At 45.9% G+C, this 72,089-nt stretch overlaps 1 long non-coding RNA gene across 1 annotated transcript; it reads right to left on the bottom strand.

Moving 5' to 3' along the window:
• Nucleotides 1-26,622: 26,622 nt before the first annotated feature.
• Nucleotides 26,623-50,132, bottom strand: LOC125162028 (uncharacterized). The gene is made up of 3 exons (XR_007150863.1): nt 50,067-50,132; nt 31,290-31,354; nt 26,623-27,535 (listed from the first exon to the last, which is right to left on the bottom strand). It is a non-coding gene; the product is annotated as an uncharacterized LOC125162028 (long non-coding RNA).
• Between the last annotated feature and the right edge of the window lie 21,957 nt (nt 50,133-72,089).

Raw genomic sequence — 72,089 nt, 5'->3', positions numbered from 1 at the left:
ACTGACTTTGCAATACAACCATCTTTTTTGGTGAAAGGCAAACTATTCTAAACAATATGAGAAAAAGGGGTAGAAAAGAGATTTCAGTAGTGATACAGACTTGGAGATGTGAAAAAATATCAAAGCACTCAAATAGAAGCTGGAAATTCTAAAGAGTAAAGTGTCTTAGTGGACCAGTGAGTGAACAAAAGTCGGCAGGTCTTTAAAGGACTAGGATAATACTTGGGAGGCCAGAAATGAGATCAGAAGATATATGTGCTATATACAATTGGGGGAGTTAGCTACATGTGACTGTTTAAATTTAAATTAATTAAACATAAAAGTTCATGTGTGAGCTGTGGAGGGTAGAAGTGAAGCAACAGCCAGTTTGCAGTTCACACATGTTGTCACTTATCTGCTGGCTCACCTTGTCAGTGTGTGGCAGCAATCTAGCCTACCTTCCCCCAGAATCTTCTTCAGCTTCTCTGACTCCTGGGCCAGGTGTGTGTTAGTTCTGCCATGGAGGATGCCATCTTCTGTAGGACTCTCATAGCACCAGTCAGAGGCAGTGAGAACTAGCTTGGGTTTCAGCCCTTCTTGGATCTCACCTCATGCCTATGGGTTCTAGCTTGTGTTTGTCCTCTTCCACTTTACACCCACCTTCCCTTCCCAACTATCTTCCCTGGAGACTTCAAACTTGAGCATTAGACAGCCTTACAGAGATTCCTTAACAAGCTCCCATAATTGTATAAGGTCACATTCCTGTCATACATACACTCCCAAGTGGTTTTGCCTCTTTCATGGGACCCTGGGACTGATGAAACCAGAACCTCATTTTTCTTGGGACGCTTGGGTGGCTCAGATGGTTAAGCATCTGACTCTTTTTTTTTTTTTAATTTTTTTTTTTAACATTTATTTATTTTTGAGACAGAGAGAGACAGAGCATGAACGGGGGAGGGGCAGAGAGAGAGGGAGACACAGAATCAGAAGCAGGCTCCAGGCTCTGAGCCATCAGCCCAGAGCCTGAAGCGGGGCTCGAACTCACGGACCTCGAGATGGTGACCTGAGCCGAAGTCGGACGCTCAACCGACTGAGCCACCCAGGCGCCCCAAGCATCTGACTCTTGATTTCAGCTCAGGTCATGGTCCCAGGGTTGTGAGATCAAGCTCTGAGCAGGGCATGGGGACTGCTTAAGATTCTCTCTCTCCCTCTCCCTTTGCCCTGCCTCTGCTCACTCACACATGCTCTCTCCCTCTCTCTCTCTCTCAAAAAATAAATTATATACATATATAATTTTTCTAAACTTTCCACTATCTCCCTTTTGGGCTTAAAGACAATAAAACTCTTTGGAAATGGTTTCATGAGAAATGTAAATTAGTATAAAACTAGAGCTGACAGTTAAGGTAGGCTTCAAAATAATAATTAAAAAAAAAAAAAAACAGAAGGCTGGGGCAGGGGGGAAATGACACAGCACCAACCACATTCTAACTTCCACCTCAGAGGCACAACAGATATAATAAATGGGATCAGCAGCCTTTGTTATTGATCCTGATTATTGGCTCATGCTTGCCCAAGGTCAAGGGCAAAACCCATGCAAGAGGCAATGAGATGCTTGGGCCAAGAAGAGGAGTTCAATTACTTAAATAAAGCAGTAATCCTTTTCTGTCTACTTATATATAAGCTTGAGGCCAGTGAGTGAGGGTGTCTGTCACACTCATGTAGAAGCACCATGAGAATTTCTTGCCATGTACCTTTCTGTGCTTGGAGACCTGGCTGGGTCCCCAGTGGCAGCTGCCTAGAACAGTGTTCCCTGGACTTCCTCACTCTCTTCCTCTCTACAGGAAGCGACAAAGCAGTACATGCTGCTCCCTTCTCTGCTGTGGAAGAAACTCATAACAGGCAATGCTGGCTAAGAAAGGAAGCACTCCCATCCCGTCACATGAACGGAGGTGAGTTTAGGAAAAAGTGAGCTCACTTTGGGACTACATCAAGGCATCCCTCAGGATAGGAAAATTCGCTGGCTTCTTGACACCCTCCCTCCCAACTCTGTCTACAAATATCTCTTTCTTGGATGTCCCCACCTGAATTTTACCACTAGAGTAATTTATCTCAACCATGTGAGCTAGTTTAATTTTTCCTTGTAACAGTAAGTAGAGACTCTCCCAGCAGAGAGTGGGAGGGTTAATGGCAGCTGGTGGGGTGGTGGTAGATAATAGGACCCAGGTAGTAGTAAGGCAGGGGATCTCTGAAGAGAGGGGACAATGAATGGTAGCTCTGGGAGCCACCATAGCATGAGTGCCTTGGGTTCCTCAGTGGTGTGCAGGGCTACAGGTCAGAGGGGCTCATCAAGGTAGAAGAGGGCAGATAAAGGAGTGTAGAAAGGCTCTGGGCTTCCCTCTGCTACAGCTTGGCCTGTGGCTACTATCCTTCCCCCACACACCAGTCCTGTCTTTGTATCTCAGTCATTTCAAAGGTCAAGTCAGGGGTTTGGCCCATGTTCTCTGTGATGGTAGGTCAGACGCCTTTGGTTTCTTGCCCCCCATCCTTGGCCTCATCTCTGATTCTAATGACAGCCTGTGCTGGCCTCACCCTCATAGCCACTTGTCTCAAGAGCTGGCCCGTGTTCTTTGCTTCCTCTATTTGGGGATTTCTATGATGATGTGGACACTAGTGGGAGCCCACTCAGCTCTCACTTGTGTACAAACCTGACATGTGGGGGAGTGAATGCCTCCATTGGAACCCTGAAACGATGGGTGAAGGGAGCTGATGGATGAATGCCTCTTCTGGCTGACCACCAGGTGGACAGTCCTGAGATTATACGTACACGCTCCTCAAAATGTCCTGGGTGGGATTAAGCTCCACTTGCAGAGTGATGACCTTGATAGCACACTCATATTGCCTTTTCTTCCTTCCTTTTTCCCAGTCCCACACTTCTACTCTCTGGGATCACCTCCCCAAAAAAACGACCTCTATACGATCTTTTATCTCAGGCTCAGCTATATAGGGGGGACCCAGGATAGAAAAAATAACTTTTCTCTGTAATTTTAATAAATCCCAGGGCCCCCATGAGGCTCAGTCTTGGCAGGAAGTCCAACACACAATCCAGAAAACAGTAATGGCATCACAAAAAGGAATTTCAGTCACTGGTATTTATAAAGATCAAAGAGAATCTAGCACTTTCTAAATTCTCCTTATCTGGGCCCCAAACCATCTTTCCTTTCCCTCATTCCTTTCCAGCTACTCCAGTCCCCTTCCCTTGCCACTTTTTTTTTTCTTTGAGAGAGAGAGAGAGAGGGAGAAAGAGAATCTGAAGCAGGCTCCGCACTGTCAGCATGGAGCTGGAGCCCAGTGAGGCTTGAACCCATTAACCATGATCATGATCTGAGCCAAAATCAGGAGTCAGACACTTAACAGACTGAGCCACCCAGAAACACTGGGCAGTGTTTCTCCCCCCTGGATGTACATTGAAAACCTTGTCATTCTTCATCTTATTCTTTTCCATTTTTTTTTTAGTTGTATGAATTTATTTTGCTTCTCTAGTTTAAATTAGTCACATACACATACCCCCTTTCCATATCTCTACAGAAGCTATTCTGGTCAGGCTTCCCAGAAGAGCCAGTAGCAATCATCTTTGCTGGTGGTGGAGGTCGTGGTGGAATGAGGGATTCCTATTCCCTCCCAGTGCCCTCCCTCTTTGGTTCTGGGATAAAAGACTGCAAGCTTCCAGGGCATAAACACAGGAATAAACACGGGCCTACATGGTGCCTAGATAGACGCCAACAGCAAACCTGCATAGAGACAGCCTTTTTCTTGTCACAACACAAATGGAAATGGGCATTTTTGTACCATATACTCAGGTAAATTGATAAAATTGCCATCCCAAAGGCCAGGAGTCTCTCTATCTTGCTTGGTACAGTGTCACCCATTTGCAGTGTCAGACCACCCCAGTTGGAAAATCTGTGGGGTACGCAGGCAGTGACCAGGACCCTCCACACTGTGGTAGGTCCTGAGAACATGTGGAGAACTGGTTCTCTCTCAGCTTCTAATGAACACAAGCACTTGCTTGACATTTTCCTGTACATTCTTACATTTTCCAACTGCCTCCCTGCCCCCATCCACACATTCCACAACATGGCGATTAATTGTTCTCTGCTGTTCAGCAGCATTGGTGTGCACAGCCATGACTGTAGTCTTGCTTTGTTCCCAGTTTAATCAGTGGCTGCCCCTGGCTGTCCCTCAAAAAAACAGACAAAGCCAACCAGCTGCAGACCCAGCTGTCAGCAAGCCCCGACACTGGCATTCAAGTGGCCACAAGAGAGCCCACACAGTGCCCAAAGAGAGCCCATTCTTCTCCTTTCTCCTCCTCACAATTGACAGGCTCTGAGGAAGGAAACCATGAGCTCTGGGCTTGGCAGCGGGGCAGGAGGATCTTGTTAACAGCTTGCCTTCCTGTTTATACGGGGTCTGGCAAAACTGTTAATTTCTCTCACAGAGGTGACAAATGGGAAAACCAGGAACGCCAAGGAGTAGCAGCTTGGAAAACTGCCTCAGAGGGACTTCATGAAGCAAGGCAGGGGCTACAAGTGTGTGGGGGGGGGGAGGACCATCTTGGGTTCCAGTCCCAAGAAGAGAACATCCCTCCAAAAAGATACACTGAGTCCCACTGTGTGGGCATGCCCCACCTGCTGTTCTGCTTCCCACCAATGTGTCCCACAATAGACTAAGGTCCCTGCAGAGTAAGCATATGGACTAGGACCTACAGGGTCTCATGCCTATCGTCCACAAGTAACTCTAATCTGGCCCTGAAGCTGAAACCACTCTGGGAAATACAGGATTCAGTGACCCCCTTTCTACTGCTTCCTCCGGGCATTCCACACAAAGGGCAGTGTTTCTCCCCCCTGGCTATACATTGAAAGCCCTTGTGGGAGAGTCTGATTTAATTGTTCTGAGGGACCTGGGCCCTGATCGTTTTTAAAAGCTTCTCAGGGCACCTGGGTGGCTCAGTCACTTAAGTGTCCAACTCTTGATTTTGTCTCAGATCATGATCTCATGGTTTGTGGGATTGAGCCCCACATTGGGCTCCATGCTGACAGCTTGGGGCCTGCTTAGGATTTGTGCTCTCTCTCGCTCTCTCTCTCTCTCTCTCAAAATAAATAAGTAAACATTAAAAAAAAAAAAGCTTCTCAAGTGATTCTAATGAGCAGGCCAGGGTTGAGAATGTTGGGAAGGAAAAAAACTTTTCCTCTACCCTCTTAGGTTCAGTAACTGAGAGACTGCAAATTTAACCATCAAAAGATTAAGAGGAGAAAAGGAACACAAATTTATTCATATTTTACATGCATGGTAACACACATAGAAGAAGCAGCAGTTAGACTCAGAGTTTATATGCCCTTCTTAACAAAGGAAAGAGGGTTTGGGCTTCAAGGGACAATAAATTATGGGGAAGTGACTAGGAAATATATGGGGGGAAACTAATGTCAGATAAGGGTAATTTTAGTAAGGCTTGTTAATGCAGACTCATCTCAGTGCTGACTCCAGTGATAAGAGTTGTTTTTATTTCCTGGCATGGGAGGGGAATACATCTTCAAAAGGGAAATCTATGCCACCTCCACAAAGGGAAATGTATGCCCCACTTTTAGGTGGATAAGGGGAGAGCAGAAAACTCTGCCTGCATCTATTGCTTCTCAATTGCTTTTAGCTCCAAATAATCCTTATTCCAAAATGGCATATTTTGGGGTGGCATAATCTCCTTCAGTAACTATTGTAAAGGATAGATTGTTATTGTGTTGTTTTCATTATTATTGTAAGTTAAATGCTAGCTTATTTCAAAAGGCTGTTTTATAGCCGGGGGTGGGGGGGAATGGAGGCGAGAAATGAGAAGAGTAGCAAGGCACCCTCTGCTAGGGTGACCAACCATCCTGATTTGACTGGGCATGGGCTTGGGAGAAATGCTCCTTGGATGTGGATCTTTGGATGCCAAAAGTTGGGAAGTCAGTCCCCCTAATAGACCCCAGAGCACCATGGACTGCCTTTTACATGGATCTTGAGCCTCTTGAAGGCAGGGGTGGAATATGACCCCATTTGTATTCCCTAGGATGTGCCATACAGCAGGTGCTCATTATCCAGTTCCTGAATTTGTAGCCTTCTGTTTAATAGAACAGAGGTCCCTAGCTACTGATAGTTTATGTGGTAATGTTACCATGTTTTCATGGCCTGAAGAAAGACATGATGTTATTTGTTCTAGGGAGAGAAGCAGCTTCAGAGTGGGTGGGAGAGCAGGTTGGAGGCTGGCTCTGGGAGACTATTTGCAAGCCTGTCGACACAGAACGCTGTGGCTGCAAACACTGCAGAGGAATGGAGCTATTCTCAGCACAGATATAGAGCTCATTTAAATATCCCTATGCACACAATTCCATCAAAGGGGCTGGAGTACAAAAATTAACCATTTTGGAGCTTTTTACCTCTTATAGAAGGAAAACCAAGATATATTTTCCCCTCCCCTTCCCCCACCTCTCTGCTTCAGTTTTACATGAAGAGGGTAAAATGAGGATTGGTAGATTTGTGGAGAACACTGCAGCCTTCTACTCAGGCTCTCTCAGGTTTCTCAAAGCCTGACAGGCCTTCCAGGAGCTAATAGCGAAGGCCTCCCCATCCCACTTCACTGGCCCCCTCCAATCCTTAGTGTGGCCATTTTGGGGTTTCTACACAGCCCTGGAGTCCTGCTCTTTTGTTTGGGAGGCTCCTACCCAGCTCCTCATACTTCTCCTTCTGCAATGGTTGGCTCAAGCCTAGACTCCTCCAAGAAGTCCCACCTCCCTCTCTCTCTTCCAGACATTTCTAAAGCAGGCAGAGTCCATATCACACTGTCAAGCATCCCTCCGTGTTCCCTTCTGGAAGTAACATCTCTCTTGCTGATCTATTCTCTGCCTGCATACCTCAGTCTTGGTATTCCTTGGATTATGTGGAAGGAAACCTGGGTGGCTCTGATCTGCTCACCATGATAAGCAATGAATAGGAAAGAAGTTGGAGGTTGGAGGGCATTGGGTTGGCTTTGCAACCATGAGGCCTTGGGTGTGAGTTCTCCCATGTGGCTGCCTTTCCTGATTCTGTGTTGTGGGTATCCCTCCAGAACTTCCAGGACCACAGGCTGTCTCCCTTTTCTGTTGCAGTCTCCACTATGGCCTGGGCTCCTAAATCCTGGCCAGATCCTCAGTTCAGCCCCACTGGGAGCAGCTGAGTTCTGGCCATGTGGTTAGACCCTCCCAGTATCTTAGTTTACTCATCTATAAAATGGGGATAAAAATGGTGCCTACTTTGCTCGGTTATTGGCAGAATCAAGTGACCCACTTTTGTTAAAGCAATTAGAACAGTACCTGAGACACAATAAATGCTGCCTATTATTTAATATTACTTTAATGGAAGGGAAGGAGACACCTGATTAATAGGAGTCCTGTGCCCCTAGGTTGTCCCATCCATCTTTGGGTTTGGTTCTTATTGTCAGAGGTAGTTCTGTGTCTCTAGCAACTTCTAACCCCAGCCACTCTTGGGTTTCTTTTGTGCTATACTATGCCTCCCAAAGAGACCAGCCAGGGCCAAGTTCTAAAAAGGTTTCCTTTATTCGCTCTGATATAGTCCATTTCTAATTTTTTTGAATGTGTTAGTTTTGATCTCTCAAACCTCTGTGGGCTTCTTGGGGCAAGCAATTCTGTCTTCTGTAATTTATCTCCCAACTATGCCTAGCACAGTTCTAGGCACTGGTTGAGTGATACATTAGAACCTGGGAGAACTCAAAAGCAATTTTCTACCCTTGTTGCCAAGTGTCCATGAGACCAGAGAGAACACTGAAGGGAGTCCCCTACCCTGCCCTCTTACAACTTCATCTGGAACAGGCTGGTTAACACCTGCCTTGGACTTGGGTAAGTGGGAATTATGGAGCAAGAATTAGGAGAACTTCCAGTCCTAGCCTCTGTCTACTCCCTGAGGTTTAGAATAAGCCAAAATAGTTTTATTGGGAGGCAGACAGGGGAGAGGCAGCCAAAGTCAATAAATAGACGTCCTCTCACCCTCATTTTTATTTCCTCAGCAGTGCACTGTAATAATGCTGAGCTGAGAGTCTGCGGTAATAAAATAGACATGGGCCAGGAAGGGGCAATAATTCTAGGCTACAGGGAAAGCCCCCCAGGCTCTGCTGTTGTCCTCCATGCCACCCTCCATGGTCATGGCGTCTCTCAGGTCCTTCTGGCATTTTAGAGCCTTTGTTGGAAAATGCTTGTATATTAGCATTAAGTCTGTGTTATCCTTGAAAAGTCTGGCTGAGTAATAAGTGAGCTAACCTATTTTCCATAAAGAACTCTAAATTCTCCCTCTTGTCTGAACAAAATATCTATATTCCCACCCACACTCTCCACTACCTGCTGCAGAGGCTGAAACCCCAGGTTTTACTTTAGCACTACTGCTCCTGGGGATGCCGGCTGGTGCCCCATTCCAGCCAGGGTCCTCCTCTCTCTCAGTACTTGCTCTGCTCTGGTACAGATACAGGTGTGTCAATGGGGCCAAGAATTCCTCTGCCAGATGGGATAAAACACTATAGACTTACAGTCAGCAACCCTTAGAGGAGAGTCCAGACATTAAATGCTTTGCTGTGCAGAAACTGTCAGCAAACAGCAAGGCAGACCAGCCCCAGCCCACCATGCACATCGTATTCCTGCCTGGGTGTCCAGGCTCAGCCCGTCCCTTGCCTGAAAGGCACTCCCTTCTCCTAGGCACCAGACAATCCTATTATCTTTCAACACTCAGCCCTAGTTCCTCCCTCTCTTCTGTCCATTCATTCAGGATGCATTTATTGAACACCTGCTGAATTCCAGGGAGTAGGCTAGGGATGGGGATACCAACTCATAGGACCTACCTGCAAGGAGCTCCCAACCTAGGAAGCCTTCTCTAACAACTCCAACCAACAAGCACATGCCCCTTTTCGAATTTCTTTGAACATCATCTGATTGGTCCAGCCTTGGCTTTCACTAATATTATCCCCAACTTACAGATGGATTAAATGTGTCCCTGGGAGGTTAAGAGCATTGTCTAAAGTCACTGAGTCAGCTGAGTCAGTTGGTAGTCCTTAAGCACTCCACCTATCTCTGTGTTGGTCTTATTTCCCCAACTGGCCTCTAAGTTTCCAAGAAGGTGGACAAGACACTTTAGATTCTCTACCCATAGCCTTTCAATCAATTCCTTTGCACACATGGAGAGCCCAATAAAGGCTGATGACTCGGTGATTGCTCTTGGGCCAGCTCAAGGTCATGGGGCTTCTCTGCCTGGGACAACACAAACTCTGCATCTTGAGAGGCTGAGTTTGTTCTCCACTGCTCTGGCCTCGTATTCACATTCCGTGGTGCAGCCTCCTTTTGACAAGCAGTAGCTTTCAGCCTCTTGTAGGGTATGTGCATCTCACTGTTTACAAACACCTTTTGCTTGTTTACAAGTGCTATTCTCAAGACAGGCAAGAAGCCCTTAGGACAGGAGAGGTTTGCTTAAATAGAGGTTTTGGTTGCAGTCTTCTTCCTCAGAGAAAGTCACATAACCCTGGTCTCTTTTTTCCCCATGAGCCATTTGTGGGGAACAGGAGATAAAGAAGAAAGCTGAATTGTCCTCCTGAGGAAACTTCCAGGGCAGCTCCTCATGAGGGGCTGTGGTCTGGCCAGGAGAACACAATGTGAGGGAGGAATTGCTGGAACTTTGTAGGAAGCTCAAGTGGACCCACCCCCCACCCCCCTAACGGTGGGCCAGCCACGGTCAGGTCACCGAGGACCCTGTGGACTGCGCCTCTGACCAAGACGGGTAAGCCTGGTCGTCATCCAGCCAAAGGCTGCTGCGCCCATGAAAATGTTCATCTGTAGACACAGGCTCACTTGAAATCCACAGGCTGTGGGCCAAAGTCTGCCTGTGGGTGTTTGTCCCTCCAAGGGCGGCCAGAGCAGGCCAAGGGATTTTGGAAGCAGGAAGTGAGGACTCTGCACAGGAATGTTTAGATTTCAGGATTCAGGTCAGAACCTCACTGAAGATTTGTTTGTTGTCTTTGTGGAAACGTAAGGGTCCATCTCTCCAGAGCCAGCTCTAGAATCTGGTGAGCTGGGAGAGAGGCCTCAGGGCCTTGGAATTAAATCCTGGGCATAGAGAATCAGGGAGGGAAATGCTCAGAGACAAAAGTGCCCCCCACCCATAGGTGGTCAGTGTGGTAGAAGAATCTGACTAATAAGACCTAATTATGCCGAAGGGAAACAAACCAACTGTAGGGGCATCCTCCTAGAGCTCGGAGACCAGGGAGAAGGAGCAACCCACAAGGTGACCTTGTTTTAGGGGGATTGAGAGGACACACTCTGGAAGAGTATATTCAAGGCCCTGAGAACATCAGGATACAAAGGTGGAGGTCTAAGGGCTGGGCTAGGGATGGGCTTTCTCAAGGGCAGGGGATGGGAAAGACATAGGACATCTTGAGACAGACTCATAGCCAGTCAGCAGGACCCAGACTGGCTGGGTGGCTGACAGCCAGGAGACAGCCTGCTTCTAGGGCACCAGACACTGCCTCTTCCCAAAGACCATGAAGTGTCAGCCAACAAAAAATCCACCTGGGCCTTCTTGTGCATTTCCCTATTCTCAGGAGCCAGGAATGTGCCACTTCCTTCTGTTTCCCTGACCTCATCAACTACACTCAGCAGAACAGCTGGATATCCTCCAGAAGCTATTTGCCTCCCATCACGTGGCAACAGGCAGACTGAGTAAACATCACCTTTAATTTTTGTTTTCTTGAAGTGAAATTCCTTAGAAAGAGCTCTGAAAATGAGAAGAAATCCTAATTTGGTAACACCGTTGAACGTTTCCATATTTCAGAGCAATTCAATCTCTGGATTTTTAGAGAAAGAAAGGAAGGAAGGAGGGAGAAAGGGAGAGAGAGAAGGAAGGAAGGAAGTAACTGAAAAAGACTTTCACAAGAAACTAAATTAGCCCATGCAGTTTGATAATGAAGACGAAAGCCTTAGCAAGGTTCTCACTTCCCCAGATCACACATGTGACAGGGCCAGGTGGCATCCCAGCCTCGCTCACCACATCACCTGACTCTGGGCCCATTTTGAGGGAAGAAGAGCTTAGCAGTCTCTCTAAGCCCTACCACTGCTATTGGGCCTAGCCTGAGGCTGGAATATGCCACTCACCAATTCGGGGAAGTTCACTCTTGTATATTAAAAGTTGCCTATATGGCATATGCAAATTAAAAACGAAGTATGCTTGAAATAACAAAGCGCATTTATACATTTCCTGGAAAAATAAAGGTATTCTTTGGCTTGGCCCTCCAGGGCTGCCTGCTATGGCTGACCCCAGGGTCCACATCCAGAGATGGGGTGTGGGGCTCCTAGGTTACCACCTACCCTGTTCCAAGGAGAACACCTAGTTCTGTCAGACTCTCCTTGCCACCCCCGGCAAGTCCCCTCCCACCCCCGACTGCTCCTTGATTCAGCTCTCGAACAGCCACATTCCACGAACTCCTGTCCTGTAGGTCAGATGGCTGGCACACAAGAACATAAGCATCTTTGGATCTCCCCATGTGTACATGCCTGTTCTGCCTCATCAGCTGGACTGGAAGGTTCTCGTAGTGAGGGATTTTACTCTCCAGTTCTCCCTGTTTATAGGTGTGTCTGGGATGAACAGTCTCCACTCTGACAACCCTCCACCCCCAACACCCATCCATACACACACCAGTTCCACACCCAGGAACTTGGAGATTTAAACATGGAGGTGACAAACACAGGAACAGCCTAAGTCAGGGCCCCACTTGGAGTTCTGCTGGAAGCTACTGGTTTTTTAAGGTGACAAATGACTATGCTTTGGACTTTTGACTAAATGTCAAAGATGTAGAGTTCCTGATTCTTTCGTTTGGGGGATTCTTTTGCCCCCCACCTTGAGCCTCTGACAGGGTGAAGGCCGGTGTGACAATGTGAGTCACCTCCCACCCCATACGGTCTCAGCCCCCACAGCAGCTTCTTCAGGAAGAGCACCCCGGCCAGGGATGACATGGAAGGGACCTTTCATAAAAGGAAAAGAGATAACTGTAGCCCCTGCATGTTGACCAGGGCCGCTTCAAGTCCAGGCTCTCCTCAGCTCTCAGGCTGTGGTGACCACGAGTGACCCCAAGCCTTCAGAGCTAGACCTGGCCGACCACCGCACTGAGGGCGCTGACAACTTGCTTCCTCTCAAAGAGGTCCCAAGTCATACACACCTGGTTTCACCACGAGCACATGCTCTCTGGATGGAAAAGAAAGACAACAGACACGGCACGTAAAAGCCCAGCAGCAGACAGGACAGGCACACCTGTCACTCACTACCTGAGGCCCTGCCTCCTGGTCCTTGGGGAGCATGAAGCTCTGGGAACATGTGGCCTCTGTGCCTCCAGAGCTGAGGGAGCCACGTGGGCCAGAAACCACCCCTCTCCCAGCCCTGAGCCATCATCGTCCCACCTGGTCCCGCAGGCAGAGAAGAGAACCACTGAATTTCAACCAAAGTGCAGAGAGCTTGAGAGGCTCCAAGCAGGGCTATTAATGAGCAGTCTTGCAATGAGATGAAGCAGAACTCTGCCAGGAACCAGAAGAAAATACACCTTCAGCTGGCACCTGGGGCAGAGGCCCATTCTGCCTCTGGGAGTCGTTGGCCTGGCACCAGGGTGAGGCTTCCCGGAAGTGTTTTGACAAGAATACACCAAAGGTCTCTGGAGTGCTGCCAAGTTCGCATGTGCACAGATTGTTAACATAGGACGGGACCTCTTGTGGAATGTTTGTAAGTCCTTTCTCCTCTCCGGGCCACAATTTGCTTATCTGTGCAATGAAGTCCTTGGACTAGGTCCATGGGTCTCAACTCTGTCTGTATACGGGAACCACCTGGGTGCCACAACCATGAGCTTGTGATTTCTGAGATTGCTTCCAAGTAATCTGGGGAGGGGGGATAGGTGTGAGGGCAGTCACTGGAGGGAGTGCGGTCACAAAACTGGCTAAGACTTGTAAATTGTTTAAGCAGGAAGGTGGGCAAATGGAGGGGGGACATTATTCTGTACACTCTATTATTTCCAAGAATAAAAAAGTTAAAAAAAAACAAAACTACTGACTGGTGTCCTAAAACTGTCTATTCTTGATTCTCACCTGGAATCTTTTAAAAATTAGAATGTCTAGAGGCTGAGCCCCAGGCATCAGGGTTTTAAAACGGAGTCCCCAGGTGATCCTAGTGTGCAGCCAGGTTGAGAGCACTGGCTACACACACATGCACCTAAGCAGCTGAGCCACCCACACCTTCCACCGGACCTAGCAAGTCACATTCAGATCTCATTTGCTCTAAATGTCCACTGCTGGAGCCCTTCCTCTCAGAACAAGATGGGAAGGCTTCAAGCAAAGGCCCCCAACTGTACTTCGAGCAGGGAGCCCCTGTTAGGCTGTAACCTCACGTCCTCTAGTCCACTCTGCCCTCAGCCTCAAGTTGGCTGCTCCCTGAGACCTGCAGAACCACCTGTATCAGCTCAGGGAAGGTGGAGAGCTGTGCCTCCCAGTGCACCAGGAAGTTCTGGACAGGTCCAATGCTTCTCACTCATGCAAGCGAGCTTGACTTGGAACTTCATTTTCAGTCTCCTCATGTGGCCGAACGGCCAGGCCTCCCGCCTCTCTGAACACAGCAAGTCACATTCCTATCGCATTTGGTTTGACTTCCCAGCAGACACTGAATGAATGTTCCTGAACTGCCTCCCAGCATCCTTTCTTTCCCTGTTGCACTGCAGCATCTGGGACAGGAAGCAGCAAACAGGCTCAGTTTGGATTTCCCCTCAGGATGCTCAGATTCCTGGGGCTCCTGAAAGGTTCCACCTTCTTTCCTTGCCCCCCCCCCCCCCACCACCTCACTCCAGAGCACCAGCTATAGCCCCCTGGGCCTCCCACCCTAATCCTATGCTATAGGCTGGATTTTCCTTCACTCTCCCCACTGGTACAGACCTTTACATTCCACACTTAGCAAACTTCTCAGAAGTTTCCCTCTCTCTGTTGGATCCTTTGTCCTTTGTTCATGACCAATCAGCTCCGCAAGGCAGTGGGACCCCCTTTTTGGGCCTTTCTGAAATGTGGGAACTTCTTAGGTTATATTGCTACTTTTTTATATAGGTACTTCCTACTGCCTTTTGTCTAGCTGAAGTTGTTTCTCCAGTTTGGCATTTGAGGCCTTTCCTGTCTCATTTCCCACTATTTCTCTATGGGAAAAAAAAAAATTTTTTTTTAAGCCTTCTGCTTTGGTCTGGCCTGTTTATATCTCCCAGATGTTCCTTGTACTTTTAGGTCTCACTCAGGCTAATCCTCCTGCTTCGAAGAGTGGATTGCCCTATTCTCTACCTTAGTATTTGTCAAATCAAACAACAATAGAGGTTAAAACTTGTTGAGCACTGTGCCAACACTACTAAGCACTATATATCATTTCATTTATTCCTCATAAAATCCTCAGTCACTTTTAAAAAAATTTTAATGTTAATTTTTGAGAGAGAGAGACAGAGCATGAGTGAGGGAAGGGCAGAGAGAGGGAGACACAGAACTCAAAGCAGGCTCCAGGCTCTGAGCTGTCAGCAAAGAGACCGACATGGGGCTCAAACTCACAAGCCGTGAGATCATGACCTGGGTTGAAGTTGTATGCTTAACTGACTGAGCCACCCGGGCACCCCAAATCAGGCTCTTTTAAAAAAAATTTTTTAAAAATCAATAAAAAACAATAAACCTTGACTCCCAGAAAAGTTGCAAAAATAGTACAGAGAGTTCTGTGAAATCTTCACCTAGCTTCCCCTAATGTTAACATCTTACACAACCATAGGACAATTATATTTTTTTCTTTGTAATGCCCACTTTCTGGTCAAGGATCCCTTGTTTAATTTAGTTGTTGGGTCTCCTTGTTCTCCAATCTGTAAACAGTTCCCTAGTCTTTCATGGTCTTGCATGACCTTGCCTCTTTTGATGAGCGCAGATTAGCTATTTTGTAGAAAGTCTCTTAATCTAGGTTGGTCTGATGTTTTTCTCTTGTGCCAATCGAGGTTATGTGCTTTTGGCAAGAATACCCCAGAAGCGATGTTGTGTCCTTCTCAGTGTACCATACCAGGGGGTTCATGATGTTGATTCGTCTTCTTACAGGTCATGTTAACCTTGAGCACTTGTTTAAGGTGGTGTCAGCCAGGTTTCTCCATGGTAAAGTTACTCTTTTTCTCTTCATAATTCATAAGTACCTTTGGGGAGATACTCTGAGACTGTGTAAATATCCTTTATCTCCTCTAATTTCTGAGCGCTGAGTTTAGACCCATCCATGGATCTTGCCTGCAGCAATTATTACTGTGATGTGGGTCTAAAGGGGATTTTGTATTTCATGAGGGTCTCTGTTTTCTCCACTTCATAGAGGGTAACACAGTGGCTCAGATCTATAATGTAAGCTGCCGAAGGTCCCAATGCTCCTATCGCTGGGTCAGAACTGAGGTGCCAAAACTCTGCTTCTGACACTCTTTATCCTCCTCATTGAGGAATGAATCACGTTCTGTCCCATGACACCCCTTATAGTCATTCGATCTTCCATGTGTGGACTCCTCCCCCAGCACACCGTTGATATCTGGCAGGAAATGGGTCTCCTATCTGATTCCTCCAGTCTGCTCAGGGCAGAGTCTAGAGTTCGGCAAGTACTCGTGGACTGAGTGGTCCCAGAAGATTGAAGAGGTCATGTGTAAAAAGAGGAGGAGGTAGAACCAAAAATGCTTGGCGTCTTTCCTTTTTCCCAGCCTGAAAGGTACTGTGGCTGCACACACACACACACACACACACACACACACACACACACACACAGACCCAGGTCTGTGAACAAGGGGATAATGGTGGGAAGGGTTTCCCTGAGGGGCAGGGGCTCAGAAGAGCAGACACCTTCAGGGGGCATAAGCCTCAGGCAAACTGGTGGAAAGAGGCGGGAGAAAGTTTGAGAGAAAAGGCAGAGGGAGAAGAAGGGCCCATCTTATCAGGTCCATCATTTTACAGCTGAAATGGCCAATGCTGTGCTCTAGGGTCTCACTGGTTATCATCAGACCATCAAGTGCAAAGTTATTCAGGAAAGTTTACTGAACTCACTGGTAGCAAGTGCCTCCCCTAATTATTAGCATCTCTGTGCCTCCAAGTTCACATTTTTCCATAATACCACAAATATTTCCTGATCGCCTTCTGTGTGGCACCACTGTGCTAGCCGCTGGGAATAAAACTGTGAGCAAAACCAGGCTCCCCTGGCACAATGGGAGGGGTTGGTTTTGTCTGACTTGTCTTTTCCGGGCTGTGGGTGGACTAACTAAGCTAGAAGAGGAAACCAGAAGGACAAACATAGTAAATGATGTCTTGTACAGGCCAGAGAGGGTCAAGGACTTGTTCAAGTTCACACAGAGCTGCAACTCAGATCTTGCAATGCCAGTATCAGGGTTTTCCCTGTACCAACATGTTCCCCGTTGATCTTTGCTCACTTTTTGATGCAGGGGCAGAAGGTAGAAGGCCTTGAAGCCCCAGTGGCAGCAGAAGGTCAGGGGGACCGCAGCACGGTGTGGGAGTTTATGATGATGTGCCTGCACATAGGGTTTTGGCCAGGTAGCTGGACACATGGGAGGACCAGGGCTGAATGGAAGAGAGGATTGTTCATAAAGAAACTACTGGGTAAAAATACTGACAAACAGTCTTTCAGGCTTTAGTTTCCAACTCCTAGTTTCTCTGCTCCTATAGGAACCATCAACCCACTGATCTGGCTACCAGGCCAAATGTCCAGGTCTTCACAGTGAAAGTGTGGGTCAAAACCAGTGGTATTGAATGTGGTGATGAGCACTGGACTAGGAGTGGTCTCGGGGTCTCTCCCTAGCTCAGCCAGAGCATCTGTCAGACTCCAGTCTACTCACTAGATGCAAAAGGAGGGCTGGCTCACAGGTTTTCAGTCCGAACCACCCAGAGAACTTATGACACAGCAGATCCCAGGCCCACCCCAGAGATGGGGTAACAGGGTCCTGGAAGCAGACTCAGGGACATGCCTTGTAACAAGTTCCTCCAAGTGACTCGGATATTCTCTGTCCTGGGCTACCATTCAACCGACAGTGCACTTGGTCACCTCTGTGTTCCCTCATAGCATTTCCCTGAAAAAGCAAGGTTCCTCGGGCCAAGTAGAGACGAGGCCACATTCTCCTTACCTGTCAGTGTAGGATAAGCCAGCAGAAGAGGCTGCGCTGTCCCCACCAATCAGGCAGGGGTAGCCAGCAGGACACTGGCCTACAGGAAACCAGCACCACCAGGACCAGCAGTCAAGTGTGGCAGAGCTGCAGGGACAGAACCTCCAGATGAGGGCACACTCTGCTGTCTCTCCAGGTGTCAGAGGTCATGTTCAACTCCATCTCCCCTTCCCAGGCCTGGCCACTGTAAATCCCAACCGGGCCAAAGCTCGAAGCAGAGTTCAGGGCCCGAGTCCTGAACATACTTTGTGTTTTCCTAAACTCCAAGAGATCAACAAGTTGAGGAGACTTGCCAGGAATCCAAGGGACTAGCCAGAGACCCTAAGACCCAGTTCCTGTGTGGGAAATCACATACTTACAGATGGATAGTTGTGAATCTCAGTCTGCTCTCAAACCTCCATCTTTCAAGGGTTTCTTCCTCTACAGAGCTGTCCCTACACCCCCCGCCATAATTACCTTTTTCTTCTACAGCTGGGCTAGTCATTTTAGTGCCCATCTGTGACACCAGCTGGAAGTAGGAACTTCCATTTTTGGGGAAGAAAAATGGGACTTCCCATTTTTTTCCCCAGAGAGTCTTAGCAGGTGTTTAGCAAATTGAAAATAGAATTGAGGGGCCCCTGGGTGGCTCAGTCAGTTGAGCACCCAACTCTTGATTTCAGCTCAGGTCATGATCCTAGGATCAAGCCCACACATTGGGCTCTGCACGGAGTGTGGAGTCTGCTTCAGATTCTCTCTCTTCCTCTTTCCCTCTGCCCCACTCACAAAGAAAAGAAGAAAAGAATTGAATGAGGCAATTTAGTCTTCCAGTTCAAACATTATAGAAATTATTGTGTGGTTTGTTATTATTTTATTTTTTTAATTTTTTTTTTAACGTTTATTTATTTTTGAGACAGAGAGAGACAGAGAATGAACAGGGGAGGGGCAGAGAGAGAGGGAGACACAGAATCCGAAACAGGCTCCAGGCTCTGAGCGGTCAGCACAGAGCCCGATGCAGGGCTCGAACTCACGGACCGTGAGATCATGACCTGAGTCGAAGTCGGACGCTTAACCGACCAAGCCACCCAGGCGCCCCGATTATTTTAGATAAATCATTAATGTTAAAGATTGCCAGAGTTTATTAAGATAACCATTTTGCAAATAATGTGCTACATTTTCTAGCAATAGTAAACTATTCACAAACTGATTTGGGGGGGAGATCTAAAAGCTGAAAAGATGAACTACACAAAACAGTAATGGTGAGTTATGGTACTTAGCATCTAATTTTTTTGACCTTCAAACTGAGTGAATGGTATTCTACCTTATAAAACAAAAGAGGATGGAACTATTATTTTGGTAAGTGGGAAAGGGATTTCTCTCAGAAAGACACACAGAGTCACACGATTGCACGCACGGCTTGGAATTATGTCGGAGGAATGACCTAAGACTAAGGGAGTTCCCTTAGACTTAAGGACTCCTCTCTCTCACAAAAAACAGAGACCATTAAGAGCCTTGATGTAGGAGTGCTGGTGGAAGGCCAAACCTATTCACATCTGGATGCGAGATGGTGGTGCCTGGCAGCGAGGGAGGTTTGGGGACACAGAATTCTGCAGGCTAATGATAGTTCCGCGAGTCAGTGAGACTGGGGAGGGGTATCTGCAGCCCATACCAAAAGGGCTTTATCTCAGAGAAAGCACTATTTATGGAAATAAGGACTGAAGGGTGCATTTTTTTCAGGAAACCATACTAGTTCCTGGGTCCACCTGACAGAGCAACTTCTGAAGAAAGTGGAAGAAAATGAAAGAAGATGCGAACGTGGTCTATTATTCAGGAGTGAGGCTCAGGCCAGATAACTGGCTTCCAGGAGAAGAGATGCAAAGGCAAAATCTCTAATTAAAAACAGGAGGGTTGGGGGGGGGGGGGGGCCTGAGGGGTAACCAATGGCCCTGGCATATTTATGACAAAAATGCAGGAACAGTGTGGCAGAAAGAAACCTAGAAGCTCAGTGACTGAGACAAAGACCCACAGCCGCACCAAGTGGGCACTCGGCCCTTGATTGGCTCGCCCCAACTACTAAATTGCAGCAAAGGGAAGAAGGACTAGCCTGCTTCAAGGAGCCTCAGTTTTGTCATCTATAAGACGTATACAACAACCTTTCTACCCATTGGCGTATTCTGAGAGTTAAATCAGATCACAGTAGAGCTAGTAAATGCTTTTCCTGCGACCACAGCAAACAGAATTCTGGTTTGGCTACATAATAGGTAATTGTTTGCATTCTAGTATGAAAAACAGGACTGACCATTATAACTGAATAGGACATGAACCCCATCTCCCGCCATGTTTGTGATTTTTTGGTTTTGTGATTTGTCTTTATCGCTTTGCTTATTTAAGGAGAACTATTTCATCAGGACTTGAGAAAAATCTAGCACTCAACAATGTTTATGACAAGACGACATTTTAAAAATAATATTACAATGGCATTTGGGCTGACTGTGAACATTCTCTTCTCCCTCTGGTTAGAAGCTTATGCAGACCACATGAAAATTCAGTTTAGCAGTACAGTTTGCTTTGTAAGTTTGTTAGTGTGTAAGGCAGTTTTGGCATTGTTTGTGGAAATGAAGTGTTAGCCCTGGTTGATTGCTTACAGAAGTCTCTTGTTGTGACAGGCTGAAAAATGAACTAGATGAGAATGTTTATGTTCCACAGATGGACTCGGTCAAGAGAATTGGTCAGGAAGCAGAAACACGGGCATTGCATGAATGCCACGTGTCTATGACCCAAGGACAATTTTCAGTAGAAGGCCTCTAAATTCTGAATAACCCGCCTTCAACCAGTGCTGACAATAAGGAAGTTCCAAACAGCCCCTTAAGCCCAAACTGATAGAGATTTCAGTGACATACAATAAGGGCCTGAGGGGGCATGCCAAGGCCTTGCCTCTCCACAGGTGTAGATGTCCTAAACAGCCCCCAGCTCCCCACACACAGATACGCTATTATTCACAAAAACAACCCACTGGCTCCCAGTAATACCTGTGGCATTCTCCCTACTGTCACATCTGATTGAAATCTCTCCCGTGAGGGAAGCAATTCTCCAACTAGCTTACACTTTCAATCAGAAATTCTACAAGCAGGGAAACCACATGGCCTGAAAGCTACACCCCTAGATATCCATCTGAGAGAAGTGGAGTTGTACAAAGTTGTATGTGAATATTCATGGCAGCTTTATTCACAACAGGTTGTACACCATTCTTAAAAACTGAGGTTACATTTACTTTCCAAAGCAGAATTTAGTTTCTCCTCAACCTGTCTGCAGGATTCCATAATGGAAGTGTCTGAAGGTGCCTCTTGAGAGGGACTCTCTGAGTCAGCTATCACATTCACAGATATCCAGGAATCCTAAAAGCACCATCCCGGCCCCGAGTTTGCTGCAGACATAGGCATGTGACCAGCAGTTGAAAAACCTGTCCAAAAGGCCCAACTTATCTTGGGTTTTCTGCTGTAAACATCTTCTGGCCTCAGTAGCCAAACCCTAGTGTTCATCATCTGGAACCAGTGTTAGGTTGCTGAGGGCCACATGGCTGGCTTAGCAGCATCACACACATCACCTCTTGATCTTTATGATGTATCGAGCCAGTAGGTTATGTTATGCCCATTTTGCAGATGAGGAAGCCAATCCCCCCAGAGGTAAAAGTAACTTAGCCACGGCTGCATAGCTGGTCAATCTTGGGCTGGGATTGAACACAGGTGGTCTGTTTCCTGCGATAACCCAAGTTGCCCCCTCACAGGTGGAATGAACCCCTGGAGATGATCTCTGAGCTGCACCAAAGCGTGAGGGTCTTATCCCATGCGGGCATACACTGCTGCACACTGCTCCATCAGCTTGGCCCGGCTATACTTCCCATCATGCATTGTGTGCTCACCAGGCCTCCATACACAGAAATTCCATCTCCTATCAGCTGGCCTGGATACCCTCCTGGGATGTCCAGACGAAGAGATGGGGTTTTAAAAGCCTTGAGTTCTAACCTTAGCCTTTTACAAGTACTAACTGATTCCTCCAATAGCCCTGTGCAGGAAGTTCTTGTTAGCATCCCCATTTAACAGGCAAGAAGACAGAGACGTAAAGGGGTGAAGACCTTCCTCATCATCTCACAGCTAATAAGCAGCAAAGTCAGATCTTCGCCTGACACCAGATCTGGGCTCTGATCTGTCTTCTCAGAGGTTAGAGAAATAAGCCACAGGGGGAAATGCTGGTGCAAGAAATGAAGGTCTTAGCTCCCTAGCGGCGGCAAAGCAGTGATCAGCCAGAGGTTGCTGGGGGGCAAGCCCTCAGGTAAGGCCACAAATAAGCAGGGGAGAAGCCAATAAGATTAAGGCCTTAATCATAAGCTTGGCTCAGAGCCTCCTAGCAAAAGCTTAGGGCAGCCTCCTACTGTGCCCCAAGGCTAAGAAGTTCCCACTGAGCTAGTTCAGCCCATCCACGCAGCCGCAGACACCTAGCTCGTTAAAACCACAGTGAGACACCACTTCCACAAGCATGGCTAGAACAGAAGAGACAGGCGATAAAAGAGGGCAGCTCTTCCACTTGGAACCATGGGGACTTCGGAACCAGACAAACTGGCCGGGAATGTAATGTGCTCGATGAGAAACTCATTCCAAATCTCACAGCCTGAGGCCGCCGGAGCTCTCTGAGCTCTCAGGTCACAAAGAAACTGAGGCCCCTGACCCTTCCGCCTTTGTTCCTCGGGCCCTACCACACCCAGGCCCACACCCTTCCTCCCCCAGCCTTCAGGCAGGGGCGCTCCTCCTCCAGGCCCAGGTGAGGAGGGAGCCCCTTCCGTCCTCGCCCTCCGGCCGGCGCTCGTGGCTGCCACACCCGAAGGCCGTTCTCCGCCTTCTCTCGGGTTAGAAGCCAGGCGGGCCACCGACAGGCGTGCTAGGGTGAGAAGCAGAAAAGACACACATGGCTGTGCGGCCCAGGCGGTGACGCAGCAACGCGAACTAAAGGTGGCTGGGAGAAACGCCGGGGAGCGGGGAGCCCCACCTTCCGGCGGCGGCAGCGCCGCGAAGTTTGCGCGGGGAATGCTGACCCCTGCTGGCCGCATGCGAGGACGCAGCGGGGCTGTCGCCCTAACCGTGACCTGGGAGGGGCTGAGCTCTCGGAGCGGCCGCAGCCCCGCGACCCCGCCTGGAGGGGAGGTGGGGAAGAGGCAGGGACGGGGAGGACCTGGGCGTCGGAAGCCCTGAGTTCTCATTCTGTCTCCAGCGCCAGCCGGTAACAGTGCTGGCCGCCTCAGCCCCTCTCAGCTCTTAAATGCTGTCAACTCTTCAAAAGTTCTAGGAGGAGATGAGCAAGAAGAAAAAAGGAAGTCTGTCGTAGAAATAGCTCTAATATCCCTCCAGGGCCTACCTGTGCTTCTAAAGGCTCGCCTGCTCAGGTCTTCCTCAGCAGCCACCAACTCCAAGGCATGAGCCATGAGGCAGTGATGGTTACTGGCTGTAGTCGCTGAGTCCCGGCCCCTGAAGATATCCAGGTCCTAATCCTTGGAACCTGTGAATGTTACTTTAAATGGCAAGAGGGATTTTGCAAGTGTGATTAAATTAAGGGGGTTGAGATGGGGAGGTAATCCCGGATTATTCAGGTGAGTCTTAAATGTAATCACAAGCGTCCTTACAAGAGGGAAGGAGAGGGAGATTTTACTACAGAAGAGAAAGAAAACGGTATTACAAAGAAAGGGGGGGGGGGGGTGGAAGGAGGAGATTTAAGAGGCTACCCTGCTTACTTTGAAGATGGGTAAGGGGCCAGAGGCCAAAGAATGCAGCTCTAAAAACTGGAAAGGCAAGAACATGGATTCTCCCCTGGAGGCTCTGTTGATACCTTGATTTTGACCCAGTGAAACTGATTTCAGATTTCTGATTTCCAGAACTGCGAGAGAATAAACGTGTGTTGTTTTAAACCATCAGGTTTGTAGTAATTGGTTACAGCAGCCATCAGAAACTAATATATGACCTCCTACTCTCAACTCTTGTGTTGGGCGCTTGAGATAAAGCAGTTAAAAAACAAGATCCCTACTCCACCCACCACCACCAACCCCCAACCAGGGAAGTTTATAATCTTCGTCCCTTGGGATTTTAAGAAGCAACAGCCAAAGAGACATTTCAACACAGAAATAGTGAATGACCAGTAGGCACATGAAAGATGCTCTATCAATAGCATTAGGGAGGGCAGGCATCATTAAAACCACAATAAGATAACACTTCACACCCACTAGAATGGCTATAATAGAAGAGATAGACAATAACAAGCTTTGGTAAGGATGTGGAAAAACTGGAATCCTCATACATCTCTGGTTGGATGGTGAAATGGTTCAACCACTTTGGAAAATAGTTTGGCAATTTCTTTTAAAGTTAGACAAAAATTGTGTGACCTAGCAATTTCACTACCAGGAATCTATCCAAGGTAAGTGAACATCTATGTCCAAAGACAGGTACACAAATGTTCACAGCTGCGTTATTCATAGTAGCCAAAAAAATAACTCAAGTGTTCAGCAGCAGTGAACGAAAATGTGATAAACACAATGAAATATCATTCAGCAATAAAAAAGCAGATTACTGACATGATACAATATGGGTGAACCTCAAAAACATTATACTAAGTGAAAGCAGACACAAAAGACCGCATATTATATGATTCCATTTATATGAAATCTCAAGATTAGTGGTTGCTGAGACTGAAGTTGGAAAGACAGAATGGCTACAAATATGCAGAAGGGATCTTTCTGGGGTGATGACGGTGTTGTAAAACTGGATTGCGGCTGCACAGCTCAGCTAAAAATAGGTGGATTTTAGGGTGTGTAAATTACGCCTCAGTAAAACTTATTTAAAAAGAAGGTGCAGCCCAAGCACAGAGCTGATGAGGGCTCAAATCTCTTAGGAGTATTTGCATTCTAAAAGGGGCTTATAACGGGGCACCTGGGTAGCTCAGTTGGTTAAGCTCAGGATCTCACGCTTTGTGAATTTGAGCCCCACCTCGGGATCTCTGCTGTCAGCACAGAGCCTGCTTTGGATCCTCTGTCTCCCCCTCTCTCTGCCCCTCCTCCCTCCTCAAAAATATATAAACATTTAAAGCCAAGAAATAAAAGGGGTTCATAAAGAAAAAGATTTCAAAAATCTCGAGTATGATGGAAGGCCAGGTGACAGCCTCCAGCACTTCTTCAGGTCATCCTGGTAAGCTGTGTCCTGCTTCACCAGCAGGTGCCCCGGTGTACTGGTGCCCTCCTTTACACTCTGGAGCAGAATGAGAACAAAGCCACACACTCATCTCCCATCTCAGCTGGGGTCCCATGTGGAAGCCAGTACCTGCCTTATGTAGCCACGTGCGTGCAGCAGTACCCCGGCTTCCAGGCCTCAACTCTCCACAAGGCAGGCATGGAACCTGCTCCAGCCCACCCCCCACAGCCAGTTCGGTCCAGCTGGAGCAGCTGAGACCCCCATTCATCCCACTCCTTCTTCTCAGAAGGTCCTTGCACCTCATTCCACCCGACTCTTCCTGGGCTCCATACAGCTGACAAGGCCACTCTTGGGAGAGGTTAGGATGAGGAGGCTAGGGCCAAGACCAGGGCAGAGATGCCAATCCTATTGAGCCTCGTATTTCCCCAAGAGCATGAGGTCAGTTTCAAAGCACCCCTTATTCTGCAGCTTTACTTCAAGTAACGAGCTCCTCCTACAGACCAGGCCCATACCTGGCACTGCAGATAGAGTGGTTCTGCTTCTACAGACTCAGAACTTAGCATGCCTCTAAGTTTTTCTTCTAGTCAACTTTACAGATTTCTCCCACTGTTACCTTTATAGGACACAGGCACCTGCAAGGACCTATTCCTTAATGTGTGTTCATTCCCTTGCCCATTTAGCTCAGTGTAATAAAAGCAAGCATAGTGGGGGCAGGAACCGTATCTAAGACTTCTCGCATTCTCTCCAATGTCTCCCCCACAACATGTCAAGTGTAGACAAAGATCTAAGGAATGTACCATATAATAGCTTAGAAGTATAAGGTGACCAAAATACACCTGTCAAGGTATATTTGGTCTTCATCCACAGTTCCTGAAAATGCTTCAGGGATACCAAGGTAAAATGGGTGTCTTGTTATTAAGGAAGTGACTTTTGGGTCCCACCGAGGTCAGGGGTTGGTTGCCAGGAAGACCAGCCATGTGATTAGGGAGATAGAAATCTCAGTTCCACCTCTCATACCCCTGGGAGGGGAAAGTGTCTGGAGGTTGAATCAGCCACAGTCCAATGACTTAGTCAAGCATGACTAGTGATGGAGCCTCTATAAAACCCAAGGGGACAGCTTTTGGTCCTTTTTGGAGAGCTTCCACACTTAGGGAGCCAGAATGCTTCCATGTGACACCAAGACAGGTCTCAAGCCCCATGAGGTCAGAAGCTCCTTTTTTAGGGGCCTGGCTCTATGTAACTCTTCATCTGACTGACTGGTGATTTGTATTCTTTATCATATCCTTTAATAAACTGGCAAATGTAAATAAGTGTTTCCCTGAGTTCTGTGAGCAGCTCTAGCAAATTAATCCAACCTAAGAAGGAGGTCATTGGAACCTCCACTCTGCAGCCGGTTGGTCAGAAGCACAGGTCACAGCCTGGTGATTGGTATCTGAAGTGGGGGTGAGGGGCAGTCTGTAGGACTGAACGCTTAACCTGTGGAATCTGATGGCATCTCCAGATAGGTAGTGTCAGAATTCCGCTGGATTCTGGGATACCCTCCTGGTGTCTGAGAATTGCTAGGTGTTGTATATGGGGGAAGTCCTGCACTGGACTTAGGTCTAGGAAACTTTAAAACAAATGGTGTTTGGGGAGCCTGGGTGGCTCAGTTAGTTAAGCATCCAACTCTTCATTTTGGTTCAGGTCATGATCTCATGGTTGTGGGATTGAGCACGTCAGGCTCCTCCACGCTGAGTGTGGAACCTGCTTGGGATTCTCTCTCTCTCCCTCCCCCATCTCAAAATAATAAAAAAACATAAAAAAGTCGTGATCACCTCATTTTTAAAAGACAAATAGCCTGGGGTGCCTGGGTAACTCAGTTGGTTAAGCATCCAACTCTTGATTTCAGTTCATGATCTCAAAGTTGTGGGATTGAGCCCCATCTTGGGTTCTGTGCTGAGAGCTGCGAACTGAGCATGGAGTCTGCTTAGGATTCCTCCCCTTTCTGTCTGCCTCTCCTCCGCTTTCTCTCCCTGTCTCTCTAACACACACACACACACACACACACACACACGACAAAGAGCTAAACCTTAGTGGTAGATTTAAAAAAGATGATCCACAGAGTTGTATTTCTTTTAATATATAAAAGGTCCCCTTTTTTTATTTAGGGTCAAACTGTAGGGCTCTGATACCAACCTGGCACATGTAGTAGCCAAAATAGATGAAGAACAGAAGACAGAATCTCTCCATAAATACAATTTTATAATCCAATAAAATGCAACCAAGTATGAAGGAAAAAGAATCAAGAGTTCTCACCCACTACTTTTAGGGGAGTTTCTTTTCCCATACAAAGGGAGAAAAGTCCTGAGGTTGAGTTTTCTAAACTATGTTAACAGTTCTCTAATCTGTCCACTGATAAACTCATTCAACTTTGGAGGTTGGTACCATGTGCTTCCTGATGCCCTGGACACTTCCTGTGGACCACACTCATCACCTGAAGTGTCTGGGTCACCGGAAGACTACCTCAGTCCATTGCTGGAATTATAGGCTGAGTCTTGAGGCAAGATACACCCCCTCCTCTGCCCCCCAGCAAATAGGCCTTCTGCCCAGGGAGAGTCAGGAACCACAACACAGTTGGAATCAGAGAACAGAAGTGACAGAATCAGAATCAAGGTACTTCTTCCTAAGTTCATGAGTGTGTGATTTGATGGCACAGTGAAGTTTCTACCTCCAAAGGACAAGGTCTTCTACTCCCACCCTTTCTAGAGGCAGCAGCCACCCTCAGAACCTCTCTGATTGCTCTGCCCACAGCTGCAGTTCCCTGTTCTGAGAAACATTCTTGCCTTGAGCACCATGTGGAACCTCGGCATAGGGCTTAGGCTGGTAGGGGTTGAAGGGAAGGTGTTTGCAGAGGTCCATCAGGTCAAAGGCAGGTGCTATAGGCAGGCACTCCTGTGGTGCCACATTCTGACCCAGAGAATTTTCCTTCTTGATGTAGGTTCTAGTCACAAGCCACATGAGACCAATAGTCAACATGAGCATGACTGAAGGGAACCAGCAACTCCAACCAGCAGGTCCAGGTCAACTCCTGAAATACAAAGAAACATTTTTTTTTTTTAAAGAGAACTAAATGATGGGCTTATATTCCATTACCTAATGGGCTCTTAAAAGTGCCTTCAGAGATTTATACTTTTATTCCCTGTCCCTAGCATATTGCCTGACACATTAGTAGGTACTTATTTTTTGAGAGAATAAACAAATGAACTGTTAATATTTTATCAAAGCCAAAGCTAGACTTGGAACAAAACGAATCAGGTAATGTAAGGACCTTTCACCAACTTTTGCTACATAGCTCCCTCAAGAACCCTATTCATACGCAGAGTTAACTTTGAAAAATGTCCCACATCCTCTTGTGATATGGAATCTAAATTGCCTAAGAGCTAATGACTAAAAGTCTTCCATGTTAGGCATATCAGAAATTTATTTTGTCTATTTTCTCTAAGTAGGCTCCATGCCCAGTGTGGAGCCCAAACAGGGCTTGAACTCATGACCCTGAGATCAAGACCTGAGCTGAAATCAAGAGTTGGACACTTAACCAACTGAATCACCCAGTCACCCCTAATTTTGTCTATTTTTAAAAAGACAGAAATCATTAAAGAGACCAGAGAAGAACAAGAGCCAGCTGTATTCCAAAATGTATTCTATCATCATGTAACTTACTATAGATCCAAAGAACTAGAACTAGTTTGCATACCATCTAGAAACTATCGTTGGAGCAAAATCCACAGATGTCAGATTTCCAAAACTTCAAGATGGCTGCCTCACAGAACTTATTTCAACTTAACTCTTGTCACTGCCTACAGTGGACTGAATGCTTATATCCTTTCCAGATTAATACACCAAAATCCCAACCCCCAAGGTGATGGTATTAGGAGGTGGAATTGGGAGGTGATTAGATCATGAGGGTTGAGCCTTTGTACATGGGATTAGTATCCTTATAAAATAGGCCCAAGAGACACCCTCACCCATTTCCTCTGTGTGAAGACACAGCAAGAATATGGCTAAGAAGTATGAAGCAGGTTCTCATCAGACACTGAATCTGCTAGAGCCTTGATCTTGGCCTTCGAGCTTTCAGAACAATTTCTATTGTTTATACATCACCCAGGCTATTCTGTAATAGCAGAGTAAATAAAAACATTGCCTTATCTGGATACTTGGAGGGTGCAGGAAGAGAAAAAACATGAAAAAACTACAAATTGTCAGTCACAAGTAGATTCCTAGCCATAAGAAATCCATACTGAGTCTGTATTTTGTGACATATTCAATCTTCCTTTGAAATATGACAACTAAGAAACACACACACACAAAAAAACCCAAAGAACTATGCAAATAGCATTGCAAGTTCACCCACCTGCCCTTGGGGTCTAATGGCATCTTTGCTGAAATGTCAACATCTAATATGCAAAGAGCTAGACGAAACCTTTGATGTCTAGTTGAATCCTTTGTTTCACAGGGATATTTGAGAACCAAAGACCAAGGTCCCACAGCAAGTTAGCAAGTTGAGAAATAGAAATCATGCCTATTGACCTGCTTGTGGCAGCACCAGGAAGTTTATATTATTTCAGAGGTCCCAAACGAATTACCATCACCAGCAATAACTCCTTAAAAAGGCTAAGGGCATCCACTAGTTCATTACCAATTGCTTTATGCCACACCTGTTCAGAAGAAGCTCACTCAATCCTGTGCAAGTTCCTGCCCAATTTCATCTTTGGTAAGAAAATGTCTAAAAGGCTGAGTCTTGAGGCAAGACACACCCCCTCTGCCACCCCCAACAAATAGGCCCTCTCCCCAGGGCATGACAGATGGAGCTCTGGTGAAACAACCAGATGTTCAAGTTAAATTCTACACACAACTCCTTTGATCGGAGTCAGGAATGGAATCCTTATGGAAGTATTCCAAAGCTAAAGCTTGCAAAAGAAAAATCAGCACAATGAAGATCCTCCCAGTAAGTGCTTTGATACCACGTTCCAAGCTCTAGAACAGTTTCTGGACTTTGTATGCTTCAGAGAATGTTTGCTTTGGTGTTTGTGGCCAGAGGCATCAGAATGAGAGCTCAACCCTGACCTGAGGATGCTACAGGTCTCACAAGTGATCCTGGCAGCTTATAAGCATACACACAAGAGGGCATCTGGGCAACCAGTGCCTTTGTGAGGAGTGTGCACACACAGTGTGCCAGGCTGCATGGGGTATGGTCTTCATACTCCTTTTGGAAGTGACATTAGTAAGAGCCAGATCTGTTCACACATTCTGCTCCATCATCACAGAGCTCCAGGCCAATTTTGCACTCATTCGCATCTAAAAATAGAAGAATAGACTACTCTGGTTAGTCTCATTATCTGGTCCCTTCTGCTGTACTATCCTCCAGACTATTCCAAAGACTCATCTTCTGCCTTTTTCCCACTCTTGTTGGTCTAAGCCACAAGCCTGCCTCAGAGCCTCAGCAACATCTATCTGGAGGCCTCTTCACCCTGCTGGCTAGCTGCACAGCTCTCTCCCACATGCCTTCTCAACAAGGTTTTCCCTTACCGCCTTCAAAGAACATTTCTCAATAGAGCAGATCAACTTATCAACTAATATACTCTGCAATTTTCTTGCTTGTCTCCTAGCTAGACTGTAAAGTCCATCGGGAAGGAATTAGTCTTTTAGGTTACTGTTGAACTCCAAGTACCCAGGACAATGCCTGATCCATAGTAGGAGTGAAATAAAATATGACATAATTAGATGAACTAATACAGCCAACCCTTCCTTAGGCCGGAAGGCAAGCATAACTCTCCCATGATGATGACTGAGAAGGAGCAGCTCTCCATGGGAAATGACATGGACTAGCACTGGGGGACTTTTCCTATTTACTCAATCCAGGCTGAATCTTGCCTAATCTTCCAAGCATAGTAAATACTGACTGCCACCAGCAGCCAAGAGACCCATCAACAGCTTCAAGAAAGGGGAATCTTTTCTCCACCTCATGGGTTCTTAGTGCATCCTCGATGAGGGTCCTTAGCTGATAAGACAGAGAATCAGGCACACTCACTGCTTGAGATCTTAATTAAGCGTTACCAAAAAATATATGTGATATTCACGGCATCTTTTCTAGGAATGTTTTAGAAGAGAAGAATAGAGGGGCCCCTGGATGGCTCAACTGGCTAAGCATCCAACTCTTGGTTTCAGCTCAGGTCATGATCTCACAGTTCATGAGTTCAAACCCCACATTGGGGGCAGTGCAGAGCCGTCTTGGGATTCTCTCCCCCTCTCCCTCTCTGCCCACCGCTCTCAAAATAAATAAATAAACTTTAAAAAAAATAGAGGGGAAGAATAGAAAACACAATCTAGATACCTCTTGGTAGAGAAATGTTAGTTTTTGAAGAGACTAAGATTAGACCATAAAATTATAAAACTATATCGTAGACTGTTGAATTCATTAACTTAGTTTGTTATCCAAACTCTAGTCCTTTCCATCAGGTAACAAGTCTTTGTTCTTGTCTGTATAAACATCTCTCTCTCCCATGAAAATTTAGCCTGAAGAGGTGGTTTTTAATTACATTCCCTGGGATGTTAATGGCTCTAGTTTACTGTATTTTACCAGGTTGTTCTCCCATTTACAACAAGGCAAGGGAAAGTTGTGTCAAAGTTTTATCTAGCACTCTAGTTTTAACACTTGATAGAATTTCCCCCATTTCGGGTACTTGGACTATATGTAAATTAATTAGGCTCCCCCTCCCCTGCCCCAGATGGAATAGCTACATATCAACACATCTCGAATAAACAACCAAACCTCCTGAACATACTTTTCCATTCCAGTCAGCCTGCCCTCCTCATTTGGGGATGAATAGTAGTCCTTTTCTCCAAAGATCTGTAAACAAAAGCAGAGATTGTATGAGACCACCTTATTACAGCTGGTCAAGACTCAACACATTCCTACCAACTGATTACGGAGGCTGCCTTCAGCCCCAGAACACAAGGGAGTGTTGTACCCAAAAAATCTGGTGCACCGCAGCCCTAGGTAGATAGCTGTGGCTTATTTCTAATGAAGTGTCTTTTTCTGAGTAAACTTTAAGAACAGGAGTTAAAGGCAACTAATCTGAGAAAAGAACCGCTAAGTGATAATTATCATTAAAGTCAAGTCTTCCGGGGCACCTGGGTGGCTCAGTTGGTTAAGCGTCCGACTTTGGCTCAGGTCATGACCTCGTAGTTCATGAGTTTGAGCCCTGCATCAGGCTCTGTGCTGACAGTTTGGAGCCTGCTTCGTATTCTGTGTCTCCCTCTCTCACTACCCACCCCCCCTCTTTCAAAAATAAATAAACATTAAAACATTAAAAATAAATAAATAAATAAATAAAGTCAAGTCTTCCTGAGATAAGGAAAGAAACTTATTATCTTGTGCTCCCATTTTTTGACTATCTTTTGCATCTGCTACAGATCTCCTCCTTTTTAGTTATGAAAGAAAAGGGAAAACCCACAATACTACACATTTCACACTTCAGTGTGTGCACTTCATTTCTCTTATGGAGTTACGTTGTATGCACACAGGTTTGCAGATTTTCAGAGATTTGTATTGCTATAGTCTTTTAGTGGCTGTAAAGGAGTCAAGTAGAGGGTACCATAATTTATTTGATCTTGCTCATCACTCATATTTCTAACTTTCATTGTGATAATCTTGTGATAAATATAATGATGTATGAGTTTTCCAAGTTCCATCTTTCTGGGATTTCCAGAAGTGGGATATGTGGGCCTGAGAACCATTTGTTCTCTTGATATATGTTACCCTGTCTTCCAGAAGGGGCATGATCATTTATAGTCCTCTGAGCAATGTCTCATAACCACTAACACTTGCTAGATTGTATTACATGCCAGGCACTGTTTTAAACTTTTCATATTAACTCATTTAATCTTCATAACAATCTTATGAAGTAAGTACTATTATTCTCATTTTATAGAAGAGGAAACTGGGGCACAGAAATTATGTCAGATCTTTTTACAGGAAGAAAATTAGTTAGAGGAAGAATCATATTATCAACTGAAGGTGAACAAAGCAGAGTTACCACAATCACTGAGGTCTATTAACAGCCTAAGGCTGTATCCAGCCTTAGGAGACAAAGAGTGTGAGATGGGTACTCCTTTGTACCATCTCAGTAGCTACGGTCCTTCCCCCAAACAGCTCAGCAACCAGTTGAGAGATCCGGCAATAACACAGATATAGTAGTAGTATCCCAGTCAATTTAGGTCTTAGTAAGTTAGAAACTTTTAGAACTGGAAACTTTGTTAAACTCACATGCGGACTTTATAGAGCTAAGAAAACAGATTTGGAATGGGGACTTTGTCCAAAACTCTATTAGGGATGCAGCTGGAACTAGAGCATAATCACCTAAACCCCGGTCTGACATCCCTCTTTCATGTGTCCCCTGATCCCAGCCAGAAAGCAGTCAGGGTATGGAGCACAGCTTCCCACCTGGGGGAGGGAGAGGAGGGCGGTGGGCTGGGGAAAGGAGGATGGAGTGGGGAGAGGGAGAAAGAGAAAATGAGAACGTGCAGGGGTGGGGATCCCCACCAGAGACTGCTGACCTTGTCACTAGAACAGGAAGGGTCTGTGGGCACACAGGTACTTAGTCCAGGCCTCATCTCCCTTCCTGCTTAATTTCTCTCACCACAGATTTTAACACTTTGGAAGGGTCCCCACTCAAAGACTCTTTGAGGAGCTCTGACTTAACCATCACTTTGACTAAGACGTCTGCCAGAGAGAGGAAACAAGAAACCCCTATCAACAAAGCATACCAATAATGCTTTAGTCTCATGAGCCTCATTGGGACTTTTAGCCCCGCCCTGCACCCCACCACCTGACCAGAAGCATGCTCTTGTTTGCATTTATGTTTGCGTTTACACTAGACTTGGGAATGGATTCTGAGACAATGGCCCCAGGGCCATGCTGCTATTCAGTTTAAACCTGATAAATACAAAAACTTAGACCCAATACACTAAAAAAGTATTGAGTTTGAGTATTTGGAAAGTTGAGGGGGGGGGTGGTGGCACATAGCTTGAAATCTGGATCAGAAAGGCTGATTTCTGATCAATTTCCTGATGGGACTAGTGAAAACAATTCTTTGTGAATATTCCCAAATATACGGCCTCTCTCCTGCTATCAGCTTACAAGATGGCTTTGGAGGATTCAGGTCTGTAAACATGATTCGTGGGTTTAGAATATATCTAATACTCTTCAATTTTGAAACCTCACCTCTCGGATTATGTTGAAATGCTAGAACAGAGCCATTTCCAGAAAGGGAGAAAAGTATCATTATATCTTCATGAGTCACGAGAGAAAGTAAAAGAGAAATTAGTTTGACCTTCCTATTTATATGAATCAAATTCCTATAGTGTTTCAAACTTAGTGCGGACATTGATAATGGTTTAAATAACAGATGAAACATAGACAACTCATATTCTGTGCCAGGGTACTAAACATTCAATATGCTCTGTATAATTAAATCAGTTAATCCTCACAACCCTATGAGGTGCTATCATTTCCATTTTACAGAGTATAAAACAGAGAGGTTAAATGACTTACCCAAGGTTGCACAGCTAGCAGGCTCCAGAGCCAGAATGTAAACCCAAGCTGTCTGGTTCCAGATGCTGCACTTAAGCCAAAGCACCTTGTGAGATTATACTTGTGCTTGACTTTCTTCTCAGCCTCGGTTACTTTACATATAAAATGGAGAGCCTATCACCCAATGTCAAGATTCTTGAGGGATTAGCAGCAGAACAGTATGAACATTTTATATAGTGGAGTCTCACTTGGAATTCACTCTTTCTCCCATGATTAAGATTTATTCTTTATTTCTGAGAAAAACTGAGTCAGAGAAACAATCATGACAGATTGGAAGAGACCCAAGAACCTGCCTACCACAACCACCCTTCTTCCCTTGTCTGGAAGGTCAAACTCCTTTCTCTGCTTTCTTTGGTCACTTATAGCAATGAGAATGCTGCTCACAGTGCAGTCTTATCCATTTCAGAATAGGGAGGTAACTTTTTCAACAGTAAAAAACAAACAAACAAACAAACAAACAAAACTTCCAACAGCTTTTCAAATACAACAGCTGCCAAGTTATCCCTTTCAATAATTTTCAAGACTCTCCTCTCCCCTTGATAACACTTCCTGGGTTCCAGCTTGACAAAGCTTGTCAAAGTTACTTTCAAAGTATGACATTCAGGCAGGGTATAAGTATAGCAAAATAAAGGAGGATTATCACCTCCCTTGATCCACATCTTCTACTTCTATTAATATGACCTAAGTTTGTGTTCTCCAAACAGTGCTAAAATAGCCATGCCTGTGATACCATATCTCAACTCCTAATCCCAATGACCTTACACCCACTAATGTTGCCTCTTGATACTAACTGACCAAAAAGAGGCTTTTGAGAAAATAAACACAGCAATAGCTCTCTAGGCCAAAGCAGAACATGGCCATGAAACCAAACTGTTATGGCCCTCAAGCCCAACAAATGATTGAAACAATCACAAGTCAGCATCTCAAAGGTTTGAACTGTTCTGAAGTCCAATTCAGTCAACTCCTGTTGCTAACTTTGAGGCTGATCTGTTTCCAACTCTTCCCACCTTCAGACTCTATAAGATTGTACTCCTACCCCTCTTGTGTTTGGGCATGCTTGAGCATCACTTCTGGACCACAGCACTTAATGGTCTATGCAAGGCAGACCCCCCACCCCAGAACTCTTCCTTTTTAGTGAGGCAACCAACAGCCATCAGGCTGGGTACCTGAGGGCCTACGATAAGCAGAGGTCACCTCACCTGCCCAATATGACAGACTATAGCCTCAGTGAGAAATATATCTTCCTTTATTTTTAAGCCACTGAGATGAGATGGTGGTGGTATTTGTTACCGCAGTATAACTTAGTGTGTTCTGACTGATACAACTCCATTATTAAATTATTAAAAGGAATGGAGTATCCCCCCAACATTTCCTAGATCCTTCTTATACCACCTAGTATCTCAGAAGAGCTGACACCACCAAATACTTTTCCTTCTTTTTTTCTCATTGGTCTTAATAGTTTTCTTGGAAGTGAAAATGCTTAGGATTATAGAAGCCCAAGTGTTAACTGATAAACCAGAAGGAAAACCTCATCCTAAGGTCTTAGACAACAGCTCATTCCAGCAGCTGTAGCAACAACATAGGCTATTACCACCCTCTGTGAGTCACTGCCCTCCAGCCTGAGAGATGAAGGGGCCACCTGACCCATGAGCCCAGAGCAGGGAAGGATAGTTGAAGAACAAAGGGAGAAAGATATTGTCAAGAAAAAACTAAAATTCTATCTGGCCCTGCCATTAAGTTAAAGCTGTCTCTAGAAATAGCTCTCAACTGGGTGAAACTAGTTCATGGCAAGGAGAGCCGACCGGGAAAATGAGAAATTCCATAAACAGCCTCCCAGCAGAAATACCTCTAGCCACAGATGTGCAGTCACTGTTCTCATACAGGGCATGATGGGAAACAAATAGTGCCAACTTATTTAAAAAGTTACCAAATGTGGGGTGCCTGGGTGGCTACGTCAGTTGAGCGTCTGACTTCAGCTCAGGTCATGATCTCATCGTTTGTGAGGTCTAGCCCCGCATTGAGCTCTGTGCTTACAGCTCAGACCCTGAAGCCTGCTTTGGATTCTGTGTCTCCTGCTCTCTCTGGCCCTCCCCCACTTGCACTCTGTCTCTCAAAAATAAAGAAACATTAAAAAAAAAATTTAAGTTACTAAATTGCTATAATTTTGCTTTCTGCTCTGCAGAGTCCCCAGAATGCCCAAGTCACAGGACTGTGTGGGGTTTGCCTTCCTTTCCATGAATTACATAGTCACTTCAGGGGAGAGACCCTCCTCTATCCCCCCACACTTGGGGAGTCTAGAGTATTCAGCACTTACATGGAGTACAATCAGCTTCCTGGGCTCCCCTCTGACCCCTGAAATGCCCCAATTTCAAACCATGGGATTTGAGGGAAAGAAGTTGAAGTTCAACGTGATAGGATTCTAAAACCTACTATTTTGGCAGGATGGGGTAGGGAGTTGTCAAAAGATGGAAAAAAAAAAAACCCAAAAACCTGTACCTATTTTCCAGGAAGATATTTGGGAGGGAATAACTGGTACTCATGAACTAATTGGATCTCCCTGATGGAAATACACAAAGCATCCAGAACTGAGAAAATGCCTCTAGAGCATTTTTAAAAGACTTTTCCCCTCACTCAAAGACCTTCTCCACCAGGATTCCACAAAGTCTCATCATAAGCTCTTACTCAGTTGGATTTATCATTGTATTTCCTGAAGTTCCTAAGAAGATACTCCAAGGAGAGGGAACATTCATCCAACTGTTACAAGCTATGAGCCAAGAATGTTCTGGGCCCTAGCAATAGATACACTAGTGAACACATCAGGTGACCTGTCCTCGTGACACTCACATTCCAGCGAGGCACACAGTAAACAAGAAAACTGCTGATAGCAATGAGTGCTCTGAAAGAATTAAACAGGGTGATGTGACATTAACTGTTGGTGGCATCTGAGCTGAGACCTAGAGGGACAAAAAGGAGTCAGACAGGTGAAGGGCTATGGCCACTAACAGAAGTCAGGAGGTTAGGCTCAGTGCGGGACGTAGCACAGGTACGTTTTCAGGAAGGGAAGGGAAGGCAAGCAAAACCTCGGACCTAGTCCTCTCAGGCATGCCTCCTGCAAAGCAGCACTTCAAACCACCTGATGTGAGGTTTTCGACCTTGAGTAGCCCTTCCACGATCATGCGCAACAGGATGGCAGTCCCCTGTGGCCAGTCCTTCCCACTTGCCGCTGTCCACAAGCAAGACTGTGAATGAGAAGGCATCAATGATTGAATTCTTCACCACTCAGCTGGGGAAGGAAGCACTGGGGGTTTGTGCCTTGTGTCCTGGGCTTGTGTTGGGACAAGGGTGTGGTCCCGAAAAGGACTGCTGGCGCGTTACCTGCGGCCCCACGGAGCAGGCCGTGGAGCCGGGTGACAGCCTGGTACTTGGTACCACCAGCTAGAGGGGCTGGTCCTGTTCAGTTTGATGTCCAATCCCGACTTCCTCAGCACTTCTCTCCAGGGGCTCCTCTTGGAGAGATCTGCTTCCCCAGAGGTTAGGTGAGGAGTCCAGGCTGTCTCCCATGGTTGACCTGTACAATCTCTAAGCCATTTCTCTAGCATTCTCTTCAAGGGCAGCTGCAGACCCTAACACTGTATCCTCCATACTTGGAAGGAACGGAGAGGACTTTGAGGGCCATTCTGAAGGAGCTGACAGCCGACAATTCACCAAACCATCTGACATAGGTTTACTCTACAATTTGGGGTTCCAGAAAGCAGTAGTGAGCAGGACTTCCGTTAGACCCCTTTCTCCATCCAATGCCTTGTTTAGCTGTAGCCTTGGGGCTATTAAGGTTTCATCTATGAACAAAAGATCTTCCCCATCAGGTAGAAGGGGAAAGGGGGACAGATGTCCTCTAGCCCCCAGGGCTTCCTCATCCGTCATCCTAGCAGGCCCCTCTGCCCTTCTGCTGCTCAGCCCCATGTTGGTGACACTTGTGTCTGAGATGGTTTCTAGCTGCCACTTTGGGGTCAGGACAGAGTGAGGTTGTAGGGAGTAGGAAGAATGAAGAAGGAACCAGGCTGTGGAAGACCCAGCTAACGAGTCATAGAGAAGAGCACTATAAAGGCAACCTTATTCGGACAATGGGCTTGTGCTTTAGGGACAAAGCTACTCACTTTTCAGAAGGCTCTCAGCTGACGTGTCACCACCTCCAGAAACTTCTCACCTACTTCCGCCAAACTCCTCCCTTCTCTGGTTGACCGCAGCGCCCTGTGAGGCCTTGCAACGGACAGTAGTCACACAGTATTTGTCATGTTGCTTTTGGGCATCACTGGGTTGTCTCTAACACCCTCCTGTGAAAACCTGACAGTAGAAACTGGCTGCCTCCCAGTGGCTGCTGCCCAACAGCACACTCAAATGCCTGCTGGGTGGAGTGTGGCTGTGCAGTGTTCGCAGCCTCTGCTCCAGAACAGAGAGGCAGAGATCTCAGGGGCTGATTGTGCACTCATTTCCCACCCTGACTCACACCTGGGAAGGTGATGAGGGAAGCAGACTACCCAATCCAAGGTTTATCAGCAAGTAAGGCAATGGTAACACCTGGAATACATGGCAAGGTCTCTAAGAGGCTCCTCATGGGCCTTCCACCATCCTGACGCAGGGTAGCATGTGAGTCTTTGCTGACTTCATCTACCATTTGCCTCTTCCTTACCTCTGCCCCTTGTCATATTTCCCTGGAGCCTCTCACCATGGCCTCAGTTCTCAGAGACCTACACTACTAATCCTGGCACCAAGTAGCTTTGAGAGAATAGGCACGGCCCAACATCTAGGCTGTGTGAGAGCCCATCTCTACCGTGCAGTGAAGCGGGTCTAGGCACTCCAGGAAGGAATCCCCAGACACCTGTATAGTGCTGAAGCAGAGCACCCTGAAGAAAGCTGGCTACAGCCTGATCTCCTCACAGACACTGGGAGTTTTATTCAATTCTGCAGAAGTTAGAACAGCCAAGTTTAAGCAGACATAGCAGGAAAAGTGAGAGAATACGTGCCTCTGGCACTCTGGCTAACCAGGAGCTCTGAAGGACTGCCCCACTTACAGAACCAGATCCTGAGTAGTGCAGACACAAAATTTCTCATTTGGAAGGAGGGGGGCTCTATGCAACCCTGCCCTGCCTTACTCTCCAAAGAAAACCAGGAAGGGGTTAGAACAGCAAGAACTTACTAGAGACATGTTGTCCTGAAAGGGGTTATGGACACTCCTGGCACAGCAGCAAGGTGGGGACAGGAGTCTGGGACTCCTGCTATGAGGAGAGCCCTGGAGGGGCTGGTGTGCTTCCAGGTTGGTACATATCAGCCTACAAACAAAAGTGCATCTTCTTTGAATGAAGGCCTGCCTGCTTAGGCCTAGAGCAGGAGTCCACAAACTGTAGCCCTAGGACAAATCCAGTTGCTACCTGTTCTTGTACATAAAGTTTTACTTTAGAGGCACCTGGGTGGCTCAGTCGGTTAAGCATCTGACTTCGGCTGCTGGCAGCTGGAGCCTGCTTCAGATTCTGTATCTCCCTTTCTCTCCCCACACCTCTCTCTCTCTTTCTCTCTCTCTCTCTCTCTCTCTCAAAAATAAACATTAAAAAAATTTTTTTTAAGTTTTACTTGACTACATTAAGCCCATTCATTTATATGAATGTTGGAAGTATTCTACAACTTGTCCTGCCCTATGCAGTAGCCACTAGGGACTCATCACTACATGCTTGCCCCACTTCATCTCAGACCAGAAGCAGAAGGGCAAGCCCAGGTTATGAACATTCCCTAGGAGGGCTCAGAACCATGGCTGGAACAAGATGCCACACAACCTGCTGCTGTGTGCCCCTACTACCTGGGGATGATGTCCAACCTCAGGAACTCTCAGCTCACTAAGTATTCCTCGGGGGTATCTAAGGAATCCCAGGACAGGACTTCATTCTGGGTCAGCTGGAGACAGAAGGAAAGGACAGTAGAAAGTTCACTGTCTACCTCCATGGCTTCTAAATCCAATCTTGCCAGAAAATACACCAAGAGCTGTCTTCTCTTTTGTCCCTTCTCCTAGGGCCAACACAACAGATGTCCAAGGCAGAGTGGGTACCAGAAGCCAAGCAGTTGAGGGTCAGCCCCCTCATGCAGCCACCAGATGGCCATGCAGGTGAGGACAGTGGTCCTCAGCACTGGCTATGCCTTAGAATCATCTGGGAAACACGTAAACATCCAAATGCCCAGTCCCCACCCCAAACTAAGTCAGGATCTCTGGGCATGGGACCCCGGCCTTGGGACTTTTAAAGCTCCCCAGGTAATTCCTATGTTTAGCCAAAGTTGAGAAAAGCTTCTGTATTCTCTCCTGACTTCAGCCTCTTAGAAAGGTCAGTGTGGACATGGTAGAGTTCTCCATCTTACCTGAATCATTCATTTGGATGATGGTCTTAGTGCTTGGTTGTCCCAGGTTGCTCATCTCTGAGATACAACCCCATACAGTAAGAATACTTATCATGATACCTCTAAGACCTAACTGGAAGACTTTATCTCTGCATTGAATAGTGTTGTCAGCTTTGAGTTTCTTTTTTTTTTTTTTTTTAATTTTTTTTTTCAACGTTTATTTATTTTTGGGACAGAGAGAGACAGAGCATGAATGGGGGAGGGGCAGAGAGAGAGGGAGACACAGAATCGAAAACAGGCTCCAGGCTCTGAGCCATCAGCCCAGAGCCTGACGCGGGGCTCGAACTCACGGACCGCGAGATCGTGACCTGGCTGAAGTCGGGCGCTTAACCGACTGCGCCACCCAGGCGCCCAGTCAGCTTTGAGTTTCTAAGAAAGCCAAGAACCATGCCCCCAGCCCTGACCCTTATGACAGAGTTTGGTTGGAAGCAACACTGTGTTGGAAGCTGGTGGAAGTTCCTTGGGGGACAGAACAAGGAGACTCAGCGGTCAACAGCAGGGCTTGGCAGGGCTCTGATTTTTAGTTCCTCATGATTTCCTGCAGTTTGGGGGTAAAGACAGAACTAGAAGACACCAGAATAAAAGAATGGATCCTGGTCTTAGGGGTGTCATGACTTGATGACTACCTCCTTGCTCATTTCCTCAAAGGCAAAAGTCCCCAAATGTTGTGACAACATAGACTTTGTACCCATTTTGTGAACACACCTGACTTGTTTGTGTCCCTACAGTGTCATGCACCTGTTCTTCAAGAGCTCTTCTGCCTGTGGCACTATTTCTCTGCCTGACGTGTTAGCCTGAGGTCAGTGGCTAAGCCTTACTGGGCTGTACCTCCTGGAGCCATAACTCTGGAGGGGCTCCAGGAGCATTGAGGGGTTGGTAAAATATACAGGCAGACATGTTTGGAGAAGAGGAAGGCTATTCTTCCCCTCTCTCAGGGCTCTTTTGAGAAGTAAACACGATTAACGGGATGGTGGGCAGCATGCTGCAAGAGTTCAACTTGGAGTAGATATTACGAGTGTCACTCACCACTATCCAGGGGCTGGAAATCCACAGGAGACATGCCTCACAGTAGGAACAGGAAGCACTTGTTTTCCACAGAGGCCTTTTCTCCCCCTTCTCCCCCACTGCCTCACTTCCCCACTGATTTATCTAGCAAATACCCCCAGGAACCTACCACTCTGCTTCACCCCCCCTTGTCTGGGGTAACTAAAGGGGCTCTGAACAAGTTGCTGATAATGCTGTTTGGAGGTCTGAGGCCAGCCCTGCCCCTCACTCGAGCATAGCCATGAACCACCCACTCCTGCATGGCCCCTTCAACCCAGGCTTCCTAAGAGCAACTGGGTGGCAGGCGGGCTCTCCCTGCAGCAGGAACTGGATGGTCCCTGCATATTCACCTCCTTCTCCTAGGGCCTGAATGCCTGGCCAGACGTGGGGCTGGATCTGAAGCCTGATTGTGGACATGGGCCCGGCCCTGGCTCTGGGGAGCTTCAATTCCAGCCATCAGGCAAGAGAGGGAAACCCAGGGGAGGAAGGTGGGGGTGGGGGCTCCCCTACCTCTCCAAGCAGCAGAGGCCTGAGGTCAGACACAGCCTCCACTAGCTCCTCCTTTCAGGCATCCTTGGCCTGAGGGGTGACTAATGGGGCACCTGTTCTGCATGATCCAGCAAAGGGCAGGCTGCCCCTCCACAGGTGGACTTAATCAGTATGGGGGGAATGTATGTCAAGAGCCACGGGGGATCATGTCAAAGCTAAGGGAGTCACTTCATCCCACCCCCAGCCTGTCAGCTCTCACCAGAGGCTGAAAGGAGAGGAAACAAGCCTATAGACTCCTCCTTATTTACTCCTCAGCAATCTTGCACCCAGACTGGGCAGGGCTAAGGCTGGGGATTCCCCTGCAGTGAAAACAAGATGGATCTGCAAATTGACCAGGGAGTCACTTGGTCCCCTTCCTCCCTGCCCAGTGCCTCCTCATCCATCAGCTCTCCTCTGAGACATCTGTATACCCTCTCCCACAGGAACCTGCTGGCAGGAAACCAGGGGCATCCGTTGTTGGCACCTTTGTGTGATTTCAATCCTTATGTCACCTCTCCCACCATGCCTTGGCCTCTGATTGGGACAGCAAAGCCTCGTGGCCACACTTTCCCTGAACTGAAGAACTCCAGGCATGGTGAATCTCTGGAGGAGATATGGGAGTGGGAATGGGGTGGGAGGTGCAAAGGCATCCTAGGGCCCTGAAACTGTATCATCGAAGTGAATCTTGTCAGCTCAGGCTCTGCCCCCCTGAAAGTATGGACATTCCTCACAGTTACATCCTTGGTCAAGGTCGCTCCTCCCTCCACACTTCTCTCGGGGTCATCTCTATAGCATACAGCATGCTTACTGCCATCCATGCCCCATACCTTCAAATCCTTACCTCCACTCTGAGGTCCCCGAATATCATGCCTGCATATTGGGCTGATTTCCACCCAACACATAGATCTTCTTCCCCACATTTCTGCTCCTTCCTCTAGAGCTTGATCAACAGTACCCCCACCCACCCTGGGATCACCAGGCCTAATGCCATGAGCCATCCTGACCTCCTGAGATTCTCTCCCTTGCTTTCCACAGCTGTTCTACCTTGCATGACACCTGCTGTATACACCCCCATCCTCTCCATTCATTCTGCCATTGCCTTAGTTGGGGCCCTGGAACGCTCACTTGCCTATGGTAACATTGCATGTTCACTGTGACTTTGGGGACCCCTTGCGCATGGTTTTTCTGCTTCGTTAAAGATTATTCAAAAATAACTTTGGTTTTTCGAAATCAATGTAATTTTTGTTATCAAAAACTTTCTTTTAGCTTTTTAAAAAAATATTTAATTTTTATTTATTTTTGAGAGAGAGAGAGAGTATGTGTGTGTGTGTGTGTGTGTGTATGTATGTGAGTGGTGAGGATCAGAGAGAGAGGGAGACACAGAATCCAAAGCAGGCTCCAGGCTCTGAGTTGTCAGCACAGAGCCTGACGCGGGGCCTGAACTCACGAACCACAAGATCATGACCTGAGCCGAAGTCAGATGCTTAACCAACTGAGCCACCCAGGAGCTGCTAGCTTTTTTTTAACATGAAGAATTTAATATAAAGAATCAGTAAGTGGGGCGCCTGGGTGGCGCAGTCGGTTAAGCGTCCGACTTCAGCCAGGTCACGATCTCGCGGTCCGTGAGTTCGAGCCCCGCGTCAGGCTCTGGGCTGATGGCTCAGAGCCTGGAGCCTGTTTCCGATTCTGTGTCTCCCTCTCTCTCTGCCCCTCCCCCGTTCATGCTCTGTCTCTCTCTGTCCCAAAAATAAATAAAAAACGTTGAAAAAATTAAAAAAAAAAAAAGAATCAGTAAGTAACCTAAATTTATGGACTCTATCACCAGTAATTATCATTCAGAGATAATTTTCAGCAAATAGAGCTTTTAAAGGTCAAGAGCCAAGCACTTTCAGGTGCCATTAAATATATATTCTGTCTTCAACCATGTTTAAGTGGCACATTGCTCATTCAGGGACATTAAATACATTCACATTGTTGTGCAATGGCCACCACATCCATCCACGAACTCTCTTCATCTTGCAAAGCTGAAACTCTGTACCCATGAAACACTAACTCCCCATTTCCTCCCTTTTTGGCCCCTGGCGCCCTCCCTTCTACTTTCTGTCTCTAGGAGTTTGACTGCTTTAGGTACTTGCTATAAGTGGAGTCATGTGAAGCCTGATGAATCCATCTCAAGCCTTTGGCTTTGACCTCTCCTTTTGCCTGTAATGCCCTCTCATGACTTTCAGACTCCCACTCATCCTTTAAAATCCAGTGGGTCTCCTCCTCTGAAGCATTCCTTGACAATCAAGGTCAAGTTCATAACCACCCTCCCACCCCTTGGCATTCCCCACTGACCTAGCAAATACTTCAGTTTGCAGCTATTTACTTACATAGACGGAGCTCTATGAGGCCAGAGACCTTGTGTCTTTTGTTCATCACCATGGCCTCAGCACCATACAAAGCCAGGCTCATTAACTGAATGATGACCCTGTCTCTTCCTCAGCTCCATCTATCAAAGACCAACAGATGCCCTGGGGTACCATCCAGGACCTCTCTACTGCCCTGGGTTCACAACCTTTGTTTTTCATTTCACTGGGTTGGGAAAGGACAGTTTAGCTGCTTCCCAGGGATCTGTGCAAAGTGCCCTAGTGGCCAAGACAGCTTCTTCCCCAACAAGTATGGTGACCTAACTATGGCCACTGGCCAATGTCTTTGTTCTACAGGGGAAGTGCAGACAGGGTGCCCACAATCAACAGATCCTGCCATAGATGTGCAGCACTAATTGTCTCTCCCCAGCCTGGCCAAGAGGGAGAGCATGTGAAATGCCTGAGTGAGGCCTAAAGCGACTCTGGCCTGCGCACACCTGCTGGCTCTGGGGTGGCCTGCGGGCTAGACTCGGGCCCCTGCAGTTGCTACCACTCTCCCAGTCCAGTGTCAGGCTGGTGACTGAGCCACTTCATATGTCAGCAGCAAGCCTCAACTGCTTGTTCCAGCTTTCTGTTTGGAAATGCAGCAATCTCCGTTAAACTCCACACTGGACAGAAGCAGCAAGTTTCAGATTATCAGTTCTGGAGCCTAACCTTTCACTCTGAGGGATCAGTCCTTGCCAGAACTTCAAGCCTCAGTGAAGATTTATTTCTATTCAGGCCCAGTGTTGGAAGCTCAGGGGACAGGCCTTCACTTACTCTCTGGCTAAGAGAAATGCTTGGAGGCTGACGGTATTTCAGGTCAAGCAGCCCTGATTCTGGCTGGGGCAGAGGCTAATCTTTGCTAAAAGAGTGGCCAACGATAGATGGTCTGCATCAGAACTGCTGGGCAGAGAGAGGTTTGTTTGCTAACACACAGATTCCTGGGCTCCACCCGGAGAACCCAATAATCCAGTTCTGAGCCTCTGGGGAATGAGGGTCCATAAAGCTCCCTAATTAACAAGGTCCCACCCTACTCCCAGGCCATTTGTGTGCTCACTAAAGTTTGCAAAGCATTGCCCGCCTAGTCTAGCAATAAACTCAACATGCTTCACTTTCCTGGAGCAGGAAGAGAGAACTCATTTCTGCCCCAGGGTCCAGATTTCAGCAAAGTAAGTGTCACAATCATTAAATCACCTCCACATGAATGCAATGGTCGTGTATTTGTTTCAGAAAGCCCATGCATGGGTGCACATGCGTGGGTGTGTGGATAGGTGGTCTTTGTCCTTGAAGGGGGTAATAGAGGAAGATGCAAAGGAGGAGACAAGAGGAAGAGAATGAGAAAAAAAAAGGGGGGTCTCCAGTGCGACTACTGGAGACAAACTAAAAGCCCACAAGCCTTTAGCCCATAGGGTCAGAGGAAAGATGAAGATTGACAAAGGTCCTGGCTAAAATATAAAATTGCATGTCACAGCAGAGCTAGATCCCAAAAACATAATACTGAGTGAAAGAAGGTGTCACAGAAGAACAACACAGTAAGTTCCAACTATATGAATTTTTAAAAACTAGCAGAAGCAAAGACCATATTGCATAGGAACACATACATAGGCTGTAACACTGTAAAAAGCAATAAAGGAAGGAAGGACCCGGAATCCAGATGGGTCCATCGCACCTACCTCAGTGAGAGAGGAGACCACAGGGGACTTCAAAGGTACTGACACATTTCCATTTCTTAAACACTTGGTGGGTAGGCACTTAAATGTGGTTACATGTACCTAATGTGTATCATTTTGCGTAGATGATACACTAAGGTTCTTAAACACACATATGAAGTAATGAATAGCATGAATATAAACATGATTGGTTCATCAAACTTGGAAATACTAGGAAAAGGCAGCACCTTCTAGAATTTGTGGCAGGTATGGCTTGAGCGAATAAGAGGAAGTCCCATTTACCAAGGGGACTGTGAATGTTCAGCACTTGTTACTGACTGATCTTGCCTCCAGGACAGGGATGGGCAGGTAAATGAGGTCTTGGGGACACGACTGGGAGAGGAAATACAGCGTCTAGGGCCACAGAGCATGGGCTGAGAGCCGTGAAGCAGAGCTAGGTCCTAGGGAGATGGAAGGCATGCCAGGATCAGCAAATCCAAAAGGGCCAAAATGGGAAGAAGGAAGTCAGACTGGAACCAAACAAGTGAGACAAGAAGGGGAACGGGAGGGGGTAATCTGAAGGGGCCAGCCTGTAGGGATTCTCTGAGCTGCATTTGTGCCCCGTCTGGGACTAAGGGTGACCTGGTCTGTGACAAACTCCTAGAAGCAGACCTGACATGAAATGGATGTCAGCCCCAGAAGTGGCACCAGTAGACAGAGCCACAGATGGCCAAGAGCAGCCCCCTGCAGTGGCCCCATTAGCCACCCACCGTCAGGGTCATAAGCAGCCCCAGAAGGAACCTGTCCTCTCTCTGGCTCAATGTAGAAAGCCCTTCTCCATCCTGCCACCAATTCCCACGCTCTGAGTATTCCAGAGGCTCAGGACCTCTGGAGGGATTCTGTCCCATTGTAAATAGTCATGCTCTCCTATCAAGTCCTCTGTTCTGAGCTGAATTTCAGCAGATCCTGCTGAAATGTCACTTCTGCTTTCAGGAGCCATGCAAAATTAGCCAAGTCCCTCTTGCACCCACCAGGTTAGCAGGACTATGGGTCCTGGCCGATAAGCAGAACAAGGTCCACGGGGAGGCGTGGTGCAGCTGACATAAGATGTGCCAACCTGACTGCCCCTCAAAGAAGATCTTGGCGCAGTCGGCAGACAGCGCCCAGCTCCTTTGGGGCTGGCTGAGAGTTGCCTCGCCTAAACCGTACCTACATCCAGCAACTGATCACGAGCAAGGTGTCTAAACACTGGCCGCTGAAGCCCCCACCAGCAGTTCTAATGGGCTACACCTGGCTGTAGGCTCGGCTTTGTCAGGACCGCATCACGGCATCACCACCCTCCGTGCTCAGTCCTGCTTCGGCTCCCTGACCTCCACAGGTGTTTACCCCTAACGAATGTCTTGCTCACCAAACGCCAACTCAGCACCTGCTCCCAGAGGGTCCTACCTGCAACAGAGAGGGAGTCTTTACTACAGATTGAAGAGGAGGTCATTTTGGACCCTCTAGCAAAGAAAAAAAAAGGCTGTTGCCATTTTCAGATACCTTATTCTTCACAGCCTTTGCTAAGAGTCTGGGGGTTTCCGTTAGAGCTCCTTCAGAGCAAACAGGAAAGGATTTTATTTAGGAGAGAATCCTCTGCCAGTCTCTAACCTGAGCAGATTGTTCCAGTGAACAGTTCAGAACGGGCCAGACTGCTCAGCTCCCTGCCCCTGGCAGGGGTTGCAAAAGCCATCAGCCTCTTCTTTCTACTTATTGATGTCAGAATGGGATTTGCCAGCACAAACCAGCAGAACAGCCTGGCAGTTTCCACTTACTCAGAAAGGGTTGCAAGTTCAATTCCTCTCCGGGTCCCAGAATTCTCAAAAGCAGCAGCTCCGTGGCTCTCCCTCCTCTGGACCTAGAGCACTGATTGTTCTTGCCCCATTTTGTACAATTATTTATGCACCGCTGTAGGACCATTCTCAGGCTGCTGGCTGGTCGGGTCATTTACTTATCCCTTGTATTATTATTTTCTTCCAAGAACAAACCAGCAGCCAGCTAGGAACTCCTCATCCAGATTTTTTGTAGGAAGAAGACTGTGCCAGGCTTCCTCCCAGTGTGGCTGCTGGGTTACATTATAAGGAATTATAAGGATTTTTAATCCTTTCTTTTTAAGTGACTTTTACTATCACCATCTCTTTTTTAATTAAAAAAGAAATTCATTGTATTCATTTCCTATCGCGGCAGTTACCAATTACCATGCATGAAGTGGCTTAAAACAATCCAAGTTTATCATCTTACAGTTTTGTAGGTCAGGAGTCCAACATGGCTCTCGCTGGGCTAAAATCAAGGTGTCAGCAGGGCCCTATTCCTTTTCCGGAGGCTCTAGGCAAGAACCCGTTCTCTTATCTTTTCTAGCTTCTGGGGGTCACCAGCATTTCTGGGCTCCTGGGCCCCCTTCCATCGGCAATGGCTGGTGGAGTCCTTCTCCTAGGGCTCCGTTCTCCTGTGCCTGTGCCTGTGTCATCCCCCCATGGTTAAAGACTTCTGTGATTACATTTTTTTTAACTTTCTTTTTAACGTATATTTTTGAGACAGAGAGAGACAGAGTATGAGCGAGGGAGGGGCAGAGAGAGAGAGGGAGACACAGAATCCAAAGCAGGCTCCAGGCTCCAAGCTGTCAGCACAGAGCCTAACATGGGGCTCGAACCCACAAACTGTGAGATCATGACCTGAGCTGAAGCCGGACGCGCAGCCGACTGAGCTGCCCAGGCGCCCCAAGACTTCTGTGATGACATTGGATCCACCTGGATTATCCAGGCTAATCTCTCTTTCGCCAGGTCAGCTCATTAGCAACATCAAGTTCACCTGGAAACTTGATTCCCTTTCCTCATGTAACCTTACGTGTTCACAGACTCTGGGGAGTAGAGTGTGGCCATCTTTGGGAGGCCATTATTCTGCCTATAACATATATGTCCATTGTAGAAAATTTGGAAACACAGGAAAAGTATAGAGGAGGATATATAAGCCACTTCCAATTCCACTGCCCAGAGAGAACCAACAGTTTAGTCCTCGGTTAGTCCTTTTTCTTTGTAAACTGGATTTGGATAATACTATAGGATAGGATTTCTATGCTGTTTAATATTTTGCTACATTCCATTTTTTATTGGCTATCTAGCACTCTACTGTGTGGATATACTATAATTTATTGAACTTAGTTAATCCTCTGGGGTAAGACATATAATTTATCTCTAACTTCTCTTTATGCCTAGTAGGCCTGTAGTAAACATCCCTGAAGCTATGTCTGTGTATTCTTAGCATACATTTCCTAAAGGCATCCGAAGACTGGGTGACCATATCATTTGTCCTGCAAAGTGGGACATGTTTTGAGAATGAAAAGGGCTAAATTCCAAAAATTAACAGTAACTCATAACGACCAACAAGGCAGGACTGACCTGGGCATGATACATCCTGCCCACCTGGCCTCCTGGAATGTTGCAATGATTTACATTCGCACCAGCAGCACCCGAGTCTCCTCGCTCGAAGTCTTTGCCGAGATTGCCAGGACTCGCCCTGCCCCCCGTCGTATCTTCCTAAAACTGAAAACCACACCAAGGCGAATGCATGCTAACTCTCACTGGAGAGGTGGCCGTGGCAGGCCCGTTTCTTGTGGCAGGGAGAGGACAGCCAAGTCATTCTTGGCCCTCGTTGCCAGGGATTTTAATTGAGGCGAGTCTACTTTGGTTTCTGGTCCAGGTACAGACTGGACTAGCTTCAAGACAGTGGCGACTGACCTCCCCTCCCTGCACAGGGAGGCAGGTACAGCCTCAGCTAGAAGAGGCACTTTCCCACACAGCTCTCCCCAGGCCCGGGCAGGTGTCCCTGGGGAGCCCCACAACAAGACAGTATTACCTGAGCAGATTCACCTGACAAACTCACCTGAGCAAGAGACACTGACCCTGAAGAGCCAATGGCAAGAGCTTGAAGCTGCGGTCAGGCAGTTTCCTACACAGAGAATGTAACAAAGACCAAGTTACACTTTCTCTTCAGAGGACTTCCTCTTGGATAGAAGCCTCTGAAACCATCAAGTGTCAAGAAGATACCCAAATAAGGCAGTTGCTGAAACCACAAAAACTAAAAGACTAAATTAATTGTGAAGATGTTTTCTAACGTGCAAATTGGGATTCTTTTTTTTTTTTTTTTTTGGTATTTGTTTGTTTGTTTCTTTGTTTTTTCATTTTAGTGGAGGTTATTTGAATCTGGCCACCAAGACTGCAAAATGCTTTCTGGGAAAGAAACCCAGGCTCATGCACCAGGCTGCCTCGCTTGGCTTCTGGATGTGTGAAATGGGCATCATGAAGGGGAACACTGAAAAAAGATCTCGAGTCCTCAGACTTCTTCCACAGACGTTTCTGACCTTCTGAGTCCAGTAACCCGGAGGCCACTCAGGAGACATTTGACTCATTCTTGTTAACTCACGTGCTGGAAAAGCAAACTCAAATGGGCCCTGAGAGCAATCTAGTTTTGGAGCAGTTTTACTTGTAAGCAACTGGCTCTCTGCCCATGGAGAACATAAGCCTTCAGAAACACAGAAAAATGTTCCAGGTGATATTTTGTAAGCATACCTGCAAACTGTGCTCCATTAACCTGGAAAATGAACAAAACACAGGAAACGGCTCTGTTAATGGGCAGGAGGCAGAGCAAACTAGCCTAGAATAGGAACCGGCCAAACACCAGATGTCTAAAGCTTGGGCATTCTTTCTGAAAGAATTGCTCTTTTTACATTTCAACTCTGGGCGTGCCTGGGTGGCTCAGTCGGTTAAGCATCTGACTGTCGATCTCGGCTCAGGTCATGATGTCACAGTGGCCCGTGGGATGGAGCCCCACGTCAGGCTTAGTGATGACAGTGTGGAGCCTGCTTGAGATTCTCTCTGTCCCTCTCTCTCTGTCCTTCCCCCACTCACGTGTCCCCCCTCTCTTTCTCTCTCTCTCAAAATACATAAACTTGAAAACAATTTTTTCAACTTTGATGTCTTGGTGAAGATGTTCATTCGGAAATCTAGGCTGTTTGATATAAGCAAAGCAGAGTTGTGGGATCACCACCATCCTTAGAAGGGAGCCCAGCAATTTGGGGAAAGAAAACACTGGCTCAGATGGTGAGTGTTTTGGATTTCTCACATCAAAAGTCAGCTTCTGGGGGCACCTGGTGGCTCAGTTACTTAAGCATCTGACTCTTGACTTTGGCTCAGGACATGACCTCACGGTTTGTGAGTTCAAGCCCTGAGTTGAGCTCTGCACTGACAGCACAGAGCCTGCTGGGGATTCTCTTTCTCTCTCTCTCTGTCTCTCTCTCTCTCTCCCTCTCTGCCCCTCCCCCACTCACACGCTCTCAAAATAAATAAATAAACTAAAAAAAAAAGAAAAAAAAAAAGGTCAGCTTCTGTATTCAGAAGGTTGGGGGCCAGAAGGTCCTGAGTCCAGACCTAGAGCATAGTCTCCCCAGAAGCATGATGGGCCTTTAGCAGGTGGATGTCTATAAAGATATCTTTGGATGCTAAAGACAGGGCTAGCTAGAGAAGGGATAAATGTTCCATCTATTCTTAGATGCTAGACCCTAGACCTCTAGATTAGCGTACATGTGTCATCTCCTATAACTGCTTACCCTGGGAGAAGACTCACAGAGCCTGCTTCACGCCTTTGCATCCTTTGCATTTGCAGTCTTACAATCCCTTTTCCCCCTCAGATATCCACTGGCCTACTCCCTCACACCATTCGGGCCTCTGCACAAATGTCACCTGCTTATAAAACTTTTGCCTGATCAACTACTCTATCAGAAATAGCCTTACAATTCCCCTGCCTGATTTCCCTTTGTCACACTTATTACTACTCCCCATTATGTGATATATTTAAGTGCCTAATATCTGTCTCCCCAGTTAAAATGTAAGGTGCAGAACGGAGGTCCCCAATGACAGTACTTGGCACATAATAAGAGTGCAATAAATATTCGTTGAAGGAGCAAGTGAAACTTAAAGTTAGGGTTGAGTCAAACACCAAACAGCCAGTCTTTCACCAGGCAGATGTGAAGTCACTTAAGAGGTACTTGGGAGAGACACAGAGCTTGGAGTGGCTTTGGGGATAAGTGGGGGCGGGGAGAATGCCAAGATCCATGACTTGTGCCGCTACAGTTGCAGACACCATGGGTGAGGCACAGCTCAGGGACTTGCTTGTTTCATGCCTCCTTCTGGGTTTGACATCAGCTCTTGTCAAACCCTGGCACGTAACAGCCTGGTAAAACTGGAAAAGTCTAGAGGAATTATCTGACCGAGGAGCAAACTGAGGTCCAGAGAGGCTTCAGTGGCAGAGCTTGGGTTCACACTCAGGTCTATCTGACACCCAGTCTACTGTTTCTAAAATGCAACACTGCCCCCATCAATTGCTGAAGCCCTGACATTGGGAGGAAAGGGTCTGGGGGAAAACTGCTCTGCAAACCTTTTACCAGTGGCTACTCTGAAGGTAGAAAGCAGCGCCTAAACTATATTTCCTCTGGATTTTTACAATCCTCTATCAGATGACAACTCTGAACTTTCTATAACAGCATTGTTCAACAGAACTTTCTGCAACAATGGAAATACTCTATTTCTGTGCTGTCCAATACAGTAGCCTCTAGTCACATGGGACTAGTGAGCATTTGTGGCTAGTGTGACTGAGGAAGTGAATTCTAAATTTTAAATTTTATTTCATTTAATTAATTTACATTTGAGTATGATGTGTGATATGTGGCTAGTGGTTACTGCTTTTGGACAGTACCATTCTAGAAACTTGTATATAGAAGTCTTACTCTGGAATATGAAGAGGAGGGGCATGTGGGCGGGAGAGATTGAGAGGGAAGGAGAGAAATGGGGGGGAGGGTGATTAGACAGAAAAAGAAACACAAGCAGACACACACACACAGAGGAAGAGAGGGAAAGGAAGAGAGGGAGAGGGAGGGAGGGAAGGAGAACACGAGTGCAAGTCCTGGTGGTAATTTCTCCTCACAGCCACAAGATGGCACCATTGTTCAGAGTCTTTGCTCTGAAAAGCAAAATCAGGCTGGTTTGGGATTCCCGGCTTTCCTGTCTCTGTCTGTCTTCCATCTTTCTTCTTCTCCACCTCCTCTTTTCTCTCCTCTCCCCCTTCTCTTCTTCTTCAATCCTGACTTACGCCTCGCTGGTGGCCTTGAGCAATGTGATAGCAGAGGACCTTGTGTGAAGCTGGGAGCAACAAAGGTCCCTGACATTGATATTTGGGTACCGAAAGCACAGTGGTTGGCTCATTGAACAAGACTTGGAAAGAGGCTCTCTGGGTCCTGCTGTAATTGCCCTGGACCTGGCCTGCGCCGGGGGAGGCCTTCCGGGACAATCTTGTTCACTCACCCTTCCTCTTACCACCTTCTCCCTCCCCCCCCCCACCTCCCCGAACTTGGAAGCTTCTGCCCTCAGATCCGGTCCCGGAGGTCATCACCGGAATGTCTCTGGAGAAACTATAAACGCGAAGAGAATGTCCCCTGGTGAGGGTTCTGAGGTCTCCTTTGTTATTCTAGCCTAAGGACAAAGCAGCCAGAGGCTTGGGGATGGTGGGTGGAGCTTGCAGTATTTTCCTAAGATTTTTGCAGTTGGGGAATAAATCCCCAGGGATGGGGCAGGGCTGCAGGCTAATACCCATACGGCAAGATCAGGGCAATGAAAACATGCACACAGATGAAACTTCAAAGCTTTTCCGGGAATCTGAATGGGGAAGGGCCTGCGGAAGGTCGGATGTTAACTCTGCAGGAACCGCCCTTTTGCTTTCAGCTGGCCCAGCAGCTCTTCAAACGCCTCCAAACTGTCCCCTCTCAGCGGATTCGGGATCCCACCAGGCCCTGAAGGCAAACACTGGGAGGGCAGGGCCTTTCCCATTGGAGTCCGGCTCTCTGTTCTCCTGAGGAGCTGAGGCCGGTTTCATCTCTGCCAACTGAGCCTGTCACAGCAGCAACTCACCCACGTCAGTCCTGCCTCTTCCCCAAACCTGGTCAAACTTTGCCACAGCTACTTTGCAGGGAGTGAGGAGAATTACTAATGCTGGAAGGTCACTTGAGGTAATAATTAGGACAATCATTAATTTCTGAGGCCTCAGTGACTCATTTATCTCTGATATGCACAGGGATCAAAGGAGGGCATTTATAGCTTAGAAACAAACCTCCTATTCTTTCCCATTCTTTCTTGCTATAATAAATAATAAAAAGCTCCCAGGCCTCCTTCCTTACCCATCTCTTTCTTGCGGGTCCTGTCTCAACGGTCCCGGTCCCCGTACAAAAACCAACCCACCTCTCCCTTCTCTCTACTATCGTTCTTCCCTCTTGAAGAACCATGGCAGGTCTAGCCTCTCTCTGCCCAGCTCCAAGAGTCTTGGCTGCAACTATGTTATGGAGAGTGAGTGGTGCTGGTCCCTCTGTCCCACGGGAGGCCAGGAGGCCCCTGACCTCAGACAGGCCCCTTGTACATTTACCATCTTTACTTTGCCTCAGTATGTATATCAGTGCTAGAGTCAGACTGCCAGGGAAGGGCACAAACTTGGCCCTGTCATTGATGAGCTGTGTGACCTTGAGCAAGTTACTTGACATTTGTAAGCCTCAGTTTCCCAATCTGTGAAATAGGGATGATACTAGTATCTAAGGCTGGCTTATGAGAATTATACATGACAAAATATACAAAATGCTTAGCACAGAGCCTGATACAAAATAATGTCAGCTACATTTGTCAGTACCTCAAAATCCTTGCTGTATTTCTAAGAACTTGTAGCTGGCATGCAGACTGGATCTTTCATGTTCTGCTGTGGCCTCTGAGAGATGAAGTGAGGATGCATGGAGCCCCACTAGGACCCTGGACCACGTGTGTGTGGCGGGGGGCAGGGGGTGGTGGTGATGGTGGTCGTTAGCCTTAAGGAGGCTGTGAGATGGACCCAGGCCAGTTTCTCAACCGGCACACTATTGACATTTTGGTCCAGATAATCCTTTGTTGTGAGGTGTCATCCTGTGCATTTTAGGACGTTTGGCAGCATCCCAGGCCCCTGCTCACTAGGTGCCACTAGCAGCCTTCTACTTGTGACAATCAAAATGTCTCTAGACATCACCTCTTATCTCCAGGAGGCAAAATTGCCCTTGGTCGAGAACCATTGGTCTAGGCAGATGGGGAAGTGCAGAGACATCCCCCCAGGTACCTGGCTGAGCTAAGGTGAGGAGGCAGGAATGAGCATGATCAGAGAGGATACCCTCCTGCCCAAGGCAGGGCTCAGGCAGGCCTGCAAGGTTGAGTACAGAGGTTAGTCTTGGAAGATGAACAACCCCATGGTTTTCCTTCTTAAGGATGTGCCTAGCTTATTCAGGACACTGCCCTGCTTGGATGTGTACCTCTGGATTGCCCATAGCCAGGACTCAAATACATAACCTTGTCCAGCCCCAGGAGCCCTGGCCAAAACAGTGCCCCAGAGGCACAGAATGCTCACTGAATAGACATTGGGTCAATTCTCATCTTAGAGCCAAGCACCACCAGGGTGTGAATCCTTACTCTGATACCCACTCACTGTGTGACCTTGGGCAAATTGCTTAACATCTCTGTGCCGTAGGATCCTTATTTGTAAAATGAAGACAACAAGAACATTTACCTCATAGGGTCATTCTGAGGATTAAATGGCTTAATATTTGTAAAGTATTTAGAACAGAGTCTGGCACATAGCAAGTACTAAGGGTTGATTAAGTAAGCAAAAAACCAAAAGGAAGCCGCCACAGACCAGGAGACACTATCTTTTATAAGTCAGAAGTTGCCTCTGCTGTGACCTCAGGCCCAGAAGCTGTGTGTCTCTGGGCCCTGGCCATCTGCACCAGGGTTGAAAGGGCTGTGAATCCCTGGGGCATCTCCCCTGCAGAGGTGGTTGCTCTTAAACTCAGTTCCTTTGACCAGACAAAACTCAGTGCAGAGGGCCTCAGAACTTCCCATTGGACGGCCCCTGGGGATTTCTTTGATTTGAAATTGTTGGAAGGACAACTTTTTCCTCTACTAACTCAGGTTTGAGGGTGGGGGTAGTGGCCAGATTCACAGGAGAAAAGAAAAAGTGTGTGCACACACCGAGTTCCAGAGCACCGAGTAATGGGTAAGTCACTGGAAAACCAGAGGTAAAGATGTATATCCCAATTTAATAAAAGGGGTAAGGGGCTAGTGCTTCAAAGGATGGCAGGTTCTGATGAGGTGTGTTTACACCATTTCTTTGGGAATGTCCCTGTACCAGTCAGTGCCTCCCTGACTGAAGCCTCCCTGGAGGGGTGGGGGTCGGGTGTGGTGGCTCATTCTCCCAAAGCTCTGTGCTAGTCACATCAGGGAAGTCTGGACGAGGTTCTTCTGCATCTGCTGTTGGGTTATTGGTCACTTCAAGGGAAGTACCTGGGGAGGGAGGAATGAAGGAAGGAATCGGGGTGAGTGGGTGTGGCCTTTGGGGAACCCCAACACTTCTGCCTATCAGAGGAGACAAAAGCCTCATCAGGAAGCCTCCCCAGACACAAGCAGGAAAAGCCACTTAGAGCTACCAAGTATACTTTGTTAGTTATCTATCGCTATGTAATAAATTACCCTAAGACATCATGGCTTAAATAGTAAGCATTTATCATCTCTAACAGTATCTAACAGTCAGGAATTTGGAAGCAGCTAAGCTGGATGGTTCTGGCTCAAGGTCTCTCATGAGGCTGTGGTCAAGATGTCGGATGGGGCTGCTGTCATCTGAAGGCTTGGCTGGGGCTGTGGGATCCGCATCTACAATGCCTCCTCTCGTGGCTGTTGGTGGGAGGCCTCAGTTCCTCACCCCGTGAACTCGTGAGCCGCTGATGTGTCTTTACAACATACACTAGCTTCCTCCAGAGTGCACAGCCCAAGACGGAAATGAACACAGAAGTCATAATGTCTTTATGGAGCCACGCTTAAAGGCATGTCCTGTCACTTCTGTTACATTCTTCTGATCATACAGATCAACCCTGATACAATGTGGGACACTACACAAAGCCATGACAACCAGGAGATGGGGCTCACTGGGCACCATCTCAGAGGCTATCTACCACACCCTCCCAGAAGAATGCTCACCTGGGCACTGGTCCAGATGTCAGCCTGGCTCAGGTACACAATTGCAGAAGCCTCTCAGACAAAAACCTAGCGCACTAGGGTGGGATTTGGTGCTTCTACCCCCTGCCTCAGTCTGCCTTCTCACGGAAAAGCTGGATCATGAATCCACTCCGAACTGGATCATGAGTCATCCCCATGGTGGAACAAAGGCTATAACGCAAGGCAACGGATGGGAGAAGCACTGGGCTCATGTGCCCTTTTGTAAGTTGAAATACAGAAAATAAAGCCTTCATACGAAAATAATAATGATAATAATAATAATAATAATATGCAATTTTTGATTGGAAGATGTTGGCGCAAGATTATAGAAGAGGGGTACATGATGGGGCTGGGGTAGTTCTGCAAGCTTCAGGGAGAAGATAGGACATGAGTTAAATACTAGCACCCAAGACCCTTCCTGAGCCCCAAGTCCAGATATGGTGAACTGGTGACAGCTTCCCACTGCTTCCTGCTGTTTCATGCCTCCTAGCCATTCCACATGCTCTTTCCTCCAGCAGGAATACCTTTTCCCTAACCTTCCCCTGCTTGTTAACTGCATTTATCCTTTCAGACTCAGCTCAAGGAGCACCACCTCCAAGAAGCCATCCTTGATATCCTCTCATCTGATGTAGCTGTCCTACTCTGTGGCCTCAAAGCATCCCCACCCCCCACAGATCTCTACCACGCTTGACCCTGCTCACTTCTTGCTCCCCACTAGACTTAAATCTTCTTCAGGGCCAGCAACAATGTCAGATTCAAATTGTATGGTGCCTAGCACAGTGCCTGGTGCATATTCACACTGAAGACATGTTTGTAAAAGGAAAGGAGGGAAGGGGAGGAGAGAGTAGAAGAATGGGCTCAGGAGACAGCAATAACACATCATCTTTCTTTCTCCCCTTCATTCCCAAGAGTGGGGTTTCAAGCAAAATCAGGGCTGTTTGCCAGAACCACTCTTCTCTGCCTCTCCACAGCCCAACCAAAGAAAGCCGGGCAGTTCTAGTCTCTATCATACAACGCACTATCTGAAAAGTAGCTTTTGGTATTGAAGGCATGTAAAAACGGGGGGAGTTGCAGGAGTATTTGTACCCAGGATATCTTGACTTTACTGGAGGAGCTGGAGGCTATTAACAAGTTGAAACCACTCCATGGCGACAATCTCTGTGACCCAGCAGGTTACCTGAGAGCAGCCAACAGTGCTGACAGGAGGTGAAGGTCTGTGATTAAGCAACTCAAGGCCACAACAGGGGTGACCCCAGAATGAGATCAGCTTTTGGAGAGAATCACAGGAGACTGAAGGTTTGGGGACACCTGCTGTCCCCTGAGGTGGCCCAAGCCCACTGTCTGGCCCCACTCTGCCTAGAACCCTAAGTGATAGCTCTCTCTGCCACCTCTGGGCACACATTAGCCTCCTGGTTATTCATAGCCACTCACTCACGTGCTCTTTCCACATGCATCAGGTTAATATTTTAAATATTAACTAGTATTTTGTTTTGGTTTGATTTTCTGTTTGCTGAAAGCTCATGTGCTGGGAATGAATCAGCCATACTCCTTGGTTGAAGGCACACCACCTTTATTAGCATGTGTAGGGCTCACCTTGTAAGATTTTATTTTTAAGCAAGCAATCTCCACAGCCAACATGGGGCTCAAACCCACAACCCTGAGATCAACAGTCACATGCTCCACCAACTGAGCCACCCAGGCACCCCTATAAGATTTTATTTTTAAGCAATCTCCACAGCCAACATGGGGCTCAAACCCACAATCCCGAGATCAAGAGTCACATGCTCCACCGCCTAGGCCAGACAGATGTTCTCAGGGCTCACTTTTATTTTACTCTCTTTTTTCATCTTTTTGTCCCATCTCCAGCCTCATTTTTTTCCCTCTTACCATTGCTGTGATTCTGTGTGCCCTGCCCATCTATATTCCTGTTTGTATCAAGACCCAGTAGTGGTATTATTTTGTGCATATTTTTTTAAATATGCTGATGTGGCCTTTTGGTATATACATATCATTCTCTTCTCACTTTTGTCCAGAGGTGAGATTTTGTCCAGTGATGAAAATCCCAATGATGAGATTTTGAGATGGCTCCAAGTTATAGGATAAACATGAACCAGAACATTTCTTTTATCTGCTGAACAGTCCTCATTGTTGGATACATTTTATGTATCTGCTTTTCTATTAATAAACTTCTAATCCAGGTGTGTCCAAATTCTCACTAATACAAATGATTCTACAAGAACATGTTCACAGGTGTTTCTCTGGGGGCTCAGTCCAGAGTTGCTCTGGACTCCGCATCCAGGAGAGCTGGGTTGTAGGGTCTATCTGTATTGCTTCACTTAACCCTTCCAAACTGCTTCCCAGAAAGTTATGCCCATTGACACTCCTATGAGAGTTTGTTTTCCTTCACCTTTGGCAGCACTTGATATTACCCAACTTTTTAATATTCACCAATCTGATATTGTATAAGACCCGTATCTACATCTTAACCAAATGTTCCCCGGTTTTTCATCCAGTGTCAGGTTGTTCTGTTCTCACTCCCTCAGGGAAGGGGCGTAATGGCCAAAAGCAGAAGATGGGGAGGAGGGACAAGTGTTTCCTTCTGGCTTTTGAGTTTCAAAATCCTAGACCCTTGGAGGCCCAAAAAGAATAGCACATAGCACAGAGAAAGGATTTGGGGGAAAAGCATCATAAAAAGGAGAGGAAAAACAGGTACCCTCTTTGGCACAGCCCCACCTGAACAAGAGTGAGTGACCTGGGTGAGGGGAGTGTTGGAAGGAAATTTCCTGTAGGTTGCAGATTAGAACACTGATGGCTGAGGCAGGTACCATAAACATGGGAAGTGGGCCAGGTTTAAGGACAACAGGGATGGCAGGGACTATAGTTTCCTGGGTGCCTATCCTGTAACACTGCTCAACTCTGGCTGGTTGCTGCAGTATGGTGGTCTATCCTCGTGTTACCAGCTCTGTCCTTTTTTCCAAGAGAATCCAAAATCAGATGTTTTATGTGGAAGCTCCCCTTAAAAAATGTTATAATGGAAAACTTCAAACATATTTAAAATAGACAAAGTGCTTTAATGAACTTCCTTGTACTCATCACCGAGTTTCCATAATTATGGACTCATGGCCAATTTTGTTTCATCCATAACCCCACCCACTTCCCCCCATCTTCAATTATTTTGAAGTAAATCCCAGATATGCCTTTTTTTTGGTAAAGATAAGGGCTCATGTTTCTAACTATAACACAATATCATAACTAAACAGAATTCCAATAATTACACATCAAATAACCTGTCAGTGTTAAAATTTACAATTTTCTCATGAAGGTCATAAATGTTTATTTTATATTACTTTATTTTTTACAGTTTGTTTGAAACAGGATCCAAAGTCCACACATTGCAAGTGATTGGTGTTTTTAAGTTTCTTTTACCCTACAGGTGTGATCCCCATCTTTCTGTCCTTACAATGTACTTGTTAAAGAAGCCACATCCTTTGTTATGTACTTTCCCATAGTCAGGATTTTGCTGGTGTCATTCAACATGCTTCTCTGTTTTTTGTACTTCCCAGTAATTGGTAGTTGGATCCAAAAGCTACAGCTCTACTTCAAAAAAAAAATGTTCATAATCTTTTCAGAAGAATCTTAAAATTTTTTTTTCAACATTTATTTATTTTTGGGACAGAGAGAGACAGAGCATGAACGGGGGAGGGGCAGAGAGAGAGGGAGACACAGAATCGGAAACAGGCTCCAGGCTCTGAGCCATCAGCCCAGAGCCTGACGCGGGGCTCGAACTCACGGACTGCGAGATCATGACCTGGCTGAAGTCGGACGCTTAACCGACTGCGCCACCCAAGTGCCCCCAGAAGAATCTTTAAATACTGTCTGAGCCAGACAAAATACCTGCTGGACTGGACTTGACCTGCAGGCTACTAATTTGTTCCCTCTGGCTTAGATGTTAGTGATCACGGACAAAAGGATTCAGGGACCTCTGTCCTGAGCTGAGCCCCCAAGGAGAGAGCAAAATCCCAAATGAACATGTAGCATCTGAGAGCAGGAGTGCCCGAATCTCACTTTCCAGAGAGAATCCCAGTCAGAGAGGTAGCAAGACTCCACAGAAGGGCTTGTTGTGGCCTGGTGGAGTGATTGGCAGGTGCTCAAGAGCAACACGGAAGTAGAGAGATGCCTGGTCCTGAGGGACCTGCGTCTCCATAGCAACCAAGGAGCGTGTGCCCTGCTCCAGCTGGTGCCCTGCTCCAGCTGTGTGCCCTGGCAAGTCCTCCAGAACTAGACAACCCTGGGAAAAGGGGGTAGATTCCAAATGACTAGGATGAAGATCAGGACTCCTTGATGGACTGGGAGCCTGTATTAGAAGACCAGTTGTATTAAGGAAAACAGAGAAGGTTAGGTTTCTTCCTCACTTGAGTTTGTGGACTGAGATTTGTACCCACTACACATGGGAGCCTCTGGGGACCCCTAAAAACCCCCTTGCAGCATCACTCAGAGCTGAGCATTTGGGGGCATTGATCTCTTCCCTGTGGGAGAACTGGATGGAGGAGAAGAAGCCTCAGACACCACTATTGATTCTGGAAATTCTCCTTTCCCTTTCTTTGTTTGATTTTGATGGAAACATTCATCTAACTTTCTAGATTTTGTCTTTTTAAAAACACATTTGAGTGCACTTCATAATCAATTTACTAATGGATTGTATTTTTCAATCTCAACTGAGGCTCTTGTTTTTAGTAGAAAAATTATAACTGCATTCATTTACCATTATATTTAGTCATTTCCTGGGCTCATCTTTTGTTTTAATTTTTGCAGGCAAATTTTTTTTTGTATTTCCTTGCCTCTTTTCCATTAGGCCTTTTGTTTATTTGTACCTTATAAGTAAGTATGTAATGTAAGTCATATTTTTTTTCCAGCATTGATGGGCAATGAACTTAAAGCAATGAAGAAAAATCAAACTTATAAAAAGTGAGATCAGACCTGTAGTTACCAGAGTTGGGGGGTGGGGGGAGGCGGGGGCGGAGTTGGAGGAAGGTGGTCAAAGGGCACAAACTTCCAGTCCTAAGCGTAATAAGCACTGGAGATGTAATGGACAACACGATGACTAGAGCTAACACTGCTGTAGGGTATATAAGAAAGTTGTTAAGAGGGTCAGTCCTAAAAGTTCTCATCACCAGGAGAACATTGTTTTCCTTTTTTTTCTTCCGCTTTCTTTTCTTTTTATTGTATTTATAGGAGAGGTTGGATGTTATCTGAACCTACTGTGGCAATCATTTCACAATGTAAATCAAACCATCATGCTGTATACCTTAAACCTACAGTGATGTATATACCATTATTTCTCAGTAAAACTGGAAAAATAAAGAAATAAAGGTAAAATTTCAATTTTTATGGCTAATTTTTTAAGTTAGTTGACTGATGCTTGTTTTGACTATTCTTTTTAGTGCTTAAGACTCTACTGAAAGGAATTAGAAAGTTTATTGTTTACTTTTCTATTGGATGTACAACACATCCTTTCTTCACAATAACTGATTTCCTTCAAAGGCCAATTATTAAATGTTCTAATATTTGTGGCAGATTGAGTATGGATCCATAGGAAGTTTGTACATCACGGATAGATAAAGACATGAAGTTAAAAGTTTTATTTTCCAGAAATCCATATTCCCGAGATCTGTCTAGCAAATCAGCTGAATATGCATGAAACTACATTATCATCTGGTTTACATTTTTCCATCTGGTCCAAAGAATAGTGTCTGTCCAAGCTCTTGCTAAAATATGATATATTGTAATTTGCTATTCTCTGTATCTACTAGGTTAGTAATTCTGTTAAAGTGGAAATTTGGCTAGTTGGATATCCATCCATTTATTTATTCACTCAATTATAATTTCTAAAGAGAGACAATGAGAACAGAAAAAAAACCTTTTTCTTTTCTATATTTAGTCCTAACAATACTCAGAACTTTTCATTCTCTTCTATGAGAAAAAAATTTTTGGCTTTTTACTGCCTACAAAATAAAAGCAAAAAGTATTCAAAAGAATGAGAAAGATTATCATATAATGGAAAAGATATGTGTAATAATAAAATGTTAAGAACAGTGAGCATATATCACCCCCATATACGGTTATAAAACAAATAAAGCAAAAATGTGCATAAAAACAAGGACATTTCATTCCAGAAAACACAATTATAGTAAGAAGTCTTGCTGTCCTATCCTCAGTTAGGCTTAAATTCAGTTGCACAATAATAAAATTGCAAACATGGCAACTGAATTAAATGGAATAATTTTCCCCAATAATAAGAAGTCTGGCACAAGGCCTGCAGGACCAATGCAGAGGTTGTGGAAATTATCTGGTATTCAGGCTCCTCCTAACTTCATGCTCTGCTACAGTGTTCTGTTCTTGACCTTGAAGGGCAGCAGAAAATCCCACTTTGGCATAAAGTTTATTTTGAGCTAAAGGCAATTGAGATCTGTTCTTGACCTTGAAGGGCAGCAGAAAATCCCACTTTGGCATAAAGTTTATTTTGAGCTAAAGGCAATTGAGAAGTAAACACAAGAAAAGTCCTCTGCCCTCCCTCTATTTGCCTAGAAGCAGGACATAAATTTGTAAAGGTGTCCCCTCCCCACCAGAACAGAAGTTAATCACTGGAGACAACTTTAAACCTTTATCAGCCTGGAGACAGCACCAGAGGAAATCTATGTAACAAACCTTACTAACTAACCCTTATCTTCAATTAGTTTCCCTCATATATTTACCTCCTCACAGTTTGCCATCCTAGAAACTGAAAATCCTTTTCCTTCCTCTTGTAATTTCTCTAAAAACTTATTGTTCTTTTCTTGAGATGCTGGATAAGCTCAAGTTGTAACTACCTCTTTGAATTACTCATCTTTGAGCGCTCCCGTGTGTATATATGATGCGCGCACTGATGGTTTTTCTCTTGTTAGTCTGTCTTTTGTCAAATTTATAGGGCCCCAGCTGGAACACCTAGGAGGTAGAAGGAAGAAGAGTTTCCTCCTCTACAACCTCATTATTCAAAATGGCCACTATACCTTCAGGCATTGATTCTGTATTTCAGGCAGGAAGAAAGGGAAGGAGAGAGAGTAGAAGTCATGTGCCAGCTGAACTAGTCTTTCTTCATTAGGAAACCAACAGCTTTCCTGGAAATCCCACCCAATAGCTTCTCTTTTATAGCTCATCAGGCCTCAACTAGGTTACCTGATCACTACCAGATGCAAGTGAGGCAGTATTTTTGCCTGGGTGCATTGCCATCCTGAACAAATTGTTATCTTAGTAAAGGAGAATGGAGAAAATGTATATCAGATTATATATCAAGTAGCAGCGTCTGCCCCACACACTTCAATAAACAACGTTACTTGCTGAATTTTGTGTCCTCACCCCAAAATTCATATGCTGCTGCTCTAGGCCCCACTCCACACCCCCCCACCCCACCCCATGGGATGGTATTTGTAGGTGGGGCCTTTGGGAAGTTATTGGATCTAGATGAGGTCATGAGGGTGATTTCCTCATGTTGGGATGATGCCCTTATAAAAAGAGGGAGAGATCTCACTTTCCATGAGTACTCATCAAGGAAAGGCCACGTGAACATACAGTGAACTGCCTGTCATACCAGCTATTATTTAACTATTTTGGTAACACTTGCAGGTTGTTTGAGTGGTGCCCTCCTCAGCTCAGCATAGAAGCAGTGTCCCCCTAGTAACTACACCCATGGATGTTCCTCTACCCTTAGTTTGGACCCTGAGGCTGTCCCAACCAAGAAAAAAGTATCCTGAGATAGAATTAATAGATAACTTGTACTATGTATGATTTCCAACTGTCCACAACCATTGCCCATTTGGTCTCATATATCACCAGGCCACAAACATAATCTCAACTAGTTCAGAAAGATCAGAAATGACACATGTTAAGTTCTTTGGCCAAAATAAAATGAAATATAAAGCAACAACCAAAACAAATAAAAATAAACCAACTACTTGGAAATTTAAAAATTCTTACTGAATCAACAATTGAACTGGAAAGGAAATCAAGAAAACAAAAGGAGTTTATTCAGAAAACAATAATGACTAAAATATACCACGGTAATCTCTGTGGAGTATATTCAAAGCACGACTTTCAGGAAATTTTACGATTTAAAATGTTCTCTTTTTGGTGGTTGATAAAAAGGGAACATTTTATAAATAATTCAACTGGAGATATTAGAAAAGTAATGAGAAGACAAGCCAAACTAAAGAGGAAAAAAAATATGATAAAAGCAGGAGATAATTTTGAAAATGAAAAATAATTTCAATGGGCTCAATAAACAAAGTCAAACATATTTAAAAGTAAAGCCATAATTCAATGAAATTTGAAATGAGAAAGGAGACACCAGGTACTATATAAAATGTTTAAAGTAAAGTAGAACACAACAATATATGCTAATAACATTGAAACATACAAATGAAAAGAATAATTTTCTTACAGTATAAAACTCCAACCTTAATCTAATATATATTAAATAATAACTTGAGAAGGGGGAAGATATGTAGAAAGTTATTCATCTAGAAGTGTCTAAGTATACATATACATGTGTTAGTTTTTTTGTTGCTATGTAATTATCACAAACTCAGTAGCTTAAAACAACACAAATTTATTATCTTAAAATTTTCCTGGCTCAGGAAAACTGGCTCATGGGTACAGCTTAGCTGGACACAAGGCTGAGAGTTTCACAAGTGACAATCGAGGAAGTGGCTGCACCATGTTCTCATCTGGTGGCTTGACTGAGGAAAGTCTACTTCCAAGCTCATTGATTGTTGGCAGAATTCATTTCCTAGTGGCTGTATGACTGAGGGCCCTGCTTCTTACTGATGATTGGCTATCCTCAGGTCCTTAGGCCACCTGCAGTCCCTTCCCATGTGGCCCTCTCCATAAGGAGTTCACAACATGGCACTTTGCCTCTTCAAGGCCAGCAACAGAATCTTTCCAGTCTACTTAGACAGTCTTATATGATTAATGTAATCATATACTGATATCTCATCACCTTTCCCATGGTATATTGGTTAGAAGCAAATCACTGCATTTAATGGGACAGGATTGATTATACAAGAGCATTACTCATCGGAAGTCACCTCAGGTGCATCCACCACAGTATGGGTGAATGCTAAACCCTCCCAAACTTTCAAAGACTTGTTATCTATCTTGAAAAGTGCAAACAAGAGTTCTGTCTCCTTAAGATAAGACTGAAGCTCCCAAAGAGGCATGTGTGGCAAGCAAAATAAACCCTTGAGAACAAAGCCTCAGACTTTCATTCTTTTTTTTTTTAATTTTTTTAACGTTTATTTATTTTTGAAACAGAGACAGAGCATGAACGGGGGAGGGTCAGAGAGAGGGAGACACAGAATCTGAAAGAGGCTCCAGGCTCTGAGCTGTTAGCACAGAGCCCGACGCGAGGCTCGAACTCACGGACCGTGAGATCATGACCTGAGCCAAAGTCGGCCGCTTAACCGACTGAGCCACCCAGGTGCCCCTCAGACTTTCATTCTTAGGCATCTTAATACTTATTGTTATATCCTTGATCTTCAGCTCAGCTTGTAACTCCAACCTCTGCCCTCTACTTCTCCTCCCTCAATTTAAACCCAGTCACTGTGCTGTCAATCCTTGGCTTTACTTTCTTGGTTTGACAAAGAGCTGCCTCAATGGAGTCTTGCTCTCCCTGGGTGCCTGGCTCTCCCGCTCAGGCCATATGTGCAATGCATTCAGCTTTGAGGATTTAGTGACTTTCTAGGCCTTCACCCTTTGGTCTCCCCTCACATCTTATAACCTGTCCTTGCAAAACTGTTATAGATATTCTGAATCACAGATGGTCAGAGAGGAGCTGATGAACAGACTTGGTCTTTACTAAAATGTATTGGCCTTAAAGTATCTCTGCTATTCCATACCTCATTTCTGAACCTTGAAAAATGTAGCCTTTTGCATAGTTCTTTCCAAGATGTAAAACCATATGGCTTGATCCTGAAATCTAATAAATATAATGTACAAATAAAGAATACTATAGGCCATATGTTCTCAGTGTGGTGTAATCTCAGTGCATTCCAAGGGAGCAATTTGGTTCTTGAGGGGGCTAAAAAAGTCTTCATCTTTTTTACGTAAAAAATGAAGATATCCATAGAGTATATTTACTAATATACAGCATATCTGTGGACTTGAAATTACATAGAGGGACAGCTAAGAAAAAAAATACCTAGAAGTTCTCCTTAGGTGGGCAATAGTGAGAAAAACTTTAAGAGCACATCTCTAGGAAATATTCACCTCAAGCCACACACAAATCTTATATTAAAATATACAAGATATTTTATCAAGGGCATTATGCTAAGTGAAATATATCAGACAGGGAAAGACAAAGATCATATGATCTCTCTCGTCTGTGGAATCAATCAATCACTTAAGCTCACAAATACAGAGAAGAGATTGGTGGTGCCAGAGGCAGGGAGTGGAGGCAGGAAACAGGGGTAAACTGTTTTTGTTTAAGTAGGTTGAATTTACAGAAATATATATGTAGGGGCACCTGGGTGGCTCAGTCGGTTAAGCGTCCAACTTCGGCTCAGGTCATGATCTCATGGCTTGTGAGTTTGAGCCCCACATCGGGCTCTGTGCTGACAGCTCAGAGCCTGGAGCCTCTTCAGATTCTGTGTCTTTCTCTCTCTCTCTCTCTCTCTCTCTCTCTCTTTCTCTGCCCCTCCCCCACTCACACTCTGTCTCTCAAAAATAAACATTAAAAAAAATTTTTTTAATAAATAAATATAATATATATATTTACATAAAGTCGTTTTCATTAATATATTATGGGAAACATTACACCATGACCAAAGAGGCTTTATCCCAAGAATGGTTGAAATGTTTGACACAAAGGCAAGTATTATTAATAATAATAATAGGGGCTCCTGGGTGGCGCAGTCGGTTAAGCGTCCGACTTCAGCCAGGTCACGATCTCGCGGTCCATGAGTTCGAGGCCCGCGTCAGGCTCTGGGCTGATGGCTCGGAGCCTGGAGCCTGTTTCCGATTCTGTGTCTCCCTCTCTCTCTGCCCCTCCCCCGTTCATGCTCTGTCTCTCTCTGTCCCAAAAATAAATAAAAAACGTTGAAAAAATTTTAAAAAAATAATAATAATAATATCACCTACATCACTGGATTAAATAATGAAAAATACAATGATTTCAACAGATGCTGAAATAGCACTTGATAAAATTCATTAGGTACTTCTCATTTTTTAAATGGTTATTTATTTTGAGAGAGAGAGACAAAGATAGAGTGTGTGTGTGTGTGTGTGTGTGTGTGTGTGTGTGTATGTGTGTGTGTGTATGAGAGAGAGAGATATAGCAGGGGAGGGGCAAAGAGACAGGGAGAGAGAAAATCCCAAGCAGGCTCCACACCACCAGCTCAAAGTTGGATGTGGGGCTCAATCCCACAAACTGCGAAATCATGACCTGAGCCGAAATCAAAAGTTGGACACTGAACTGACTGAGCCACCCAGGGGCCCCTAGGTACTTCTTATTTTAAAAAGAGGAGGAAATAAGGGCACCTGGGTGGCTCAGTCAGTGAAACGTCCGACTTCGGCTTAGGTCATGATCTCACAGTTTATGAGTTAGAGCCCCACGTCAGGCTCTGTGCTGACAGCTCGGAGCCTGGAGTCTGCTTCAGATTCTGTGTCTCCCTCTCTCTGCCCCTCCCCTGCTTGTGCTCTGTCTCTCTCTGTCTCTCAAAAATAAATAAATGTTAAAAATTTTTTTTCAAGGGAGAAATAGAAATATATTACAATAGCAAAATACAGAACTATTTAAAACAAAGCTAGTTTTATCTTTAATGCAAAGCAGAAGCATTGTTCTTAAAAATAGGAACAAAACAGAAAACCTTGATCTCAGCCACCTAAAATGTTCATCTGGCATTGCAGCCATGAGGAGATCTCATCCCACTACAAATCAGTCTGCAGCTAGTCCGCTACTGACTTTTGTCCAGAGTGGCTGGAGGTCAACATCAACCTCCATATTAAGAATGTTTTCTGATGGCAGCTTCCTGAATCTTTGGCACCTGGGCATATCTATCTTTCTGGTATTCAAGAAGGATCTTGAATCCTGGGTAAGTCTGACTTCTCTTGCTGTATTCCTATAAATCTTATTGCCTTAGACCCTACTTAGCTTAGAGCATCATCTAATTTCCTTGGAATTATATATCTCTGCATTGGGCCTCAGATGTCAACTCTGATCAGGACTTGGGTTCCCCCTGTCCCTTTTGTTCCTGTCTGTTTGCACTCCCTCTGGGACATCAACAAGATATTACTGCTCTTTAAGATTGTTCATGCTGACTCATTCTCTTACACCCACTGTTTATTTGTACATACTTCCATAGCTGGTGATTTGCCAACACCCTTTGGGAGCTTGTACTAGTCATGCATCTTAGTTGCAAACAACAAAAACTAACTTAAGCAGAAACCAAATTTATTCAGAGTATTCTACTTGTTTGCTAGGGCTGGCATAACAAAGTACCACAAACTAGCTTAAACAACAGAAACTGTCTCAGTTCTGGAGGTTACAAGTCTGAAATTAGGGTGTTGGCAGGACTGGTTCCTTTGGGAGGCTGTGAGAGAATTGGTTCTGTGCCTCTCCCCTAGCTGCCAGGGGTCTGCTAGCAATCTTTGGATTCTTTGGCTTGTAGATCTTTGCCTTCAATTTCACATGCCACTCCCTCTGTGTGTGTGTCCATGTCCAAGTTTCCTCTTCTTACGAGGGCAATAGTCATATTGGAGTAGAGGCCCACTCTACTCCAGTATGACCTCATCTTAACTAATTACTTCCACAACAATCCCATCTCCAAGTAAGATCACATTCTTAGCTATTGGGGGTTAGGACTTCAACATGTGAATTTCTGGGGGACACAACTCAACTCTTAAGAGATATATTATCAGTAGCCCGTAGGATCAGCAGCAGTGCCAACACACAAAGTTTGAACAGGAGCCAAAGGAAGAAGACTATCAAGATGATGCGTCAGGAGCAAACAGCCTAGAACTCTGGAGCTCACCAACAGGGCACATCTGCCATGACCACTGCGGGCCCCACTGCAGCTGGTCATTATAGCTGCTCTGCTGAGTCTGGTCCCCAGGACTACTCCTGCTGGAGCCTCAGGCTCTCACTCCTACACAGCTTCTTACAGTGCAAGTCCACGTGAAGCATCTGACTGGCCAAGTAGAGGCCACAAGCCAATACTCTAGCTGCTGGGGGGGGGGGGGGGCAAAAAAAAAAAAAGCAGACTACACTCTCTGTTTCTGTGGTGGGAGGCAGAGTCTTGGCTCCACTGTATAGATTCCCTAACAGTAACAAGGATGTTGGGATGCTGGACAGATGTGTGTAAGTCTTGGTTCTCCAGAGAAATAGAACCGATAGATGATAGATGACAATAGATTGATCAGATAGATAAACGGAAGAGAACATTTATTATAGGAACTGGTTCACACAATTGTGGAGGCCAAGAAGTCCCACAATCTGCCACCTGCAAGTTGGAAAACCAGAAAAGCCAGTGATATAACTCAGTCTGAGTCTGAAGGCCTGAGAACCAGGAAAGCTGATGACATAAACCTGAATCCAAAGGCCCAAGAATTGGAGGGCCAAGAATAAATCCCAGTCTAATTACAAAGGCCAGAGAGCCAGGCATGCCGATGTCTGAGGGCAGGAAAAGATGGATGTTCCAGCTTATGCAAAAAGAACAAATTCACCCTTCCTCTACCTTTGTCCTATTCTGGCCCTCGATGGATTGGATGATGCCCACCTCATTGGTCTTTACTCAGTCTACCAATTCAAATGCTATCTCTTCCAGAAACACCCTCACAGGCACACCCAGAAATAATTTGTTAACAACTATCTGGGCATCCCATAGCCTAATCAATCTGACACAAAAAATTAATCATCAGAGCAAATGAAAAGACAAATGTCACCACAAAGCTGTTTGCCAAATCCTGTATACCGGTGATCTTCAAAGTATGGAACATCAACCTGAGCATCTCCTGGGAACATCTTAAAATGCAAATTCTTGGTCCTACCCTAGATTTGCTGAATCAGAAATGCTAGGGTGGGGCCCAGCAAACTTTTCAATGAGTCTTCCAGGAGATTTCTTCCTTTCTTCCTTTTTTATTTTTTTACAGCTCAGTTGAGGTTTAATTGACATACAATACGTTACACATAAAGTGCACATTTTAATGAGTTTAACATATGTATATACCTATAAAACCATCACCACAATTAAGATAATGCACATATTCATCATCCCTAAAGTTTCTTCAACCCCCATCGTCATCTCTCCCTCCTTCCCCTTTCCAAACACACTCTCAACAGCCTGAGGCAACCACTGATCTTGTGTTGTTCTAGATTCGTTTGCAAATGTTTATAATTTTACATATATAGAATCACAGTATTCTTTGTCTTCTTTGTTTTTAAGATTTTATTTTTAAGTAATCCCTACACCCAACATGGGGCTCGAACTCACAACCTGGAGATCAAGAGTCACACACTCTACTGACTGAGACAGCCAGGCGCCCCTTCTTTATCTTCCTTTACCTACCATAATAAATTTTACACTCATCCATGTTGTGTCAAGATTCCTGTCCTTTTTATAGCAGTCCTTTTTATTGTTCCATTATGTGGATATACTCAATTTGTGTATCCATTAACCTGTTTATAAAAACTTGGATAGTTTCCAGTTTGGAGCCATTATGAATAAAGCTACTATGAACATGTATGTGCAAGTCTTTGTGTGGATATATGCTTTCA

This window comes from Prionailurus viverrinus, chromosome A3 (assembly GCF_022837055.1).
Source record: "Prionailurus viverrinus isolate Anna chromosome A3, UM_Priviv_1.0, whole genome shotgun sequence".
Classification (NCBI taxonomy): domain Eukaryota; kingdom Metazoa; phylum Chordata; class Mammalia; order Carnivora; family Felidae; genus Prionailurus; species Prionailurus viverrinus.
Note: the sequence above shows the minus strand (reverse complement) of the source record. Positions and strands in the feature narration are given on the sequence as shown.